At 33.6% G+C, this 72089-nt stretch overlaps 7 protein-coding genes, 1 long non-coding RNA gene and 1 pseudogene across 10 annotated transcripts; 4 read left to right on the top strand and 5 right to left on the bottom strand.

Annotated features, from left to right (window-relative positions):
* Positions 1-19351: 19351 nt before the first annotated feature.
* LOC125578112 lies at positions 19352-23305 on the bottom strand. The gene is made up of 5 exons (XM_048740403.1): positions 23195-23305; positions 21100-21372; positions 20781-20843; positions 19526-20655; positions 19352-19400 (listed from the first exon to the last, which is right to left on the bottom strand). The coding sequence occupies exons 1-4, from the start codon at positions 23303-23305 to the stop codon at positions 20050-20052; spliced, it is 1053 nt and encodes a 350-aa protein (XP_048596360.1). The 3' UTR covers positions 19352-19400; positions 19526-20049.
* Positions 23306-37181: 13876 nt separating this feature from the next.
* On the top strand, positions 37182-38802 carry LOC106422277 (BTB/POZ domain-containing protein At3g05675). 3 transcript variants are annotated; one of them, XM_013863090.3, is made up of 2 exons: positions 37182-37339; positions 37662-38802. In XM_013863090.3, exon 2 carries the CDS (start codon positions 37687-37689, stop codon positions 38488-38490), a length of 804 nt encoding a protein of 267 aa, XP_013718544.3. In that variant the 5' UTR covers positions 37182-37339; positions 37662-37686; the 3' UTR covers positions 38491-38802. The 3 variants fall into 3 exon arrangements, with proteins under 3 accessions (XP_013718544.3, XP_022545640.2, XP_022545639.2); XM_022689919.2 differs by having other exon boundaries at positions 37197-37339; positions 37672-38802; XM_022689918.2 differs by having other exon boundaries at positions 37197-37591.
* A 106-nt stretch (positions 38803-38908) lies between these two features.
* LOC111199936 lies at positions 38909-41005 on the bottom strand (annotated as a pseudogene).
* Positions 41006-41672: 667 nt separating this feature from the next.
* BNAC09G24250D lies at positions 41673-42147 on the bottom strand. Its single transcript, XM_022689920.2, has 2 exons — positions 41828-42147; positions 41673-41703 (listed from the first exon to the last, which is right to left on the bottom strand). The coding sequence occupies exon 1, from the start codon at positions 42145-42147 to the stop codon at positions 41908-41910; it is 240 nt and encodes a 79-aa protein (XP_022545641.2). The 3' UTR covers positions 41673-41703; positions 41828-41907.
* On the bottom strand, positions 41717-59523 carry LOC106422293. Its single transcript, XM_048740848.1, has 6 exons — positions 59423-59523; positions 58872-59310; positions 58564-58776; positions 58120-58473; positions 57853-58044; positions 41717-57689 (listed from the first exon to the last, which is right to left on the bottom strand). The coding sequence occupies exons 2-6, from the start codon at positions 59308-59310 to the stop codon at positions 57457-57459; spliced, it is 1431 nt and encodes a 476-aa protein (XP_048596805.1). The 5' UTR covers positions 59423-59523; the 3' UTR covers positions 41717-57456.
* Positions 48020-51509, top strand: LOC106422332. The gene is made up of 8 exons (XM_048740402.1): positions 48020-48934; positions 49030-49719; positions 49800-49964; positions 50075-50200; positions 50277-50623; positions 50666-50816; positions 50897-51235; positions 51303-51509. The coding sequence occupies exons 1-8, from the start codon at positions 48020-48022 to the stop codon at positions 51507-51509; spliced, it is 2940 nt and encodes a 979-aa protein (XP_048596359.1).
* LOC106422330 lies at positions 55693-57388 on the bottom strand. Its single transcript, XM_048740401.1, has 4 exons — positions 56837-57388; positions 56698-56732; positions 55841-56600; positions 55693-55776 (listed from the first exon to the last, which is right to left on the bottom strand). Exons 1-4 carry the CDS (start codon positions 57386-57388, stop codon positions 55693-55695), a joined length of 1431 nt encoding a protein of 476 aa, XP_048596358.1.
* A 938-nt stretch (positions 59524-60461) lies between the features above and the next one.
* Positions 60462-62035, top strand: LOC106422268 (UDP-glycosyltransferase 91C1). The gene has a single exon (XM_013863081.3). The coding sequence runs from the start codon at positions 60511-60513 to the stop codon at positions 61930-61932; it is 1422 nt and encodes a 473-aa protein (XP_013718535.1). The 5' UTR covers positions 60462-60510; the 3' UTR covers positions 61933-62035.
* Positions 62036-64103: 2068 nt separating this feature from the next.
* On the top strand, positions 64104-65301 carry LOC106422344. The gene is made up of 3 exons (XR_001284436.3): positions 64104-64497; positions 64599-64683; positions 64858-65301. It is a non-coding gene; the product is annotated as an uncharacterized LOC106422344 (long non-coding RNA).
* The last annotated feature ends 6788 nt before the right edge of the window (positions 65302-72089 follow it).

Genomic DNA, 72089 nt, shown 5'->3' with positions numbered 1-72089 from the left:
ATGATTATGGGTGGTGGTCATTTATGGCTCAGTTGATACCTTTTACCAGCGTTAGGTCAAACTCTTTAAACATAATGGAAAAAATTAATACATATATACAACTAAGCCTAGCCTCCTCTTGAACCATTTCACTAAGCAATTTATTCAACGTCCATCATACATAAGTGGCGTTATAATTAATTTAAAATGGTTCATACTGAAAAGGTAACGAATCTAGGATATGATTTATTTGTTATATACTAATAATGTTGTAACGCTCCGACCATCCACGGCTATTAAACTTCCACTCCCGCTCACTCAATCCATGGGCCTTATCCTGTAGAACGGATGGTGCGTTAATTTTTTCAAGCTCCAAAAGTTTTGTTTACTGACCCTGCAATCATAATATAACATTTTCCAGTGCTTTGCCTCGCTCGCACGATATCGCGAATCACTTCTGGATAGGTCACCCATCTTTCTAGTACTCCAGCTCAAGCACACTTAATTATGGAGTTCAAACAGATATGTGCTACTTTGGTGACATAGGTAGCCAAATCAATTTAATTAAGCATTTCCACATATATCAAAAATCATCAAAAATCAGAATATTACAATTCACCACACTCACAAAGCGCAACAACCCCATTGCGCACTATGACAGGTCTTAAGACGCCTTTCAGATCATTACTGAGATGGCTAACCTGCTCTAATACCACTTGTAACGCCCTGACCGTCTATGGCTAATGGGCCTTCCACGCCCGCTCATTCAGCCCGTTGATCCCATCTCATGAGAAGGGCGTTGCGTTAATTTTTACAAATCCCGAAAGTCTTGTTTGACCCAGCAATCACCACATGACATTTTCCCGTGCTTTGACCTCACACACACGATAACACATACCACTTTCAGATAGGTCAACCATCATTCTACTACTCCAGCTCAAGCATGCTTAGCTTTAGAGTTTTAAACGGATGTGTTCCTAAAAGAGTAAGCATACTATAGTGATATAAGCCATGTTCGAAATTGCGCTAGGCGCTACGCGTGCGCTCGCTCCGGGCCTAGCGAGTTAAGAGAAATCCGGGAAAAAATCAGAGAGTACTCGGGCAGTAATTTTTCAAAGAAAAATAATAATTTAATGTTTTTGTTTATAATATATTTACCATTTATACGAACTATCAATTCATATACGTTGCAGTGGCCCAGTGGCTAATTTGTGTGCAACCAAAGTCTATGTCATGGTTCGAAGCCCCGTAATGTTGTTTTTTTTTTTGAGCATTTTCATTAACAAAGGGCAAACTCGTAATTTGATCTTTGTCTTCTTCCTGTCGACCTTTCTTCTGCTCCAACCCTTTTTTTTCCAACATAAATCATCTTTTTTCTTTTACAATTTGCTTCGATTCTTAACTGTTGTTAATGGAATATGATAGATATATGTTTAAACTATCGATTTAGAGCCTGAGAATATCAAAATATACTCCTTTTTTTTTTCAAATCCGAGTTTTTGGCCGAATAAGGCAAACTCGCGGCGGAGCACCACCGAGTCACGTTTAACCGGCGAAAAATCGGCCAACTCGGCCGTGTTTTTGAACATGGGATATAAGTAACAAATCAATTTTCTTTAGCATTTCTACATACGAGAAATCGAGATGTTACAAATGTACTATATTTTATTTAATATTTTATTTTTATTTATCAAATATTGTAATTTTGTTTAAAATCAGTCTCTCTCTCTCTTTCCTTTGTTTCCTTTTGTCTTCTTCTTCACTTTTCACACATCAACTCTCTCTATCTTTCTCCATAAAAAACACATTTCTCTCTCTCGCTCTTGTATCTTTCTTCCTTCTTCTTCTAAGTGTAACTCACCAATCTTCACATATCTTTCTCATTATTACTCCTTTTGAAACCAAATCATTCTTCACATATCTCTCTCTCTCTCGTTCTCCTTCCTCATTCGTCTTCTTCCTCTAACGACGACGTCGACGATGAATGGTAAAGACGTGTTTACGACGGTGGATGGAGAAGATGAAACAGCCAAGGCGAAGCTTATGTTTTTAGGGTTTGAGTTTTTTAGATTTGGTTTGATTAGGTTTAGCTAGCGAGCATGACGGAGTGTGGTTGTGTAGAAAGCGTGACGGAGCATGGTGGGCGAGACCGGGGAAGAGGAAGACAGTTTAATGGTTTTTTCTAGTTTTATATTTTTCTCAATTTATAAATTATTTTAACAGGATATTAGAATAGGATCCGAATGAATTATTAAAAAGTTTTAAATTACAAAATATTTCCGGCGAAGTTATGACATATAAGTTATGGCCAGAGGACCCTCTCAAACAAATTGAAATTTAATCGAATGAGATCAGTAGATCCTTTTAAGGTATATATATATCATAATCATTACACAATAGTATTCACATGAAAAATTAGTATTTTTTGGTCATACCACATATACACAATAGTATTCACATGAAAATTAAACTTAGTTTTAAGATTTTTGTTAGTTGGATGCTAGGCGGATTTAAAAGACAATTACCGTAGATTATTATTTTATTGGAGTCGCGCACCGTAGAGTTTTAGGCAATTCTCTCAAATAATCATTTTTAAGTTTTTGTCAACAAAATAACTATCAAAAAAGAAAATGACCAAAATAGCCCCATTTTATTTTGAAAATTTTAATATTAATTTTTTTATTTTGAAAAATTTGAAAACCCTATCCCCAACACTCCACCCCTTAACTCTAAATCATAAGTCTAGATTAATTAACCCTTACATTGAAAGCTATTTTTGTGACAAAAACTTAAAAATGGCTATCCTAGGGAATTTCTCTATAGTTTTTGTTATAGCATATAAAATAGTTAAATTTAATGAAAATTAAATTTAATATATTTTATTGTTATTTCATTTTTTGTTAAAACTTTAATAAGATTTTTAACATAAATTTCCGTTTTACAAAAACACATAAATAGTAAAAATGTAAATATATATAATAGAAATTATATAGATTATATAAACAAATTTTTATTCTTTGTATTCATTAAAAACATAAACAAAAAAGATATACTTTACAAAATAAATTGAAAAATAAAATAATATAGATATGCCTATTCAAAAATAATAATTGTATTATAAATATATTTTATATAAAATGGCTAAAAATAATTTTGCGACATAAAATAATTATATAATATATTTTTTCAAAAACAAACAATTATAAATTTGGATTTAAACGTATTTAGTCATCAAATTTATCTCTCATAAATATAAAATTTAAAATTAATTTAAACATATTATATAAACAGTTATACAAATATTTAGAATCATTTATCTATATATGTATTTAAATTTTTAAAAATAATATTAATATTTAGTTAATAATATTGTCAAAAAATTAGATGGTATAGGATTAATAGTGGCAAAATATTAAGTTCCCTCCATAAGATTTTAGCTCCAAAAATTTGGCTCCATAGTTTTGGTTCTATCTTGAAAAGTAAGAAATTTTTTGTTGGTCAATTCATGTATACATGGATTAGTCAAAATAGTAAATAAAATGGTCAATTTTTATCATTTATGATACCTTATAAATAAAATTAAAATTGGGAAAGCAGTAAAAATAAAAGGTAATCAGTGAACACATATGTTTGTGCATAGAGATTAGTATTGTAGTTGTTGTAGGATTAAGTTGCTTGTATAAACTTGAATCAATACTTTTGTAATTTTCAAAATAGAAAGGTAATCAGTAATATATAGTTCAATGGTTTCTGCTAGTTTAATAGTTTTCTCAATTATACATAAATTATATTAATAGATTATGACCCAAAAAAATTAAAAAGTTTTGAAATAAAAAAAAAATTTACAACGAATTTACAACATAGAATTTATGGCCAGAGAACCCTTTCAAACAAGGGCTTTTTGCAAAATTGACCTACAACTTAAAGTCAAACGCAAAACTAACCTCCTTTTTTTTGAAAATTGGTTTTGCCCTATTCACCCCACAAGTTCATATAATTCACGAAAATGTCAACAAATTTTTTTTTTCTTTTTCGAAAATAACATTTTTACTCTCTCAGTCTCATCATCTTCAAGTAATTACAAGATTGTCATTGTCATCAATACCCTAACCACCATGAACAACCAATTTGAAGCTCTTAATGCTCCCAAAATCGAGTTACCCTTCTTCTTTTTCTATTCTTATGAACTAAACACAACATATCTCTCACTTTCTCTCCACATTGAGCTAAAAAACTCAAGATTTTGATTTTACATTTTTTATGGTTCATAAAGTCATAGAAGCTAACGATTATGGGTGGGTCACTTTTGTTTGAGATTCTGTGTGCTTGGAGAAACCTTATGTGTGCTAAGGAAGTTATCTCACCAATTTAAGGTATGAAATCGAACTTTTTTCTAGATATGTTCGTCAGACGACTTACATGGGAAGTCGTCTGGCAGTAGACGACTTACCTGAAAGTCGTCTGGTCAACGCAGAGGTTATTTTTGCAATTGATTTTGAAATCTGTTTTCTGAGACGACTGAAAGTTAAGTCGTCTGATGTTGTTTGGTTACAAAAAAATCTCCAAAGAACCTAGACGACTTACATTTCAGTGGTCATTGGTTAGTTTTGCATTTGATTGGATTATTTCGGAAGTTTGACTTTCCCGGACAACTTACATTTCAGTCGTCTGGTGAAAATTAAAATATCAATATTTTATTAACTCTATACGACTTACAATTAAGTCGTTATAGGTTAATTTTGAAATTGAAAAAAAAAACTTCAATATTTAGTTATACCCATACGACTTATAATTCAGTCATCCGTCCGACGACTTACATGTAAGTCGTCCATGATTTTATTCCGATATCCTGGTCAAACCTCGTAAATCCTAGACGACTTACAAGTAAGTTGTCTGACGGACGACTGAATTGTAAGTCGTCTATATATAATTAAATTTTTAAGTTTTTTTTTCAATTGCAAAACTAACCTATGACGACTTAATTGTAAGTCGTCTAGTTTTAAAAAAAATATTGATATTTTAATTTTCACGAGACGACTGAAATGTAAGTCGTCCAGGAAAGTCAAACTTCTAAAATAATCCAGTCAAATGCAAAACTAACCTATGACGACTGAAATGTAAGTCGTCTAGCTTTTTTGGAGTTTTTTTTTAACCAAACAAAAGTAGACGACTTATTTTTGAGTCGTCTCAAATAACAGATTTCAAAGTCAATTGCAAAAATAACCTCTGCGTTGACCAGACGACTTATATTTTAGTCATCTGGAATACTTAGATTGAAGTCGTCCGCGTCGACCTAAATGTTTAATAAACTTACATTTTCTCCGTGGAAGTCTACTAGATGACCTCTGTGGATGTCGTCGGCGTCAATGTTTAATAAACTTACATTTTCTCTAAAACTATAAAGACTTTTTAACATTTTCTTGTTAATTCATGTTTATTAATGAATATTTGGGCTACTTAATGAAATTTATAACTTAATTAGTGATATTTATGAGGTTACCAACATTCACGTTAGTTAAAGTTTATAACTGATCCGAGAAGACTTCTGTGGAAGTCTTCTCCGCTAGTTTTTAAGTCTTCTACGTTTGTTTTTGAATAACTTGTATTTTTAAGAGTGATAAGTAACTTCAAGATATGTAAAACTAATTTTTACAAAATAAGTTCTCTCCCTTAGTTTTACTAAATTTGACTAAGTTTTTCAACGCAAACTTATAAAAAATATGATATGCTTTTACTAGTTACTATTGTTTGTTTCCATCTCTTAAGTATTATTGTTATAGACAATAATGATGATTATTGTTATGAGTTGGAAGAAGGGTTAAAATGCTTCTTAAAATATTGTATCAATATGAAGCTACCAACATTCTTGTTTATTAAGATGAGAAAAAGGTCATTGGAATTTATTATTGCATATGAAAGATCCAAAGATAAGAAAAAAGCTACTGAAGTCTATTATTTCATTGATTTGTAAATGTGTAAACACATTGTTAGCACATTTATTACATCTTGGAAAACATTATTACTGATTTTACAAAAAATTCAGAACTAAAAGAGTAGACATGCAATTCACAAAACAGACTACAAACAAAACTATTATAGATCATTCTTCTACAAAGACAAGCTTGGACTCCACTTGATATGAAAGAAAACTTTGTCAGAAGACTTCCAGGAAGTCCAGACGACTTTTAGAAAGTCCAGACGACTTCCAGGAAGTCCAGACGACTTTGTCAGAAGACTTTTAGGAAGTCCAGACGACTTTACAAGAAGTCCAGACGACTTTGTCAGACGACTTTTAGGAAGTCCAGACGACTTCCAGGAAGTCCAGACGACTTCCAGGAAGTCCAGACGACTATGTCAGAAGGCTTCCAGGAAGTCCAAACGACTTCCAGACGACTAACAGGTAAGTCGTCCCAGAAGTCTTCCAGATCTGAAAAACCTGCATATCCAAAAACGTTCAAATGGCTTAAAAACAGAAAAAAATGAGTGGAAGATTAGATAAATCTACCTTTATAGAACACACAAAAATACATATCTAAAAATAATAGATCTACCTTTAAATTAGTGGAAGATGAGTACCATCTGATTAAAAACCTGCAAAAAAAGATAGATTATTAAGAAAGACATGAAACAAAACTGAAAAATTCATATAAAGTTTGGTGTTTTCAAGTCAAAGAGATTAGAGAGAGGTTGGAGAGTTTTAGAATAATGAACATTACGTTTTTTGTTGCAGCCATTTGAGAAAAGGAGTGAGAATGTGTAAATTTTTCTTTATATAAGGAGACAAAAAGTCTAATTAGGTTAAATATTTTTGATTCAGACGACTTCTGGACGACTAAGTAAGTCGTCCAGAAGAGTTTAATATTTTTAGCGGGAAATTAAAATATTTTTAGCGGGAAACTAAAATAGAAGACTTTCCAGACGACTTACAAGTAAGTCGTCTGGTTTAAATTATTTAATCGGGAAAATAGTTTTTTTAAAAATTTTAGGCGAGAATATTTGGACGACTTACATGTAAGTCGTCTGTTTTAATTTCTTCACCAGACGACTAAAATGTAAGTCGTCTAGACCCTAAACATAACCCCTAAACTTAATTAACTAAGTAAACACTTCATAAAATCAAATTAAACTTCAAAAGTGTTTAATATACACAAAAATAAACACGTATAGGTAAAAAAATAATTTTTCAAAAATACATTCAAGCTTTCCAAAATCTAACCCTAAGAATACATATAATACTACAACATATGTTGCCAAACCCTAGACCAAAGAATACCATGATTCACTACCTACACTCATCTATGTTGAAAACAATTCAATGTTGTTATATTTTAATTTATATCACTTAAAATTGTCTATAATTACATGATTTTAATTTTTCGCTTATCAAAATATTTTTTTTTTAATTTATAAATTATTTTTAAGATCAGCTACACCAGAAGACTTACTTTGAAGTTGTCCAGACAACTTTCAACATCTCAGATGACTTACTAGGGTTATATTCGTAAAAATAGCTTATGTTTTTTTATTTGGTCACAAGGGGCTGGGCTGTAATTTCACAAGGCTTTTAGGTTAGTTTTGCATTTGATTCAATTTTGGGTATAGGTTTGGAGTTAAAATCAAGTTGTGGGTTAGTTTTGGCAAATTTCCCTTCAAACAAATTGAAATCGATTTGAATGAGACCAATCAAATCCTTTATGGTATTATGTTTAGTTTTTGAGTCTTTTACAGTATTAAAACATCCTTAGTTGTTTAATGTTTATCCATTACAACATTAGACATTTTGACAACCACTTAGAAACAAATTCAACTTTTAAGAATAAAAGGAACATCTTTAAATATTTTTGGATTAGTATTATTAATATGTTTAATGTTTATGTCTCTAGTTGTAAGAATTTGTGCTTGAAGATATACATAATCTGGTCTTTTTTAAAAACTCAAATTACTATCTGATAACAAGTATATTCAATATTATAAATATTGTTGGCATCAACCATTTTACGCTTAAGTGAGAGTTTAAGTTAAACTGTCCAAAGTAAAACAACATGAGACCGTAAAATATATTTATTCATATATTTAATTTTGTAAATATATAACATCATAAAACAATGAAATTATAACAAATAGTGCTATCAGATTATTTTTAGACATTTTAGGGATTTATAAAATTATTTAAAGATGTGTAAAAATTTATATATGAAAATAAATGAAAATATAATTTCTTAAAATCTATGCATCTTTTAGGATGAAAAAGGCATTCTTACATATTCTAACAACCTCTTCAAACCAATGAAATTTTCCATGTTTATGTCTTTTACAAAGATCTTTGATGAATTTTTTAGAAATGAATGTTTCTTGTTCCTAATCATTTTGTGATTGTTGTGATGTTTTTGTGCTGTTGTTGTGGCTGTGATTTGGAATTCTCCACAATTCTTTATATAAGACTAATGAATTCAATGGTTGACAGCCAAACATTCCAATGGTAATTTAGTGGATGCAAAGGCTAACACAAAAAGTTGCAATTTATAACAAATTTGTGGTTGTGTTGATTTTTTATGTTGTTATTCTAGTTGTGATTTGCAATTGTTCACAATTTCTTATAATATTTTGTGTAAAAAGTATTCTTCTATATTTTTTCTATAATAAAGAAACTATATTATATAAGTTTACATTAAAGTAAATACACATCTATAATATAATTCCTTTATTTCATAGAAAATATATATATATATATAAAATAGGTTGGTTGGGAGATGTTATAACATAAACAAATTGCAATGGTTCATTGCCAAATGAGAAATTGCCACAAATACCACATTCATAGTACCACTTTTCATGTTTACACTAACCACTTTTACCATCACATTTAATGAAGGGTAAAATACAATTATGCCCTTAGGGTTAACTAATCTAGACTTAGGGTTTAGAGTTGAGGGGTGGGTAGAGTTTTTGGAATATGAAATTTATGATTCTAATAAATATATAAATAATTAAAAAAATATATAAAAAATTTTAAAAAATAGTTTCAAACATAATTTTCGTTTTTCAAAAAGAAATTTGAAAAAAAATAAAAAAAATTCGAAAAAAAAATTCAAAAAAAAGTTTCAAAAACAAAATTCAAAAAAAAATTTATAAAAAAAGTTCGAATTTGAAAAAGTATAATTCGAAAACATAAAAAAAAACTTTTTTTTTTATTTTTTATTTTTATTTTTATTTATTTATTTTTTTCATTTTTTTTATTTAAATAAAGATTTATTATATATATAAATAACAAGGGCATAAGAGTCTTTTGCCAGTTAATGAAGAAGGTATTTTTAAAAATGTCTCATTAGTGGTGGTAAAATTGAAAAGTGGTACCATGAAAGTGGTAAACATGTAATTTCCCCTTGCCAAATGTAATTTTATTTTATTTTATGTAACTAAATATTTATTATTTTATTTATAATGATAAAATAATTTTGAATATTTATTTTGAATAAAAATTATTAATTATTAATTTTATTTAATAAAATACTTTTATTTTAACATTAGTAAGAGAGTTTACACTTTTATTATTAATAACATAGTTTAAAATATTATCTTTTATTACTAATATTATCATTTTAAATTAATTAATATGAAACATAACCATATTTTTTATTTGGTTAAATATATGTACAGTTGAAACTATTTTAATTAACAAACACTATAAATTAATCTATTAGGTCGGTCCCGAGTTAGGCCATTTCAAAATATGACACAAATTGATAAAATAATAAGTTAACAATTTTTTGAATATCCTAAGAAAATATATTTTCCATTCAAAGCATAAATTAATAATATATATATATATATATATATATAACTTATATAAGTATAAATTTATTTCATTGCTTAATTTTCTTTGACGATTTTTATGCCAAACTTTAATGCTTTGAATTGTGAAAAAATGTTTTAAAAAATTTTAGTTATGGAAACAATATTGAAAATATAAAAATAAAATCCATGAGTTGACGTGTTTGTTATCTCATTTTAATTTATGTTACATTTAGCTAAAGTAAACCTTTAGTTTATAGTTAATTTCTTTTAGTTAATATATTGAGGTAGTTTTGTTTTAATTAATAATAAATTTAAAAAATCAAATAATAACATTATTTCTAATTTTTGTTTTGTTAAGTTTCAAAATGAAATTATATTTATAAATTTTGATGGTTTAATGAAACATGAATGAAATTTTATATTTTTTCTTTTTAGAAAAAATATTTTAAACTAAGTTATCGATTTACTGAAAGAGATTAGCTAAAGTGCAATTCAACTCAAAATATTTGAATAATTCGTAACATAGTAATAAAATTTTAAAATTAGTCAACAAAATTTTTTTGGTACAATTATAAATTTATTACCAAAAAGGGTCAAATTTATCATTTAGGAAATATTATTAATAAAAACACAAATGGTCAAATTTATTATTTAGGAAATCTTATTAATCAAATTAAATTGGTCAAAATAGTAAATAAAATGGCCAACTTTATCATTTATGATTTCTTATAAATAAAATTAAAATTGTTAAAGCAGTAAAAACAAAAGGTAATAAAACAAAAATGGAGTTACCGATTTGGTTTACAGAGTCAACATGAGTCTGTAAATTCTTTGCTGTCAAAAAAAAAAAAAAAAAAAACAAAAGGTAATCAGTGAACTCATATGTTTGTGCACAGAGATTAGTATTGTAGTTGTTGAAGGATTAATTTGCTTGCATAAAATTGATTCAATACATTTGTATTTTCAAAATAGAAAGGTAATCAGTAATATATAGTTCAGTGGTTTCTGCTACTTTATTAGTTTTTCTCAATTATACATAAATTATTTTAATAGAATATGACCCAATTTTTTTTATAAAGTTTTGAAATGAAAGAATATGTACGACGAAGTTACAACATAGAATTAATGGCCAAAGAACCATTTCAAACAAAATCGATTTGAATGAGACCAATCAATCCTTTAAGGCCTGTTTAGTTTTGGTATCTTTTACAACATAAAAACATCCTTATTTGTTTAATGTTTAAGCATTACAACATCAATAAACATTTTGACAACCACTTAGAAACCAATTCAAATTTTAAGAAGAAAAGGCACATCTTTAAATATTTTTAATTAATATTATTAATATGTTTAATGTTTATGTCTCTAGTTATAAGAATTTGTGCTTGAAGATATACATATTTTTTTTTTTGTTTTACTTAAATTACCAACTGATAACAAGTATATACAATAGGATACATATTTTTGGCATCAACCCTTTTGAGTTTAACTGTCCAAAGTAAAACAACATGAGACCTAAAAATAAATTTATTTATATTTAATCTTTTAAATATATAATATTATTAAAAAAATGAAATTACTTAACAAATGGTACTATCAGATTTCTCTGTTATTTGATATATTATAAAATTATTTCATTGCTTAATTTTGTTTAACGATCTGTATGCAAACCTTTAATGATTTTAAAACTAACTTTTAGAGAAAAACTTATTGTATCAAATAATTATGTTTAAATTAGTAATAAATTTATAAAATCAAATAATATCATTAATTGAGGTTTTTGTTTCAAAAATTGTCAAAAGTAAATTTGATGGTTTAACGAAAACTAATTGAAATTGTTTTTTTTTTCTTTTTAGAAATAAGTATTTTAAATTAAGTTAACGATTAAATAAAAGTGATAGATAGTATTTAAATTTAATTAAAAATATTTGAATAATTCATAACATAGTAATAAATTTTTTTGTTCATTTGATACTAATTAAATAATTTTCATTGGTGAAAACAATTATTACCAAAAATGGCCAACTTTTGTCATATTGGATGCTTATTAACATAAATAAGAGTGGTCAAATTATCATTTAGGAAATATAATTTATAAAAACACAAACGCTTAAATTTATTATTTAGAAAATCTGGTAATAAAATTAAAATCTGTCAGAGTGGTAAATAATGGTCATCTTTGTCATTTTTTAACGTCTGGTTAATTATGCAATTACAACTAAGAAAAATATTACATAGAAAATTCTATAGCCAACAAATGTACCACCTAATGAGAATACACACTTGACTACACCATTCCGTGCTGCCATGATCCATATCCGATGGTACGCCATAAATCATGCTGAACCATTTTTAACCATAATCAGCATAATTTGGATTTTCTGTATTTTGAACCCCAAACTTCTTAGTGTAGAAGCATTAATGAACATTTAGTCAAACCACTGGACTACGAGGGCTTCCACCATCTTTGTCATTTATGATATCTTATAAATAAAAAGAAAATTTGGAAAAGTAGTTAAAATAAAAGCTAATCAGTGAGCTACTATGTTTGTACATAATATTAGTATCTTAGTTATCGAAGGATTAAGTAGCTTGCATAAATTGAATCAAGAAATTTGTATTTTTAAAAATTTAAAAGTGATAAATACACCATGATATATAGTTTAATGGTTTTTTCTAGTTTTATATTTTTCTCAATTTATAAATTATTTTAACAGGATATTAGAATAGGACCCCAAAGAATTATTAAAAATATATAAATTAAAAAGTATTTCCGGCGAAGTTATGACATATAAGTTATGACCAGAGGACCCTCTCAAACAAATTGAAATTTAATCGAATGAGATCAATCGATCCTTTTAAGGTATATATATCATAATCATTACACAATAGTATTCACATGAAAAATTAGTATTTTTGGGTCATACCACATAATCACTACACAATAGTATTCACACGAAAATTAAACTTAGTTTTAAGATTTTTGTTAGTTGGATGCTTGGGGGATTTAAAAGACAATTACCGTAGATTATTATTTTATTGGAGTCGTGCACTGTATAGTTTTGGGCAATTCTATCAAATAGGCATTTTTAAGTTTTTGTCACAAAAATAGCTCTAAAAAAATGACCAAAATAGCCCCATTTTATTTTGAAATTTTTAATATTAATTTTTTATTTTTAAAAATTTGAAACCCTATCCCCAACACTCCACCCCTTAACTCTAAATCCTAAGTCTAGATTAATTAACCCTTACATTGAAAGCTATTTTTGTGACAAAAAACATAAAAAGGGCTATCCTAGAGAATTTCTCTATAGTTTTTGTTATAGCAAATAAAATAGTTAGATTTAATGAAAATTAGTTGAAATTATATTATTAATTTTTATGATTAAATGAAAACTAGTTTAAAATTTAATATATATAAAGAACAAAATAAAAGAATTTTAAATTAGGTTATCAATTACTACATATATATTTTGCAAATATATATTTTTATTTTTTCATTTATATTAAGAAAAAAAATTAAACGTGTATCATAAATTCATCATTTTCTGTAGTTATCAATCTATATAAAATAGAAGATAGTATGTTCTCATTAGGCTACATTCTTATGTAATTCACTAAAATTTGATATTTTACCACTATCTTTTTATTATCAACATAAACAGAATCAATTAAGACTCTGCAAAACAAACTGGTAATTCTTCATCCATATGAATAACAAACAACTTTATTTTTTAACATTGCGTGCGAAACTGTATGTCCTTGTATTCTGGCAGTCTTAAAAAACCTAGAAATCCATCAAATGAATATAAAACCCACCTTTCTAAATGGTGGTATGAAAAATTACGACAATACAATGCTGACAAATGGAGCAAGATGGACAATCAAGTAGGCCTTAAGTTATCAAGAAGAATCTTAATTGGCTACAAGTTGAAGGATCAAATACCATATGAATGAGCTCTAAGTGGTTGAAGCTTCCTTTCAGGATCTACATATCTTCCATATAACTTGTGAAGTCAAGTCATTCTTCTGGTTCTAAAACCATCTTCATCAACTGAGAACAATTTGTTGCAAATATGACATGAAATTGTTGTAAATTCCTCATACATTCCATTTTCCATGTCAGCGCTTCTATTTTCAAATGAAGGGGTGAACGTGTTCCTGGCCCCCATCAGTCCATCAAAACCTAAAATGATATACCAGAGTAATTATCCTGATCCATCCGTAAAACACCGTCTTCTCGGTATGGAAGGCAAACTTGTCACCTCTGGCTCCCTATATTGGGTGACCCTTTGTGGGATGGAGGCATGTGCCTCGGTCCAAAGTAATGATTCAGTTTCTGCCAATTTGAGAATATCTATAGGATCAATATCCATGTTGCTGAAAACTTTATTGTTTCGTCCTTTCCAAATGTACAAAATCTATGCAAATTGAAAATCTTCTATATGGGGGAAACCCCTCCAATACAGATGATCCAATACTTTACCACCATTTCTTATAATTTATGAAATCTTACGGATTTTTACACTCTTATTATCTTAACAAACTATATTAAATACAACATCTAGCCGTTCATAAGTATTTTATAATTAATCATATATTTTGAACTCAAGTTAATTGTACCTTTTAAAATCATAAAACAAAATTCATTCTAACAAATAATAAAATTAACAAATCTCTGTATATTCATATATTTTAATATTTGTAAGACTAATTGTTTTAGAGAAATTGTTTTAGAGATAAACATCATCATTTACATATATGTAAAATCATTTCTATATTTAATTTTTTTTTAATATATTAATAATATATTGGTTTGATATAAATAAAAAATATTATTTATAATTTTTATAATTTAGATGTATAAATAAACTGAGAAAATACGAAAGGTCATTTTCATCTTTACAATAACAAAAAAATTCAGTATAATATAATAAAATAATATAATTAATAAATTTAGTTTTAATAATATGTTTAAATTGATTTTAAAATTTATATTTAGGAGAGATAAATTTGATGACTAAATATGTTTAAATCCAAATTTATAATTAATTATCTTTTGTTAAAATTTTACATATATAAGAAATTTATTTTAAACAAAAGTACAATATTTGATAAATAAAAATAAAATATTAAATAAAATATAGTACATTTGTAACATCTCGATTTCTCGTATATGTAGAAATGCTAAAGAAAATTGATTTGGTTACTTATATCACTATAGTACGCTTACCCTTTTAGGAACACATCCGTTTAAAACTCTAAAGTTAAGCGTGCTTGAGCTGGAGTAGTAGAAGGATGGTTGACCTATCTGAAAGTGGTACGTGTTATCGTGTGTGTGAGGCCAAAGCACGGAGAAATGTCATGTGGTGATTGCTAGGTCAAACAAGACTTTCGGGATTTGGAAAAATTAACGCAACGCCCTTCTCATGAGATGAATAAAAAATTATATTTTAATTTACTTTGATTCATGTGTGATTTTTTTTAAAAATGGACCTAATGGACATATTCATAGAAATTCATACTACATTTTAATTCAGACTAATAATAAATAGAGTTTTTAAAATATTTTAATCATAATATCTTTTGATATCTTTTCATTTTAAATACAAATATATTTATTTTAAAATTCTAACAAATATGTTTAAAAATATTTTTACAAGATCTTCATTTTCGAAATTATCTTTAAATATTTTTCACTAATTTTGAAATTAGTTTAAAATATTATTATACATTAATATATTCAGTTATATAAAATGAAAAATAAAAACATCTATAATATTTTATTTATATAATCAATCATATTAAAATAAAATTATTATATTGAGCTAAATATAATAAAATTGTATTGAATTTATATATTTATATATTTTATTTTCGTAATTATAAAATATGTATATTCAAAAATAAAATCTAATATGTTGGTAAGATGGGTTAACATTATCAAACTATATAATACATGTATAAAAATTAACATGTATTTCTGTAAAGTTAATAATATAAAATCTTTGTAACTACTTTAATCATAATATATTTCCATTTTAAATATAATATATATTTATATATTATATTTTAAAAATTCTAATAAATATGTGTAAAAATATTTAAACAATAACTTAATGTATTTTAAGTTATCGTTTAGAAATAAAAATAAATAAATTATATCATATTTTATCTACTTTTATAGTCATGATCATGTTAAAATATAATTATTATACTAAAAAAATATGATAAAATTATATTCAATTGATAAATTTATAAATTTTATTTTCATAAATATAAACTATTTATTTAAAATATAATATGATGATAGAACGACTTAAAATTAACAAACTATATAATACATGTCTAAAAATTAACATATCTTACATTTTTATATATAAAATAATAAATTATCTAAAATGAATAAGCATAAATATATTGGTAAAAAGAAATTCAGTTTTGAAATACGGATCAGAATTTAGCATAAATTAAATACAAAATATTTTTTAAATATGTTTCTCATGAATATATTAATTTTCTTAATAACTAAATGAAAATACAATAAGATAAATATATAATAAGAATTGGCAAATACATAAGGTTTAAATAATTAATTAATTATAACATGTAAATTATAAAATTGTTGTATATGAAATAGTTATATAAATATTTAAGTATATGATTAAAATTAAAAATATATACCACTTATGTTCTAAAAACAATAATTTATGTATAGAAAAGTAAAAACAAATACCCGTGCGGTTGCACGGGTCAAACGGGCCGAATGAGCAGGTGTGGGAGGCCCATTATAGACGGTCGGGGCTTTACAAGTGGTATTAGAGCAGGTTAGCCATCTCGGTAATGATCTGAAAGGTGTCTGAAGACCTGTCATGGTGCGCAATGGGGTTGTTGCACTTTGTGAGTGTGGTGAATTGTAATATTCCGATTTATATATATGTGGAAATGCTTAATTAAATTGATTTGGCTACCTATGTCACCAAAGTGCACTTACCTTTTTGACCACACATCTGTTTGGAACTCCATAGTTAAGCGTGTTTGAGCTGTAGTACTAGAAAGATGGTTGACCTATGCGGAAGTGATTCGCGATATCGTGCGAGAGAGGCCAAAGCACTGAAAAAGGTTATATAATGATTGCAGGGTCAGTAAACAAGACTTTTGGAGCTTGAAAATTAACGCACCATCCGTTCCACAAGTAAGGCCTATGGATTGAGTGAGCGGGAGTGGAAGTCTAATAGCCATGGATGGTTGGAGCTTTACAACATTATTAGTATATAACAAATAAATCATATCCTAAATTCGTTACCTTTTCAGTATGAACCATTTTAAATTAATTATAACGCCACTTATGTATGATGGACGTTGAATAAATTGCTTAGTAAATGGTTGAAGAGGAGGCTAGGCTTGGTTGTATATATGTATTAATTTTTTCCATTATGTTTAAAGAGTTTGACCTAACGCTGGTAAAAGGTATCAACTGAGCCATAAATGACCACCACCCATAATCATGTAAATGAGAATGCAAAGAACTCCAACAAGTGCAACTTTTTTGCAAAAAAGATTGGATACTTTCTGAAAGATTAAACTAAAAGAAAATAATGGTTCCAAAAAAGGTAACCTTTTAAGTTCCATCAAGTTGTCGAATCTAATCTTACTAATATTTTTTTCTAAAGCTTGGTGGGTATAATGTACATGTAACTAATTTTGTGCATGAATTCCTTATGATCAAAACCATAAATTCAAATGAAAAATACTTACCTATGGGAATCAAAGACAAAGTGCTATTTGAAGTTATTGACACTCCTCATTATTAATAGTGGATTTTGTTTGGATTTTGATCCAAATATTTTATGTTCCATCTATTTTCGATAAATTTTAGTCTCATTAAGAAAACTTGATTGACTGGTTGTTGAATTGACTTACAGAGAAGATTGTTTAATTTATTTTTGAACTTTAATTGAATCGGTTCTAGAATATTGGTTGATGGCTTATATTAGTTAATATTGGCTGATTAACATTTTGAAACACATCTAGTTCTACACGTTAAAAAAATTAAAGTATAAAACATTATTAATGACTCATATTTCTCATAGAATAAAAGAGGTTAATATATTTCCAATAAAAAATTTAAAACATTGTAAAATACAGAATTATTCTAAATTTTGATTTTATCATTAATAAAATGAGTATATATTGCATTAAAGGTAAGCAAACTAAACACATTTAAGAATGGCTCACAAGAAGTAGAAAACTTCTCGAGATCATACATACAAACTTCTTGAAATCATACATAGAAAACTTCATTTTTTTAAAAAACTTATGATGGTACATTTTCATTGTAACGTTTTGTCATTATTCGCATGTTTTCTTACGTCATTTTAATATTTAATTTATTTAATGCTAATAAATTTGTATTTGTTTGATAAAAATAGCAAAGATTATTTTATAATCTTATAATTTAAATATATATATGAATAAACTGAGAAGAATATGAAAGATCATTTGTCATCTTCTATCATAAAAATGTATAAAATATAATAAAATAAAATAATTAATAAAGTTTATAATAATAATATTTTAAATTAAGTTTAAAGTATATTTAAAACACCAAACATGAACCAATAAATTGTAGGCAGAATCTAAGAAACTATGCTTCAGATTTTCTCATTACAAGATAAAACTATTATTGAAAAGTAGAAGAGCAAAAACACTGATTATGTCTGTGTACTGAGAGATTAGATAGTAGCACAGAATTACCAAATCTCGAATCCGCAAAAGGTACAAACTCTGTAATGGGAGTTTTCTAAAATCGAAAGAGCCAAAACTTCTGAAGTTTAGTTTTAATATAATAATAATAATATGTATATTCCAAATTCTGCTGTACTGGTAATGAAATCAAAATCCATTGATAACTGATAAATAAGCTTTACCTTGATTAAATAACTAAAATGTTAAATTTTAACCAAGTTCAATTTAATACCCAAAGTGTAAACATAAACATTCTCTTTTTTTTTTTACTTGGTGGCTTCAGGATTGTTGTCAGCATTAAACCCTAAACATTCTCTCTTTTTTTTTACTTGGTGGCTTCAGGATTGTTGTCAGCATTAAAGTCATTGGTTGTCTTCAACGATTCTTCTGTTGCGATCTTCCCAGCTTCATGAGGACTGGTTAAATTCTTCTCAACGTCTGCAGTCTTAGTGCCTTGGGCAGGTTGTTCAGTGTCTTTAGTCTGAGTGGATACCTCATCCCTTGAGGCATACCATGAATGTCCACAGGCAATACACTCCAGCTAGATGCATAAAACAAAACCAGTGTGTGAATATTATGATAAAAACATATGCACAGAAAAGAGAAGAAGAAGATCTTAATATGGAAAGCACAAGAACCTGATAGCGATCTCCACGCCCAGCTTGAATGATATCCTTCAGGCCAACTTTAATTTCACTGCATCTCGAGCATCTTACATCAGTCATCTGCATCCAAAGCCAATACATGACATGGTCAAAGACATTCTCCAACTGAAATCCAAGAAACTGGATAAAACTGACTGTCAGAAATGAACAAACCTGCATCCGTACCGCATCATCAGGCTCATTCTTCTCTGTTTCCTCAGCAGTTAGACCCTCCTGAATCCCATAAAACCAAATCTTATTTGTTTAACATGTAAGAAATAATCATTACTATTTGCGCATTATAGAACAAATTCAGATTAATCTTTATACAAGTTATGTAATATAAAAAATTTCCTAACCTTTAACTCAGTGGGTGACATTTTCAAAATCTTTGCAGGTTCTAACTCCCCATTGAGCAGTCGTTTAGCCAGCAGTGAAGTGTTCTACAGACAAAAAAAAAAGGAATTACTGTGCAAATCATCATAAGGCATTTCAAAATTTAGCAGGTCATATCAGAATGTGACATAAATTCATAGATCAACTATTATGAATAAGGAGCATATATGCACAAACAATCAATGCAGATTCTAACCTTGAGATTGAATGCCAACGCCCTAGTCCTTTGATTGTATTTAGAATAATCCGATGCAAGAGATACATGTAAAGCCAACTCAAGAGCACAAACCCGAGGAACAGCATCATTCGGCCAGGGAAAACTCTCATTCTGTCAAGCAGTTTAAACAAAAGGGTTATTCCAGAAACTAATGAATTCTTGATAGATTTCAGATTATCAGAATGTTATTTGGTAAATTTTTTGGCAGGAACAAATATGAAAGGTGAGTGTATATGAAAAGAGAGACTTTGATCAAAAGGATAGAAGAGCTTAGTTTAAGACCTTTAACGGATTATCTTGAGATCCATTCTCAGCCTGTTCAAGATGGGATCCAGCTGAACCCAACTTTCCTTCATCACCAGCGTTGGAGCATATGTTGTGGACTGCTTTCAGAAGCTTCGCCAAACATTTGTTACGATGAGCATCACCTGTAAGTGAATCAAACTTGCGTAGGATAGAATGATACTCATCTTCCTCCTTTCTAACATCAACAGGAGGTATGTTTACTTTCCGGGAAGATCTTTTAGCCTTCTCTACGTGTTCCTCAGTTTCAAGGTCAGGAAGATCACCCAGTCTCGACATTGACTTTTCCACAAGGAGGTCAATTTCACGTTGTTTTGAAGCTTCATAAACCTTATCAGTCAATTCCCACAGCGTCTTTTCATCGGTATCATACACCTTTCGCACGATAAAACCAGGGTTATCTCTGCGTTTCGGAAGTTGCTTATGAGCTGGAACAAAATACACCACACATTTATGCATCACAGATTCTGCGGGGGCCTCATCAAAATGGAAACTGTAGAACAGTTCTCGTGTATCATTTGCTTCCCAGTTTCCACCACCCTTTTTCTTTGCTTCTTCTCGACGATAAAACCACTGTCCCAGAATCATCATGCGTCCATCTTTTTTTGGGTAATATCCTACCAAAAAAAAGAACTAAAGTCTTACTTGGAAGAACTGGTAAGCATATATAAAACATTCGGCAGCACCTACACAAGTACCTTTATAATGGCAACATAAGGCTTTAGACTATTCTCTTCTGGATGCAATAGCACCGAATCCTCCTGTGCAAGAAATTAAATGAATGTCAGAGATGCAAATGGCCTCTAAGCATTCAGGTGCAAAGGGAAAGGATGATGTAATAAGAAAAACACCCAGTCTCTAAACCAAATAAAAAGAGCAGCTATGACTAATACATTCTCACACAGAAATCAAAGTTCCTTCAAAACCCTAGATTCAACGATGCAATAACCAACAAGTAATTAAACAAGGTGCACTCGAAACCCATAATAATGCATCAATCTAGTCAACACAACTCACCAGCTGGTATCTGTAACCGCCGTGCTCGAACTGCCTGTAATGGGTTCTTCTGCCTTTGCCCTTACCCCTAACTTTAACCGGCTCACCAACCGGTTTCGCCCCATGGAACTTCTCTCCTCCTTCCTTCTCATCCACGTCATTTTTCTCCTTTTCTTCCTCAAGTCTCCTTGAGTTCTGTCCCTGAGACCTCGTCTCCCGTACAATTTTCTCTTCGTCGTCACCCGAGGACACCTGAGCGGACCTCCGAGACCACACCATCTTTCTTCCTCCTCCCTGTGTAAATAAGAGAATGTAGAAAATTATTAAGATATGATAGAACGTGTAGTATGTATATTCACACACCTTCGAAATGAACGTAATCTTTTATCTCACCACCTCTCAAAACTCGAATTTTATATAGAGAGATTACTTTCTTTACTTTTGGGGTTTACAAAGAGATTCCATATGTATATATATAGATAGATAGACCCTGGAAAAAAAATACTATTTACTACCATGCCATTTTAAGTAGAAAATTATTTTATTTCTTAATTTTCTTTGACGATTTTTATGCAAAACTTTAATGATTTGAATAGTGAAAAAAATGTTTTAAATGATTTTAGCTATGGAAAAAATATTGAAACTATAAAAATAAAATCCATGTATTAACATGTGTGTTATCTCATTTTAATTTATGTCTTATTTAGCTAAAGTAAACCTTTGTTTTTATAGTTAATTTCTTTTAGTCAATATATTGAAATAGTTATGTTTTAATTAGTAATAAATTTATAAATCAAATAATATCATTAATTCTGAGATTTGTTTCGATAAGTTTCAAAATGAAATTATATTTATAAATTTTGATGTTTTAGTGAAACAAAATTGGAAATTTTATGTATTTTCTTTTTAGAAAAAAATAATTTAAATTAAGTTATCGATTTACTAAAAGAGATAGCTAAAGTGTAATTGAACTCAAAATATTTGAATAATTCGTTAACATGGTAATAAATTTTTAAAATTAATTAAAATAATATTTTGGTACAAATATAAATTTATTTCCAAAAATTGGTCGACTTTATCATATAGGATGCTTATTAACAAAAAAAAAGAGTGGTCAAATTTATCATTTAGGAAATATTATAAATTAAAAGATGGTCAAATTTATTATTTAGAAAATCTTATTAATCAAATAAATAGTTGAAATTATATTATTAATTTTTATGATTAAATGAAAACTAGTTTAAAATTTAATATATTTAAAGAAAAAAATAAAAGAATTTTAAATTAGGTTATCAATTACTACATATATATTTTGCAAATATATATTTTTATTTTTTCATTTATATTAAGAAAACAAATTAAACGTGTATCATAAATTCATCATTTTCTGTAGTTATCAATCTATATAAAATAGAAGATAGTTTGTTCTCATTAGGCCACATTCTTATGTAATTCACTAAAATTTGATACTTTACCACAATTTTTTTTTATCATCAACATAAACATAATCAATTAAGACTCTGCAAATCAAACTAGTAACTCTTCCTCCATATGAATAACAAACAACTGTTGTTTCTTAACATTGCGTGCGAAACTGTATGTCCTTGTATTCTGGCAGTCTTAAGAAACCTAGAAATCCATCAAATGAATGTAAAACCCACCTTTCTAAATGGTGGTTTGAAAAATTACGACAATACAATACTGTCAAATGGAGCAAGATGGACAATCAAGTAGGCCTTAAGTTATCAAGAAGAATCTTAATTGGCTAAAAGTTGAAGGATCAAATACCTGCATATGAATGAGCTCTGAGTGGTTGAAGCTTCCTTTCAGGATCTTCATATCTTCCATATAACTTGTAAAGTCAAGTCATTCTTCTGGTTTCGAAACCATCTTCATCATCTGAAAACAATTTGTTGCAAATATGACATGAAACTGTTGTAAATTCCTCATACATTTCATTTTCCATATCTTCTATTTCCAAATGAAGGGGTGAACGTGTTCCTTGCCCCCATCAGTCCATCAAAACCTAAAATGATATACCAGAGTAATTATCCTGATCTTTTCATGACTCATCCGTAAAACACCATCTTCTCGGTATGGAAGGTAAACTTGTCACCTCTAGCTCCCTAGATTCGGTGATCCATTGTGGGATGGAGGCATGTGCCTCGGTCCAAAGTAATGATTCAGTTTCTGCCAATTTGAGAATATCTATAGGATCAATATCCATGTTGCTGAAAACTTTATTGTTTCATCCTTTCCAAATGTACAAAATCTATGCAAATTGAAGATCTTCTATATAGGGGAAAACCCTCCAATACAGATGATCCAATACTTTACCACCATTTCTTCTAATTTATGAAATCTTACGCATTTTTACACTCTTATTATCTTAACAAACTATATTAAATACAACATCTAGCCGTTCATAAGTATTTTATAATTAATTATATATTTTGAACTCAAATTAATTGTACCTTTTAAAATCATAAAAAAATTTCATTCTAACAAATAATAAAATTAACAAATCTCTGTATATTCATATATTTTAATATTTGTAAGACTAATTGTTTTAGAGAAATTGTTTTAGAGATAAACTTGGAAATAAATAGCATCATTTGCATATATGTAAAATCATTTGAGACTAAATTTTTAAAAGATAAATTTGTAATATGTATGTTTAAGATTTGGTGTTTTAACTTTGACAATGTTAGAGGTGTTTAGGTTTAGATTTGGGGTGTAAGGTTAATTTTGGAGTATAGGATTAGGTTTAGAGTTAAGGGTTTGTTGTATAGCATTTGGGTTACAGATTTAACATTTGAGATTAATTATTAAAAAATTAATTTTTATGTTTAAGACTGATTTATAGTAATTGAAGTTTAGTTTAAAGTTCAGTGTTTATGATATATATATATATACTAGATGATTTTTCCGTGCTCATGCACATGTATAAACTTTAATTTGCACATATATTTTGCAAAATTCGTATATTTGATATATTCAGAAAAATTAGGAAAATATATTAAATCACGATTCCATTAAAAACATAACTTTTAATATTTTAAGAATTCAGGCACATTTAAGGAAAAAAAATAAATCATAACAATTGTTTGATTTGATTCTTCATATTTTGATTAGTATTGATTATTGATTCATAAGATAGTTACACCAAAAACTCATAAGCTTTCACCCCATCAGTTGCTTATATTCAGTTCAGATCAAACAATATTAAAAAGTTTATTTTTCATTCTAACATTATTTGATTTTTTGTATTCAGTTTTAAGTTAATAGTTATAAAATAAATATAAATATGATATTATATGATAACTTTTTTCTTATTAAAAATTATAACCATTTAGTCAAACTAATATTCATCGTAAAAATATTTTTTTTTTCTCGTTTATTAGCCTTACATTTTAATATATGTATTTGGTTTTAAATACCTTAACATAGTCACAATATTATATTTAAATTTCATGTTTTCTTGTAGTCTGTACTGTGGTTGTATCTTTGGATCCAAAAACCGTATAGAAATTGTCTCACATTACAGGTGATTTATTGAGTTAAGAAAAGAGCATCTCGACTCCACAAATTCTTCTATTTCCTTAACGATTTCTTAAACGTTTTATACTCATATATTATCATTTCATTTGATTTTTGTTTAGTGATTTTCAATCAGGGTTTTTGTGGTCCTACAGTTTCTACGATGAACAAAAGCTGAGATTTGAAACACGCTTTGAAGATTCAAGCCATAATCCAGATGAATCGTGGCTACCATAAGCACTAGCGTTATGCAATATTCTATTAAACTCTAGCCATTGGAGAAGAAGACCTCGAGATTGACGGTGATTAAAGCCAAGAAGTAATTGAAGGCAAGAAAAGCATGCAAGCAGCCTCAAGCAAGTTCGAGATGAAGATCTGCAATTTTTCCGGCACCGCACAGACTCGAAGAGCCACGAGTTGACCAAGTGTCCTTTATGCACTTCATCATTGTCTTTAAGTTTTGGACTTCATTTGGGCTAAATTGTATTTTGAGTCTGTTTGTATCAGTACCCTTTGGGTTTTTCTTTAATGCAAACACTACTCTTTTTTTTTTATCAACAATACAGTTGACAGAAAAAGAAAAAAAAAACATGACTACGTCTCATTAGGGATGGCAATTGGGCTCTCCCGTCCCGTCCCGTCCCGACCCTCTGCGGGCTTCTCTTCTGGCGGTACACGGCGGGACCGTCCCGCGCGAGACGCGGTCCTGAAATAGCTGACCAATCCCGTCCCGCGAAATGTGTAAGCCTTCGCGGGCTGTCCCGCGGGACGTCACAGAAAACACCATACTAGCTGTTTCAAGCTGCTTCGAGCCATTACTTCAGCTGAACCGTGTTGTTTGAATTGGTCGTGTATAGGACTAGAGATGGCTTTTATACGACCATGCCTCTGTCTCTAGTCGTGCAGTAAAGATTATGGTGGTGTATTCGAGTAAGATTATAGTCGTGCAGCTGAACCGTGTTGTTTAAACGATTGCAAAGTCACTTTGTTGATAACAAAAAGAAAAGCAATTGGATTTTCATATTGTCTTAACCAAAACACCAATGTAATAAAGCCAAAAAAACCCAAGCATTGTAGTCAAACAAATCCAAGAAATTGAAACAAAACAAAACAGCAAATCAATAAAAATATCAGACTTCCGCATCATCATTTTCTTCATTGGCAATGGAGTCAAAAGATGGTAATGTCTCCTCTGCAGGATCAAGTTCGTCTTCTGTAAATTTAAAAAAGTTGGAATTAATTAGTGTTTAAGATAATGATACTATACAAGTAATTATAATGTGAGATATTTACCATGTTCATAAGCCTCATATCCTTTGATCCAATTCCTAGTGCATATCAGAGCTTGCACATTTTTTGGGAGTAAACGGCTCCGGTATTTGTTAAGAACTCGCGATCCAATACTAAAGGAGGACTCTGAAGCCACTGTTGTGATAGGAATGCTGAGCAGATCACAAGCCATTGCAGCCAAATCACCATAACGATGAGTGTTAGTTTTCCAGAATTGGAGAATGTCCAAGCTCTCTAAACTATCAATGTCCAAAGGAGGTTCATCAAGATAAGCTTCTAGAGCTGTCTTTCCAGTAGCAGCTCCGTTGACTTTGCGAAATTTAAAGAATTCCTATGAAATTATAGAAAAAAAACAAGAAACGATTTAAAAAAAAAACAGAAAGTTTATACTTTAAAAAAAAAAAGAAACGATTTAAAAAAAAAACAGAAAGTTGATACTTTAAAAACGATTTTAAATACTCACTTGGTAGTTTCCAAACAGTCCCATGGAACCTGCAGAAGTGACATTTTGTGGAACCGTCTCACGTGGCTCCGTAGACGGTGAGTTAGCCTTGGATTTTTTGTCGTAAGACTCGAACAAAATACTCAGCTTCTGGCGCAAGTTCTTCAACTTCACATCACGTGTACTCATGTCAAGCTTCCCTAAGCAACACTCCACAATTGAAAGCTTGAAACGTGGATCAAAGACTGCTGCCATTGCAAAAACACCACTAACTTCATCCCAATACTTATCAAATTTCTCTTTCATTGGTGGCACCATTTTTCGGACGATCTCATCCTCGCTGCACTCATTCATTTGAAGCCACTCATGGATGGACCAAACTTGATAAAAATACAAGTTCGAGGTGGGGTAATTAGCACCTGACATCAGTTTTGTGATCTCTGCGAAAGGGCACAAAAATTGGCATATCTTATCAGCTCGCGTCCATTCCTCAGCTGTAGGTGCCACTTTATAACCTCTCTTATCAAATGTCTCCAACTTAACAAAAGCTTTACGGAACTTGATGGCTCTTTCAAGCATAAAGTAAGTCGAGTTCCATCTTGTCTGCACATCCAAGATCAGACCCGCGTTTTCAGTTATGCCTGCAGCATTCACGCATTTTTCAAACAACTCTTCCCGCGCTTCCGATGCTAGCACATACTTAATACTCTCTCTAACTTTGTGCAAAGCGCCTCCAATAACCTTCAAACCATCTTGCACTATCAGGTTAAGTATGTGAGCAGCACATCTGACATGAAAAAATTCTCCTCCACATAACAAATCATCATTTAACAACAGCTGCGATTTGACTATGTCTTGCATCGAGTCATTACTTGAAGCATTATCCAATGTGATAGAGAAAACCTTCTTGTCGAGACCCCACTCTTGCAGCGACTCAAGAAGGTGAACCGCAACACTCATTCCGTTATGTGGTGGTGGTAGAGCACTAAATGACAGGATCTTGCTGTTCAACTTCCAATTCCGATCAATGTAATGTGCTGTCACACACATGTATCCTTCACGTTTCAGTGATGTCCACAAGTCGGAAGTGAAGGAGACTCGTCCAGGAAGACTCGCTAACTCACGTTTCAGTGTCTCTCTCTCGTTTTCATACAAACGATAAACATCTGATTTCGCCGTGTTTCGACAGATGAATTGGACATCAATATTCAAATACTTCCATGTCTCTCTCACTCTTTCATACTCCACGTAAGAGTATGGTAGATCATGCTGGACAATTGTCTTTGCTACCAACTGCCTAAACACAGTATGATCGTACTTGCGAGCTACTACTTTACCCTCGGTATTGAGTTGTTGCTGCCTTCCTCCATTCCTTGGGTACATTTTACATCTCCCTCAATGTCTCCTCAACCCACTTGTTCCATGCGAGTGAGAATACCACGCATACTCATTCTTGCAATGATTGCATACAGCTTTCAAATCTCCATTTGGTTTTTCAACCACAGTGAAATCCTTCCAAACGTCTGACCATTGCCTATTCTCCATCTCTTCCAAATTGATTTCAGCCTCATCCAACTCAACTTCTTCGAAATCATCATCAAAATCCGGTATATCCTCTTCAATCTTCTTCTTATTCTTCTGCGACCGACTAGAGGAGCCCTTCTTTTTTCGCGCCTCACTAGACAAGGGCTGAGTTGATGCCTTTCTTCTTCCTCCCCTAATCACAGCTTTCAACGGAACATTCTTCTGACTACGAGCCCGTGCGGACGAGCCACTACCACCATCCAGAGTGGATTGTAACATGGGCTTCCGCTTGGCTGTTCCATAAGTTGTTTGTCTGCGAGGCTTGGTTGATTGGGTTGGAGGTGTGATTTCAACATCAGATTCTTCTTCTGAATCGACCAGACTAATCAACTTTCTTTTCCGTGCTTGCTTCTTTCCATCATCAGCCTCATCAGCTCTCAGATCATTCCTTTCTTCTTCTGCAGAAAGTCTGGCAATGAGTTGCTGAGTCCCCAAGTCACAGGTAGCTGGTGGTGAGTAGTCAGTATTCAAACTGAATTGCTCTTCTGAATCGTCTCTGGATGATCCCATCGTCTCTCACGTAGTCACGTACTCACGTTTCTAAGTTTGCTAGTTTTTTAGTTTTTTTTATTCTAACTTACGGCTAGAGTCGTGAGTCGTGACCTAAGTGGATGTAGGGTTTTTTTAAATTTGATCCCTATTTTTAATTAAATTTTGTAAAATTAGGAAACTTAAAAATTAAAACAATTCAAACAATATTCTCAAAGAACAATTCAAACAATATTCTCAAACATTCCCGAGTCCTAACTCCTAACTTCCTAAGTCAGTTCAAACAACATTCTCAAACAACAATTCAAACAACAGATCGAACAACATTCCCGAGTCCTACCTAAACCGTGACTCATATCTAAACAATGAGTTCCCCTATCTAAACCGTGATCCTAGCAATGCTTACTAGTTATCTGTAAGAAGCACTAACCCGAGGTCCTTTGGTTGTTATATCGAGACATCACTCCATATGCCAAGCATGCGTCCACAATATCTTCAAGAGTTCCCGCTTTGTTCCCCATCAAACTCAATGCAACAACAAAAACGTCTTTGGTGAGCTACTAAGTTACTTAGTTAGCTAAACGAGTAATGATACCACTACCTTTTTATCGGTGAAGAAGAGAAGCTACGGCTGCAGAGGAGTAGCTCCGGTGGTGGCTCGGTAAAGAAGAGAAGCTCCGGTGGTGGCTCCGTGAAGCAGAGAAACTCCGGTGGTGGCTCGGTGAAGTAGAGAAGCTACGGTTGTGGCTCGGTGAAGAAGAGAAGCTACGGCTGCAGAGGAGTAGTTCCGGTGGTGGCTCAGTGAAGAAGACAAGGTCCGGTGGTGGCTCCGTGAAGCGGAGAACCTCCGGTGGTGGCTTGGTGAAGAATAAAAGCTACAATGGTGGCTCAGTGAAGAAGAGAGGATCCGGTGGTGGCTCGGTGATAATCTACGGCATGCAGTGGTAGATCGATGTAGAAGAGAAGCTCCGGTGAGGCGGTGATGGAACGAGGAAGATGAACAGCTCCGGTGATGGAACGACGAGGAATAGAAGCCTTCGATGCTGCAGCTCGAACGCGATTCGGTCACCAAAAGCACTGACGACGCCTCGCCGATCGGACATCGAACGGCCTTCGCCGGAGCTCCAGTTCGTCACACCATTATCGACGAAGCTCCATGCCTCCATCGCTTTTCACTCTCTCTATCTTGTTTTGTTTTCAGGTGAGGAACACGAAGAACTGAAGAAGTGTCTAGATGCGGTCCCAATGGGCTTTCCCACGGGTGATATGGGCCGTCCCGCAATGAACCCGGCACCGCGCAACCCCACGCCCGCAAGGCCCGCTAATTTGCGGGTTATGATTATATCGGCCCAAGCCCGCCCCAGACCAAGCCCTTACAAGCCCAGGCCCGCGGTCCAGTACATAAGTTGCCATCCCTACGTCTCATCATTAACCGAATTCGAAATTGTTTCGATTAGACCATCTTCAATTGGGCTTGGAGTGGAGTGTCTAAATATCTTGCGACTAGGTGATAATCCGTGCCCTGCACGGAATAAATAGATTTCAAAATATTATCACTTAATTTGTAGACATAATAAAAGTTAAAGTCATAGCAAAAAATACTATATGTTATAAAGTAAGGGTTAGACGAAATTTAATATGTCAATCTAAATTAAGCTGCGGAATTTTTTTAAAAAAATTGTATATTTGTTTGCATAAAATAAATTATAAATATAAAATAAAACAAAACATAAACAATAGACTAATAAAATATAAAAGAAATAATGTCTTGAATGGTTTCAAATCGGAAACAGAGTTAAAGCCAACTATTTGATTGCTTGAGAGAATGTTTTGATATGAGCAAAGTCGAGAAGAAATGTGTGGTGAGTTTTCTGAATTATAGAAGCTGTATCTTTATACTAAAAAGGAATCGCCGTGTGGTCATATGGATTCAAAATAATGGTCTAACTAAATCGAATATTACACATAACTTGCGCTCCAATCTTAGTCGAGAATTACTTTAATATTGTAAATAGTTAATGCAAACTTCCTTTTATCAATCGCAATTAAAAAAATTCAAGAAAGTTCACGATTATTAATTGATTACAATAATTTGAACCTTAATCTACGTTCTTTATATACAAAAGTCAAGTCCTTGCAAATCACGTATTATTACCATTAGTTTACCAAATTTGTAATTTAAAAATATGTCAAAGTTATTAGAAGTTTCCTTTTTCCCAATTATCAATCAATTTCGTCCTTGCAAATAATATTTGAATCATGGGCAATTTGCTCCGCCATTATTTGCATTATGCAAGTTGGCGTTAAAATCTTAATTACGATAGATCACCTAAGGTAAGTTTTTATATGTGTATGCCAGAAAATCGTATTGTATCTTAGTTTCTATAATCGCAAGGCTGGGATCATCTAACAATTTAATGAAACGGGGCAAGTATATGTCATATGCATGGTTCTTCTGTTTCACTATTTTAAGAAAAAAAGTTTTTTTCTTGATATATTTTTAAGAGAACAAATACTTTTTCGCATTTTTAAGAAAATCAATCACTTGAGCACGTATTGATTATCAAATACTTTTTAGGATTTTACAGAAAACAAATTTTGGTTGATAATCGCACATTAATTTTTCGCATCTATATTCATTTTTGAATAAAAAAATTAAACCACTACGTGTATCAGTAATGTTTTTGTATTGAAACAAATTAATGAAAAACTTCAGTCAAGGTAATTAACATAATTTTAAAATCTTTGATAATATGTAGAACTTCGGTTAAGGTAACTAATGCAAGAAATAAATGGTAAGATTTGATGTAATACGTATCAACGTATATATGTGACAAATGTAGACAAAACTAAGGTAATTGTAATGTTTTGATCAATGACATGTTGTGTAATTACTCTAGTTAACAAAGGGGTTTTTAATAGAATAAATGAGAAAGCTTGTAGAGTTGCCACGTAAGAAATGACATATCCCCCTATATATTAAAAGAGAAGTCACTTTAGTGATTTCTGCTGAGGTGGCACTCATATAGAGCTTCTCAGGAAAAACGTTATAATTCTATTGGCTGGTTTTTTGAATTTTTCTTTTTCATTTATTTTAATCAATCGCTTATGTAGACAAGCCCAAAACAATTGTCGATTTCGTTAAGCCCATATATAGCTAAGAGATAATAATTATCGATTTAGTTTAGCCTGGGGTATCCGTTCGGGTTCGGGTCGGGTATTTTGGATTTTCAGGTATAGAGGTATAGAGGTGTAGAACCCGTTCGTGTATTTCTGTACTTCGGGTCGGGTTCGGATATTTTTAGTTCGGATTCGGTTATTTCGGATCTGGTTCGAATATTTAGATTTTGAAAAAAAAAATTAAAATTTTCATTTCTCAAGTTTCTTATATTTAAAAATATAACTTTCAGTTAACTAATTTTTTATTTTTAATAGATTGAATAGTTAATAGATTTGGACATAACATTTTAAAACTAAAAAAACATTAATTTAATTATTTTTTTTAAATTTCGGATGTAACTTTTTGTTAATTTTTTAAATAAAAAACTTGACATGCATTTAAAAGTGAGTAGCAAATCATTTTTTTTCGTAATTGTATGTATATCATATGAACTTAAAGTATGTGTAGTATCAATATAAATATTTTATATAAAATGAGAGATGTAAACTAAAAATATAAGGTTAATTATACATATGTTCGGTTATCTTCGGATATCCATTCGGGTTCGGGTTTTCTCCGTTCGGGTTCGGGTATCCAATCTCTCCTTATTCAATACCCGTTCGGGTATTTTGCTACTTCGGTTCGGATTTCAGTTCGGGTTTTTCGGATCGGGTTCGGGTGCCACTTCGGATATCGGGTAAAGTGCCCACCCCTACTAATTATGTTGTTTGTTTTTAATAACTTACCTTTCTAATATGGATTACTTGCGCAAGTTGAAATCATTAAATATGCAAATAACTTATTGGCAAAATTTGTTTTTAATAACTTACCTTTCTAATATAGATTACTTGCGCAAGTTGAAATCATTAAATATGCAAATCACTTATTCACAATATGGATTACTTGCGCAAGTTGAAATCATTAAATTTTATCGATTTAGTTTACCCTTGGGCAATATTTAGAATTAAGACAAATATTAAAAACTTTCCTTATTATTCAAACGATAAACTTGCGCATGTTGATATCATATTTATTATATTGCTTACAAAATATTTTAATGTTTCTAATTAGGTTATTTATTTTTAATAACTTACCTTTCTAATATGGATTACTTGCGCAAGTTAGAATCATATCATATGCAAATCATTTTTTGAGAATACACACTTAATATCTTTCTTTAAACGATTTTATTATTTATTGTGCAAAATATTAAAATCATTAATATGAAAATAAATCGACTGTATATATATAGGAGACACCCAAGGTCTTAAAATACAAACATTCTCTTTTCATTCTTTAAATTATTATTCACAAATCTCTCCTCTCATACTATTAAGGTATTACGACAATGCTGCTTGTGTGCTAAGAAAAATGTGTTTAGACGCAAAGGCTCCTCATCTTTAGAACCCTAAACTCAAATCTTTGTGTCTTGTCTCCAAAAATCATGTCTGGTCTATCTTTTCCATGTGTTGAATACTGGTAACGACAATATGGTCTTCTTTTTTTTATATGTAGACCAGGTCGTGAGAGTGATAGTGATCCAGAAAACCTTGATTGAACATATTGAGAAGCTTCGCCAAGTTAAAGCAGTTCTTGAAGAGGTTCTTTAGTACTTTCTCTCTCTTTGTTGAATATTGTCCGGGAAAGTATTACATAGTATCATTTAGTAATACTATCTTATATCATTTTTTTGTTGAATATACTATCTTATAAGTAAGCTAGCATTATGCATTTTTTATTTAATTTATGAGGTCATTTTTTCACAGCAGAGAACCTTTTGGAATAGCGCAGGGAGGAAATTTTTCAGGGATATATAGGAAGGTTCAACTGAAGCCGCTGAAGTGGGATGGTGAATGCGAAGAATAAAGACCTGTAGAGGCCCTTATGATTCTTAAATACGGCGGTGTTCTAACTCACGCTGGTAGAAAACAGGTGTTTACATACTCTACCATTTAATTTGTCATTGTTATATATATATATATATATATATATATATATATGTTTTCCAAATATGGAAGAATTGTTTAACTTATTGACGTTTAACATCACTTGCCATATAATCTAACGAATATTACAAATAACAATTTATGGAAACCATTCTCGAAATTATTGAAAGACTTATAATGTTTTATTTATTACTTTTAATATTTATAACCTATAAAATAAAATGAACAAAAATTGATATAAGATAATTATAATAGTATTATCCTCTACTTGATGAACTGTGTTCGAATATAATTATATAATAACTATTTTAAATATTACAAAATCCGAAAATGTTTATTAATATTATTTTTTAAATTATTTATCGTTGTTTAAAGAATAAATTTTTCATAATTTTAAAATAATTTATAAAATACTTACAAAATGCAAGGCAAAGTTGCACTTTCAAGAGTTAAGTCGGGATCTGGATTAAAAATCCTAATAACTGGTAAAGAAGGGAAGCCGAAGACAAAAACATTGAATGTTGTCTACAAACAAATTTTTCAGAATATTCCGTAGTCACGGTACGTAATTTTAATCTACTTTTTTTTTAAATACAAATTTTAAAATATATAAACTGATACAATTATTTATTTTTTGTATTTGCCAGATGGGTTGTGATGAGTTAGGAGACCGATGACGGTATGTCAATTTAATATTATTTCATGTTCAATAAAATTTAGAAATTTAGAAATCTATCAAATAATGTTAACCCGTCAAATTGCTTACAAAATTTATTTAATTTTTTGCACGTTTCTAATTGAATTTGCTTTCTTTATCGAGAAATGTATTTCATAATTTATATTATTTATGGATAATATTTTGATTTTTTATATTTTCTTTTAATATGTTTACATAAATTTTTGTTTATTATTTATGAAAAAATAATATTATTCACCTAAATAAAGAATTACGACACATATACAATCCTCCTATACATTAAAAGAGAAGTCACATTAGTGATTTCTGCTGACATGACATTAATATAGAGCTTCTCAGAAAAATTGTTATAATTCTATTGGTCGAATTTTTTGAATTTTATTTTTCATTTATTTTAATCAATCGCTTATGTAGACAAGCCCAAAACTATTATCGATTTCGTTAAGCCCATATATAGCTAAGGGATAATAATTATTGATTTAGTTTAGCATTGGGCAAAATTTAGACTTAAGACAAATATTAAAAACTTTCTTTATTATTCAAACAGTAAACTTGCGCATGTTGATATCATATTAATTACATTTGCTTAGAAAATATTATAATGTTTCTAATTAGTAGGGGTGGGCGTTCGGGTACCCGTTCGGTTTCGGGTCGGGTATTTTGGATTTTCGAGTATTTCGCCATAGAGGTGTAGAACCCGTTCGGTTATTTCTGTACTTCGGGTCGGGTTCGGGTATTTTTAGTTCGGATTCGATTATTTCAGATCGGGTTCGGATATTTAGATTTTGAAAAAAAAAATTAAAATTTTCATTTCTCAAGTTTCTTATATTTAAAAATATAACTTTCAATTAACTAATTTTTTATTTTTAATAGATTGAATGGTTAATAGATTTAGACATAAAAATTTAAAACTAAAAATGCATTAATTTAGTTATTTTTTAAAAAAATTTGGATGTAATTTTTTGTTAATTTTTTAAATAAAAAACTTGACATGCATTTTCGGATCGGGTTCGGGTGCCACTTCGGATATCGGGTAAAGTGCCCACCCCTACTAATTAGGTTGTTTGTTTTTAATAACTTACATTTCTAATATGGATTACTTGCGCAAGTTGAAATCATTAAATATGCAAATAACTTATTGACAAAATTTGTTTTTAATAACTTACCTTTCTAATATGGATTAATTGCGCAAGTTGAAATCATTAAATATGCAAATCACTTATTCACAATATGGATTACTTGCGCAAGTTGAAATCATTAAATATTATCGATTTAGTTTACCCTTGGGCAAGATTTAGAATTAAGACAAATATTAAAAACTTTCCATATATTTCAAACGGTAAACTTGCGCATGTTGATATCATATTTATTACATTGCTTACAAAATATTTTAATGTTTCTAATTAGTTTGTTTGTTTTTAATAACTTACCTTTCTAATATGGATTACTTGCGCAAGTTAAAATCATATCATATGCAAATCATTTTTTGACAATACACATTTAATATCTTTCTTTAAACGATTTCATTATTTATTGTATAAAATATTGTGCGTCATTAATATGAGAAATAAATCGACTGTATATATATATGAGACACCCAAGGTCTTAAAATACAAACATTCTCTTTTCATTCTTTAAAGTATTATTCACAAATCTCTCCTCTCATACTATTAAGGTATTACGACGATGCTGCTTGTGTGCTAAGAAAAATGTGTTTAGACGCAAAGGCTCCTCATCTTTCATCGACTCTGCCACCCACTTTGCCTTGGAAGTATTATATGCTACTTGATGAATCAACTCTGCCACCCACTTTCATCGACTCTGCCACCCACTTTACCTTGGAAGTATTATAGAAAGATTAATAATGTTTTATTTATTACTTTTAATATTTATAAACTATAAAATATAATGAACGGAATTTTATATAAGATAATTATAATAGTTTTATACTCTACTTGATGAATTATGTTCGAATATAATTATATAATAACTATTTTAAATATTTAAAAATCCAAAAATGTTTATTAATATTTATTTTTAAACTATTTATCGTTGTTTAAAGAATAAATTTATCATAATTTATCATAATTTATAAAATGCTTACAAAATGCAAGGCAAAGTTTCATTTTCAAGAGTTAAGTCGAGATCTGGATTAAAAATCCTAATAACTGGTAAAGAAGGGAAGCGGGAGACAAAAATATTGAATGTTGTCTACAAACAAGTTTTTCAGAATATTTTGTAGTCACGGTACGTAATTTTAATCTACTTTTTTTTCAAATACAAATTTTAAAATGAATAAACTGTTGCAATTATTTATTTTTGTATTTGCTAGATGGGTTGTGATGAGTTAGGAGATTGATGACGGTATGTCAATTTAATATTATTTCATGTTCAATAAAATTTAGAAATTTAGAAATCTATCAAATAATGTTAACCCGTCAAATTGCTTACAAAATTTATTTAATTTTTTGCAAGTTTCTAATTGAATTTGCTTTCTTTATCGAGAAATGTACTTCATAATTTATATTATTTATGGATAATATTTTAATTTTTATTATATTTTCTTTTAATATGTCTACATAAATGTTTGTTTATTATTTATGGAAAAATAATATTATTCACCTAAAATAAAGAATTACGAAACATATACAATACAATTCTAATTAATGATAATATAAAATCTGTTACTTCTAAAACTATACACTATTTATTCCATTTTTTGAATGAAAGTATCTTCGTAAACACACAAAATATTTTGTAACGTTGCAATTATACATACACATAATATCTGTCTCTTCATACTGACGTTACTGTGTTCCCTCTCGTGAGATACATGCCGAGAGAAAACACATGATGCAGACCGATCATGTTCTTATGTCCGCACAGAGTACGGACCGGTCACCTAATTTGTAATAAATACATGAACTAAAGGTTATTTATTTTTAATGATCCACAGATAATAAGAAAGGGATTTCGCAGATCACTCCATAGCCAAGTCTCATTATTTATCTATTGTTTGTTAGTGTATAACCCTTTCATTTACGCAAATCAATCTTCTTTTCAATCCTCCATTGATATACGATAAGCAAGAACCTTTTTTTCTGCAGAAAAAGGTGAGCTTTTTTGTTTACCTTTTCTTCTCATTCCACCAAAAATCTTTCTTCTCTCTGTTTAGCTTGCTTTATAATTGCTCCGGGAAATGTCTAAATACTGATTGAGAGACAAACAAGCAAAAAAAAAACAGAGCTAATCAATGTTATTTAGGGTTCTTCACTTTGCTTTATGCTCTAAGGGTTGGTTTGATGTGTAGAGCTATTAATCAATCATTCACTGTTCTAAGAAAGAAGAAGCACTGGATCTCAAAAGTATTGTTTCTATAAAAGATTAGACCTTTGATAGATTTTAGTTTTTTTTTTTTTAAACTCTGTTTTGCAGTTAAATCCAGGAGGAAGCAGCTTCCATGGATCTATCACTCAACACTAAGAATGTCTTCTCCTCAGCTCTCCGTTTCGCCATGTCCATTGACACGCTGAAGAACTCTCCTGAGCTTGCTCATGAACTCAAAACCTCAGCTCAAGAGCAAGTCGAGTTCATGCTGTCCGAAGACGAAGAGGTACGGTTACTGGTTTCTCAAGAGGAAGTTAAATGTGTCGTGAGATTAGGCATCTCCAGTGTCCTATCGACGTTGTTAGACAGATTATCATCTTTGCTTCTTCTCCCTGAAGAGTTTGATGTTCTTAATGATATTGAGTGGCTGTGCAAAGTGTTGCCGAGGATGGAGTTGATGAAAGATCTCGTCTTTAAATGGGCCGACGTGTCGAGCGAGATTCTTGTGATTGCTCAGAACTGTAAGTTAGGTGTGAAAGTGAAGCTTGTAGAGGTTACAGGGAAGGTTTTAGAAGCGGTTGGTTATGGTGTCGTGATTGTTCCTTGTGGAAGCAGAGCCTGTCTTCTGAAGCTGTGGTTGCCTTTCATAAGGAGGTTAAAGACTCTGGTCGATGCAGAAGGATCTGGGTCTGAGTACAGAATGGACGAAGATCTCTGTGAATTCTTAGAAGGATCGATGGTGTCTTTGGTCTTGACGTTGCCTTCGAATGACCAAGCGGAAGTGTTTGGGGAATGGATGAGAGGGATTGCGTTGGAAGGAGTGAAGTTTCCGGATTTGAGTGAAGCCTTTGAGGTTTGGTGTTATAGAAGTAAGTCTGCAAAGAGACGGTTGTTGGAAAAATGTGATAGACTTGCATCTGAAAACCTTGCCCATTGATTGATTGTTAATACATCGAAAAAATGTAGCTAATCAAACCAAGCTTTTTCTTCTTCACGCTGGTCTGATGAATTCAGAGAGCTCGTCGAATACAGCAGCTTTCTTTATTAGCTAGGGATTCAGATTACCCTTCATTCCTTCTCACATATGTTAAGTTGTATCTTCTTTACTCTCCTTGATATGGTAGCTGTTTTATTGTATTAGGAGTGACAGAATTCTTGTACTGGCTCTAAACTTTGATGCTGATTACTATAAACCATGTGGTCTGGGGGTCGGTGAGGTAATATGTAAAGGTGAACAATGCGCAACTAACCCAACTATGAGTTGTTGACAAAGACATTGGATGTGAATAAGATGAGTGAGTGTCTGAACTTGGTCAAGGTGAATTATGATAGATTGAAAGAAGCAAGAGACGAATTTATGGAAGAACACGACCGAGGTGGGAAAAGGTTAGCATCAAACCAACAGCAGACATTTCACGGCAATCTTCTCTAATTTCCAACAATGAGATGAAATGAGAATCTTTTAAATACCTCCACTGATTCAAGTGTCATCCATATTGGTAACTTCTTCTCAAAGGGAAAATCCATCGCTACGTTTTCTTCAACAATTTCAACAGAATTAAGGTTATGTTCTCTCTTATTGTCCCCCTCCCGCATAAGAGTTTAAGAAAAATCCATGATTAATAAATAATAAGCCACCAGTTAACAAACTACCGGGATGATGATAATAATGTTGAAGTTAAGAAAGTGAAGTATTAACATCACATTCTCTCGTGTTTGTATCAACGGTTCTGCTGCTACTCCCGGAGGTGGCGTTACAGGTGGACCAGATTCTTCTGCCGGAATACAATAACGTTATAAACTGAGTCTTCATGATACAGAATTTAAAAAAAATATATATATATATATATATGTTAGATATAGAGGAGTATCTTACCATTCATCAACAAATCACTCATTAAAGGTGATGAATATGTTTGCTGAAGTTTTAAAGCTAAAACGCCAGTTTCATTTCTATAAGAGTCTTGCAAACGATGAAAGGAACAACGTTGAAGTACCTTCCAAACACAGTCTTTCCACACCTTGGAAGGTCTAATATCCGACAGTTTGAAACACAGTTCCTGGTTTGTAGCCTCTAAAAACACTTTACACCACTTCCCATAGATCCATTTCTCAGACATCATTCCAGTCACTCGCCCCTGATGCCGATGTGTACGGTGAAACGCCTCGACACATCCCACCAACAGATGCTCTTCAGCGTAAAAAGGAGGTAGATCAAGAGTCTTGTTGGGTCTTGCCTTGATATCTTTAAGGTTCCAGGGGTAGTCACAAGCCTTGACAATATATTTCTTCTCATCATCATCGTCAATCTCTTTAATGCTCATTGCAGTAACCCAAACGACATAATAAGCACTCATTTCCACTAATGTCCCAGAGCTAAACATTGATTCCTCGCTCAAACGCCTCAGGAACTAGCAGTTAAGTTAAGTAACTTCACAACCAAAACCTCATACTTGCTAGAAAAGCAACAAAATTGAAAAAAAAAAATCGATGTGGCCTCAAATGCTTTTGAGCAAACGGAATGATCTCAGGTGGTGAATCAAACAACACCAAGTACTTGTCACCACCAATTTGTTTGACCACAAGACCAGTCCACCACATACCTTTCTGATCAGCGTCCACGATGGAGCCTACCTTGATAATGATGCCAACTTGTACATGCTCCGCTGGAATCGGTCATCCTTAAGCAACCGGACACACCTTTCTCTTTGGCGGAGTCTAGACTTGGGATTTGCCTCTATAATGACTTTGCACCAAACGTTTTCAAAGCCTTTGTTTCGGTAAGAGATTTCAACTTCACTACCTTCCATGAAGGATAGCATTTCACTCGGAACATACCTCATGCTTGATTACTCACAGTGAAGAAACAAACGAAGCCTAAAACTGTAAAGACCCACATTCACTTAATTTCATCCCAAATGGCATATAATGCTTTTAAGAATGGGAAAAGGAAAAAGGGCGTAGAAATTTCTTGAAATTTGAGACTAATATCATATTAGTAAATATGTCAGAAGTACTTGTATTTCCTTTGAAGATTGCAGATTAGGGGCTTGGTTTACAAGTACTTTAGAAGTCTTTTGTAGTTTTTTTTTCACAGTCAATTTAATATAAATCACTTCAATTCTAATTTGAATGCGCTCCTTTAATATGCTAGAACCTATGTCTAAAAGTTTTATTTGGGTTTTAACATTTGAAGAATGCAGCTTATTATGTTGGGATTATGGTTTAGAGCTTGTTATTACTTCTTAGTTAGTTGTGATTATGGTTTAGATTTTGTAATGAGATGCTTCCTTATCTAAGTGGTTGGCACTCTGGCGTAAGAGTGCTCCAAAAGATAAAAACTTTTATCACACAGCGATGCCAAATTTTGGACACTGCTTCAATACATCAACACAAAGACACTTCGTGTGTGTGACTTCTTTTCTTCACAAAACCCTAAGACAGAGGGATCATTCTCCCAAAAATGCAGCTTCACTAAAACTTATAAATAAGGCAACAAGAGAAAAAAAAAACCTAGAGAGGAAAATATAAAGGATAAGAGGTAAAGTGGTCCTGAGAATCAGTAATTTTGCTTCGACATTCAGCTACTACATTCCTTAAAAACTAAAGGATCGCATAAAACCCAAACACGAGAAAGATGAAACCAGATTGTGGTAAAAATCAGAACTTGCAACCATGAACCCAGACATGTGGTAAACAACAGAATTTGCAACCATTGTAGAGAGTGCCAGTGATCATGAAAATACAAGTTCTCAAAAGCAAAACGAAAAGAAAACTCAAAACACTTAAAAGGTCGATTAATACGCAAACAAGGTTCTATGGTTGATCAGAGATTCGTCTATCAGAGTTTGAAGAAGGGGAAGGAGTCCTTGACCCCGAACAGCTAGAGGAGGATTTCTTCAATCAAATAGTTTGAGCGCTTAGAATATGGCTGCGCCCTTGAGGCTTTCTATCTGATTGCAATCATAAAACAAATAATTATTCTACACAACTGGCACTTGCCTATGCAGTCTTGGTGTATGTGGATGATATAGTGATTGCCAGCTCCTCAGAACTTGGTGCTGCTGTTTCCCTCTTGTTCCCAACAATAAATGATCAAATGATAAGGTTTGGAAGAACTTATGCGCAAATTTAAACTCTCATATTGATCCTAGAGTCAGAGATAAGCAATAACTCTCAGAATGATATATAAAATAAAGAGCTGAAAAGAAAAATGATATAAAATAGACTTGTGGGATCAAGAAAGAAGAAGAAGCAAGGAATAAGGCATATACAATCAATCAAAAGTTCTGAGAAGCATGCATCCAGATCTGATTAGGAGAAACAGAACCCGTGAAAGGGATTAGCGGAGTAGCTAAACAATGTCGTCTGGGTGAGGAGCGGGGGAGAGAGCAAGGGGACGGCTGTGGGATTCGTCGTCGTCTTCGTCATCATCGTCGGAGGTTGATAGATTAACGCAGGAGCAACGCTCGAGGGAGGCGAAGAAGGCGGATATGACGGTTGTGCCCACCCAGCTCGCCGCCTGATCGATCTTTTCGAAGGAAGCAGTGCTCAGATTGGACGCGGTGGAGTTGATGCTGCTGCTGTTATCCATGGCTTCTCGATTCGTTTAAGAAGATCGTGTTTGGGGGAGAGAGATGCGCGATGGAGAAATATACCATAAAACGAGAATATGTAATTAGGCAGTAATATTATTTAAGGGAAATATTCCAAAAGACCCTAAAATAAGTTTTTTGGACCAAAAAATACACAAGAAGAATAACAAAAAAAAAAGATTTTATTAAAGAGATCAAATTATTATACCCTTACTTTATAAATATAAAAATATACATAACTACTGTGTATAAATAGTTAAAAAAATAGTTTTATCTTCTTCTTTTTTTGAAAACAAACATTTTTTAGTTCAAAATTTTATTTATATTTTATTTTGGAATATCAAAATTATTATTTAAAATTTTAAATATTTTTTAAACTTTTGTTTCTGTTTTTGACTCTACTTTTTAAAAATAGAAATTAGAGTAAAACTATAGCAAAGCCAACTGTATTTTAGAAACAAAAAATATAATTTTATATTGAAAATGATTTAGTGGATTTAAGTGACGTGTTTTGTTTTCAGCATGTCAGTGATCACTTGTTCAAACAATGAAGCCGGCAGACGACAAAAGTGTCCCCTGAAACTAACCACAACACACATGCATTGGACTAAAACACATAATTATATTCCAATTACAATTGTTAACCTCTACTTACAAACACAAAGGTGAAAATGCAGAACAGTAACCTTAAACCTAGAATCTTAAGAATATTTAATGGAAGTTATCAACAGCATTTTGACAATCGAAACCTTCTATAGTGGAATAGTAAGCGGTAGACTAAAGGTTTCCTTATCCAACGAACAACTAGAAAGGCGTCGTTGGGTATGAAGCAACTTAGAACCACCACAAAGAAGCGCCATGAAGAGAAGAGATCTCAAACTAATCTCTTAGGAAATGACAAGGAGCGGGTCGATCCATTTGCGGAGATGAACATGAGAGAAACCAAAAATTTGACAAAGATAAAAGGAGACAAACAACCCAACTGAGAAACATCAAAACTGAAAACCTGCAATAATCTGGTCCACCCAAAAGGAATAAAACACATGCAAATGAAATAAGGAAAACTAAGGATCAAAGATAGTCACACCGACGATGTAGAGGGTCCAAAACTACCAAGAGAAAATTGTAGATGAACCCGATCAGATTTAGATTTTCGACCACATTAAGATAGATCCTTGCTTTGAACATCTACACGGTTAATCAAACAGATCCAAACATAGCAAACCAATAAAGTCACAACACAAAACAAAGAAAAAGGAAAAGAGAGGACGGCTCCGGTGCTAAGAGAACCACCAAAGCCATACAAATGAAAAGTTGAAAAAGATTTTCAGAGACTACAGAGAAAGTATAGCAAAGTTAAATTAACTTTCTTTCTCTCTAAAAAAACTCTTCTGCTTACTCGGCCCATGGGCCCATCCTTTGCGATGGAAGGTGCGTGAATTTTTTGGAGGATCATTAGTCATGCTTACTTACCCTGCAATCACCACATGACATTTCTCCGTGCTTTGGCCTCACTCACACGATATCGCGAATCACGTTCTAAATGGACGTGTGCCTGTTATGCCCCAAAATCGTTACCCATGTTAGTGTGAGACCTCAATTGACTCTACAATCGTGTGGGTTCGGCTCTGATACCACTTGTAACACTGTGACCGCCCACGTCTATTGGGCCTCCTACACCCACTCACTCGGTCCGTGGGCCCCATTCCATGCGACGGACGATGCGTTAATATTTTGGAGACTCGAAAGTATTGTTTACTGACCCTGCAATCACCGCATGACCTTTCCCCATGTTTTAGCCTCACTCATACATACCGCGAATGACTTTTCGGTAGATCCCCCATACTTCCATTATTCCAGCTCAATCACGTTTAACAATGGAGTTTTAACTAGATGTGTGCCTGAAAAAGTAAGGGCACTTTAGTGATATATATAGTCAAATCAATTCTCTTAAGCCGTTCTACATATACCAGAAATTAGGATTTTACGATTCACCCCCGCTCATAGAGCGTAACGCCCCAGTTGCGCACCACGACAGGTCTCAAGACGCATCTCGGGTCAAAACCGAGATGGCTAACAAGCTCACAAGTATATCTTTGTTGCATTGCACCACCCTCTTGAGACTATCTCTGACATTGATTAGTTTTCTTGATTCTACAACGAATCCTCTAGTCATGCTTTGAGTACACATATAATGTTCTATGTCCTTTCTCCAGTTAAACTCAACTTATGCTCATTTGCCAATGTTCTCACAATCAACTCAGCTGTCATGTTCATCTACAGCGTGTATCTAACTCTGCCACTCTCCAGATCATCATAAGATCTTATTGGTCTCTCAGATTCATCCATGTATTGCTTTTCAAAAGTGATCGTAGCACTGTGTAAACATCTATGTAGGATTGTGGACTCCAGAGTTTAAAATCTAACCAACTACTTAAGTTCCTCATTTATTGAATCATTACATGAACTATCCTTGTGAGTTTTGGTCTTTACACATGTTTATTGCATGGTCTCTTCAGTAGATTAAAGGTATTATGCATCCCAAATGTAGCAATTGTTTCCATAGCGAACACCAAAGATTTTCACTTTTTCGTTGAATGCTTTACACTGTGTTGTTATGAAAACTACTGTCAATCCTTCATCAAATAATTGACTTATACTTATGATATTTGATCTGAGTCCTTCAACATACATACATTAATTAGTCATGGTTGCTCTGAAATGTTACTAGACCCAATTCCATTAATCTTTTCCTTTTACTGTTGGAATGTCTTCAAAAAATGTCATTTTTCTCAGTCATGTGTCATGAGAACCCACTGTCTAAATACCAAGCATCTAATGTCTATGTTTTACCGAATGTATATGCAGTTTCCATAGGGTCTTCACAATCACACGTAAGGCCATCAAGGGTCACATGATTACAGATTGTCTTCTATCCTTGGTGATTGATTTTGATTTGGATACATATCTTCCCAAACCTCTTATTTTTAAGGAAAACACTTGCTAGATCTCCATGCTTGACAAATTTTTCTGAGAAACAGATCTCCATGCTTTACGAATTTTCTTGAGAAACTGATAATAATATATGCTTTTATGTGTCATAATCTTCCACACATGAAACATCCTCTGTCTCCTATGTGTTGTTGATCCACTGGTTCAGCTTGGTTGTTTTTTTACCATCAATCTTTCGTCTTTTCTTTTCCAATGAGAAATTTTTTCTTTCGCAATCATGTTGCAGTACTCTTGGCTTCTTACTTCAGTGTAAGCTTGCTCTTGTCTTTTTACCTCAGTTGACCCTTCGACTATCCGTTTTCCAAGTCCTTCGTAGAAAATTCTCCTATCTAAAATGTTTTGTGGTTCTCTTGGAGTTTGATCTTAGCTGAGATAAATACAATATATGTTGATTCTACACCAGTGTATCCTAATCCCCAGTTGGTGTTTGGTGGTTGTCCTACCGCTCAAAATTGATCCAAACTTTTGGTTCCAGTACTTATCATTCAGATCTTCTTATGATTCTCACATAGGTCATGTTCAAGACTTCGAGCTTTAGCTTGCTCTTCGGTGTAAGCTTTCAACATCTGTGCAATTCAATCTTCTAATACTTGATTCTTGAGTTTTTCTTCAGCAAAATCATGTGCAATTTCTTAGTGTCCATGGATTCTGACACATTATTTCCTTTATCACCAGATGGCTTTGAGTCTATCTTCAGAATGTTGATTTGAGCCTTAAGCATAAATGTATACTTGAGGAGTTGTAGATTTTCATGACTCAGCTTGACCCACTGATATAAAATTCTCGATATTCCTTTTTGACATCTATTTCCCATTCATCTTCAGAATCTGTGGTATCTTCGTCTGATGATGAATTTTCCAAACCTACCAGTGCCACAAAGTTCAGTAGAATATCTTGATCATCTTGGTCATCTTCAGACTCTGTATAACTAAACAGAGGAATGATTTCTCTTTGCCTTTTTGTGACCATGGGCATTCAGATTTGATATGCCCAAACATTTTACATTTTTTGCATCTTAGCTATCTTCTCTTTAATGAAAGACAGTCTGATTTAAAATGTACATATCCCTCACATTCATGACACTGCATATCCTTTTTCTAGTCACTCCAATCTTCACTTGGACGAGTATTCTCATTTTGACTACTTCTTTTGAATCTTCTATTATTTTTTGTTAGTCCTTTATCAAATCTCTTCACCAGACTGTTGAAATTCTATGCCATCAGACTCACATGTTCCTCCAATATTTAACTCTTTCATCCTTGTGATTTTCTGTAAAGGCAATTCTTTTGACTGGAGTTGGATTGTCTTCAGCTTGTTCCAACTCAGAGGCCATGAGTAGTCCCACCAGTTTATCAAACTTAATCTCATCTGATTTCATAGTCACTTTAATCACTGCCTTACAAGCTTCAAATCTTATTGGAAGACATCTGATGAGTTTCTTGACTAACTTCCTCTTATTGTACTTCTTTCCAAAGAAAGATGTTTCATTTTCTAAAGTGTTTAATTTTGCAGTGAAACTTCCCAACGACACATATTCACCCATACTTAGATTTTCAAACCTGGTAGCTAGATGGTCTAGACGAGTACTTTTAACAGTTGTATAACCTTCAAAGTAGTTGACAAGAATATCACAGGCAGCTTTTGCTGATTCAGATCCATGTATGATCTTGAACTGATCAATGTCTACTGCGGAAAAGATGGTTGATCTCGCCTTTGAGTTGAATTTAGACGCGTTATTTTCTTTCGTGGAACAAACTTAACAGTCTTGTTCAATCAAATTTATGTGACCACACACAACTCTTGTATCACGTCTGACCAATTCTTAGCTATCCAATATATCCTAAAGCAACAACACTCGCTTCTCTCACAAGAATCTCACTCACCAAACCTCAAATCATGTTCTTATTGCTTGAGCGCTCTATTCTCTCTGAAAACGGCTAACCTAAAATCATTTAGGTCTTCTTGTATATATAGTCGAGTGTTTCCATTACTTGAATATACTCTCTCTTTTTTTTGTGAAAGCGTAATAACTCCAAGATTGCAATCTTCTCGTTCCCCTGCACTGCAAGCCACATCTTTGATCTGTTCAATATTTTTGGGCTTACAACCAGTGTCGGTTTTGTGGGTGTGCCCAATGTACAAATGCACAAGATCCTCAATTTTTCATTACAATTTTTTCATAGAGTTATGGTTCTAAATTCTAAAATTCTTACAAAGAAAAAGGTCCGATTTTTACAGTCATATACAAACATAGCAGGAAAAGTATTATATGGCACATGGCCCACTTATTTCTTGAGCCGTGCCTGCTTACAACTTCAGAGAATTCAAGCAATAATATAAGAGAGCAACTAACTGGCTTTACTTTAGATATTTTTATTTTTTTGAACTACAAACTCGATATTTTTATTTTTTTGAACTACAAACTCGTTTCTCTTTCTCCAGTCTCTCTCTCTTAGTTTTCGCTTTGGTGTTATTTTTTTGGGTTTTTGCAGTACATATACATAGAGGAGGCGTAAATTAGGTAACTGGATATTCAACTGTTCGCTTTTTCTAAATACCGAAAATGCCCCTATTTTACGAGATATTCGAGAAGTTGTAGCGCTTCAGACAACCGGTAGAAAGCGGTAGAACACGCTTTGTAGTAATGATGGAATCTTATTGGAAGAAAAAGAAAATGTACTTTCGTATACATGCAAAAAACCAACCCTTATCAGAAAACTGTAGCCTTTAATATATTGTCGTCTCATGAGTTTTCTAGGCCGTTCGCTTTCTCTCATTACTATCCCAGAAAGAGTTGTTAACAGTGTCAACATCACTTTCTCTCTCAACTCTCCCACAAAGTTTGTAAACGTAATTGACATGGAGTCTTCACGGCTCGGTGAAATTCCTGTAGAAGGCGACGATGAAGTTACCGGTCCGTTACCGGAAATGATGTTCGCCGAGGGTGAAGAACCCGTCGGTGTTAGGGTTCTTACTTACCAGTCTTCGCGTGCGATAAACACAATTCTCGATGCACTGGAGGATGAAGAGATCCAGTTCCTCCGGTCAACATCTTTCGGAAAGTTGGTAGAAATCGCAGAGAAACCCGGGTTTTCCGGTAGATTTGCTAGATATCTTCTCTCAAGGCAACTAAAAGTAGAGAAAAAGCACGAAGCTTGGTTTCGCTTTGCCGGCAAACCAATTAGATTTTCCCTCCGAGAGTTTGCCATTGTTACCGGTCTTCCTTGTGGTGAATTCCCAAAGAAAGCAAAGTCCAAGAGGAAGAAACACATCAATGAGAAACCGTACTGGCCAGAGATCTTTGGAAGAGTAGAAGAAATGAGAGTTTCTAGGGCGGTTAAGATGCTTAGGAAAAAAACCGTAACCGACAAAGATATCTGGATGAAACTCGCTTGCCTTGCAATTGTGTCTTCTGTTTTGCTGTCTACTAATCTCCGGATGAAGATGTTGAAGGAATACGCTGAGATGCTAGTCGATATGGAAGAGTTCTTTGCCTTCCCGTGGGGGAGACTAGCTTTTGATATGTTGATGACAAGTATCAAAAAGAGAGATGAGATATCTCTATCGCAAAACACAATTGCGTTGAAAGGGTTTGCGCTTGCGCTCCAACTAGTTATCGTTGAAGCGGTTCCTGCTCTGACGGAAGTCGTTCAAGAAGCTTGTTCCTCGTCAGAATCGGACAGCGACGATGAGAACGCAGATCGTCATGCCAGTCAGACTAAGAAGCAGACATTGTGTCCTAGCCATGCTCGGGAAGTTGATAGGAAAGCTGAGGTTGGGAACTTACTCTTTCTTTCTGTAACCACTAATGAAACTAACCGTAGCAGATTCATTATAACTTCTTTATTATTTGTTGAATGTTATGTTAGGCAAAGGTGACGAGCATTATTCCAGCAGATCCTCGAACGCCAGTGAACGATTCTTTGGTTAACTGGTCGGATGATGTTGTAGATGCCAAAGTTGAGAACTTGGTGCGCATTATATCGAAGAATCAGCTTATTCGTAAGGAAATGTTTCGAGGTGGGGTCAGTAAAGTGGATGTTGAGAGGATGCGTGCGAATGTTAAAGACGGGGGAAAAAGAAAACCGCAAAACCAGAAGCATAAGGACGTAGCTGTACACCGACCTGAGGAAGCGAAAATGAAATCTCTTATTAATTCAGTCCTCAGACCTGAGATAGATCGGATCGATGCGACTATTGCTGCTGCTGTTGCATCCGTAAAGGAGATCTCTTCGAGTGGTTTCGCTTATCAGTCTTCTGTTGTTGCTACTGTTGAGGCAATGCTCCGGAATTTTAAAACGGAAATCCTAGCTTGCTTCCCTAAAGAATTTCGTAAGGCCCCAGTCGAAGGTGTACACCCCACCGCAGTTGGTCTTGAAGGTGCGAGTGGAGAAGTCCCTACAAATAGGAGTCCACCAGCAGCTAATGGAGTGGGAAGGAGAGATGTTCGTCAATACTCCACCCCTGCTATGCTCGGTTCGAACGAGGATATAGTTGACGATGTCATGGGAAATCTTAGTCATTACTCAACTCCCCCAGCTTCAAGAAAACGGTGGCAAGTAAGTGCCAGTAATGGTGTTGTGGTATATTGAAACCGCTTGTGAAAACTGCTTTTACAACGTAATTGGCTTACTTTTAGGGATCTGAGGCTGAGTCTCGTAGGCAGGAACGTCAAAAATTTGTCGGCGGAGAAGCACCAGAAAACATGCGTCTCAATGTGTCCCGCAGTCTGCAGTCAGAGAAGCCAACCTCTGCGAGACGGCTATCTCTGCATGTTTCAGATGTAAAGCTGTTCACTGTCATTGTTATTAATCTGCATTTTCTATTTTTGTACTGCATCAGTAGACCTTCACCAACCTTCTCGCATAAATCCAGTTAATTTTGTTATAAATTGGATATGTTTGTGTATTGCAGGGATTAGTCTCGCTTTCTGCGTTGGAGCCTCGCAAGAGTGGTTCGGTTGCTTGCGGAGTGCGTGAACAGGTTCATCAGGCATCTCTTTCCGCTCAGAGCCAGACCCACGATAGCGGCAGACAGAATGTAAAATTCGAAATTTTTCCATTTTTGTTATTCAAATGTCTGATATATTGAAGATATTAAAAGATCGTAACTGTAGGCGGCCCACCTTCCTCGAGAACCTGAGATTCCTTCTTTCTCACTTGGCCTAACTCAGGAACTTCGCACGGTGGTGCAATCAGATATAGTGGAATTGGGAGAAAAAAACAAAAGTAAGAAAGCTGAAGATGACATTGAAGCAGAGGTGGGTGATAATGAAGATAGTTTTATATGCCGTAAAAGCAAGCGGTTGAGGCACATTCCTCCCCAACTTATCAATGACTACCACTGTGGGGCCGTAATCTTGAATCGGGCTCGTGAAGAGCAACATTTTGTGAACAGTCCCTCCGACTATTCTGAGATTTGTGAGAAGTATACGCGGCTGAAGATGCTACTGAAGAAAGACTGGTATTAACTCAATGTGTACTTTTATTTCCTATAATTATATAGTTCACATACGGTTGCAGACATAGACATTTGTATCGTATGTGCCGTTTCCTCACTCACACTTCTTTCTAGTGTATTCAATGTTGGGGGGCTGTCTGTAACGGGGAAGGACTTGATTGATATAGGAGAACGGAAGAGATTCCTTCCTGGCAGAGTACGTACACTGTTGTTCCCCAAATAAATATTTTTTAAAACTGTCTAATTCTCATCTCTGGATAACTTTTTCAAATACAGGTCTTGGATATTCTTACAAGGCTTGTTGCTTCTACCTTCAAGAAGGAAGCGTTGGGTGGAGGCGATACCGCACCTGTGTTTCTGGACAGTCGTCTTCAGTGTTTGCTATCAAGGAATTATCCTAGGTTTAAAAAAACAAAGTCCAAGGAAGGTTATGTTTTCAGTAATGCAATGGTCGATTTGGTTTCAAAGAGTTATAGCAGAGAAATTGAAGTAGGCAGGTTCTACATTCCGTTCAACGTCGATCGGAAGCACTGGGTTGGCCTTTGTGTTGATATCCGCTCTTCGAAGATATTTGTTTTCGATTCTAACATGGATGTTATTATGGACGACGCTTTGGTGAAGGAGCTATCCGATCTCTCATATGTTTCCTTATCTATTGAAACGTATAGGGATCGTGGAGCAGGTTAATGGGAACGAAATGGTCGTGGAAAGAATGAAAGGCCTGTCGCAAAACACAAATCCAGCGGATTCTGCGTTGACCGCCTGTCTGTTTATGCAAACACATGCGTTGTTTGGTTTCGATGTGTGTAGGTCTCTCACGCCAACTGTCATTCCAGCGGAAGCACGTAAGGCTGCGATACTTATCTACGAGTTTCATAAGAAGTTGTAGTACGTTTCTTACTTTGTCCATTCAACTTCATCGACGCCTCGCGATACCCGGTTGTATCCCAATCACCACGGTTAATTTAACTGCCTTTCTATCAAACAGTTTAATCAATGTAACTTTGTTCGAATTTATGTTCTGTGAGTTTTAACTTTAAGTTGAGGAACATTGTATGGATGTTATGAAGTTATAAACGTATGTTTAATTTCTTCATGATAACCGTTATGAATGGTTTAGCATTGTTGTCTTCTCGGCCATGGTTCAATGTCGTTTTTTGCGTGCCGTAGGGATCTTATTCTAAAGCATTTGTTTCCCATCATTTTAGAATTACTCATGCCATTTACTTTGGCAATGACTAATGTCTTCTCTGTTTTGGTTTCGTTGGGTTAATGTTTTGGCGATTAAAGAATCTTAACGTATAGGAATAATTTTCTCACCTTCAACCATCCATTTACACTGGTGCTTGGTCAACATTATTTTGCAAACATGAGAATATCCAGCTATTGCGTATATTAGCTATTTCTTTCGTAAAATATCTGCTTTTTTCGGCGTTGTTAAAGAGTTCGAAGTCCAGGTTTACTATTAAGGCAACTTACTATTGTTTCATTTCATACATTCGACTTCATACAAAACAACCAGTACACCATTGGAGCTAATATAATACATCCAAAAACTAAAGAGCTCCCCTGCTGAACCTTACATCCCAAGCTTAAGATAATATTAAACAGTGCCAAAAGGGTTTAAATATAACACAGCAGTGTTTGACGTAGTTATTAAACATATTGGTGTCCAGATTCTTCAATCTGCAGAGGAGCGTCCACCATTTCCTTCATCATCTGCCATGCCCTCTCCGGCTTCAACATTAACCCCAACCTCAAACTCCGCATGCGTTCCACGTACGGGGTGGTTGGAGGATTCACCTTTCAGTCATTAAATGAATAACTCGATGTAAGTATAAAAGCATACACAGTTGTACGTATTGTCCTCTGTTAGTATGTAAAATATTTGAATTTTTTGGGATGAATTTTGTAAAATTGCTGTTAAACCTTTTTCAACAGCTACGGGATCTCCTCCTCCGCTTAGTTTTGAAGTGTTCAGGTTACGTCCATTTTCATGAACCTCCTTCAACTCAGTCGACGAAGCGGTGGACAAAACTTCTATAGGAACCTCGTATCCCTGCACAAGTGGACCCCTAGGGGAAGCTTGAAGATGTGGCTGAATAGGGTTTCCGATGGTGAGGTCATTTGTGCCGTATCCAACGTACTCAGATCCCGGAACTCCATAGATTCTCTGCAAGTCGACTGCATATCTGGATGACATTAAGTTGTCCCAATACATTCCTGTAACGTCCATGTTTCCCCATTGTGGTGTATAATAATGTCGGTCATACGTTGTTGGAGGAAGAGAGGCCCTCATGTATGCACCCGTGTTGCAGGAATGAGACCCTACAAGACGATTAAAGGTTAGGGTTCTCTATGGCAATTTATTCACTCTAACCAACCCAAAGTTAAAGCAAAACAAATAAAGTACGTGTTTATGATTTTCCGGGGAGTGGAGTTACATAATTACATAGACAAAAATGTTCAAGAAAAACGAACCAAATTGAGTGAGATTTGTAACCGGAACATGAAACCTTTGAGGTGGTGCGTTGATGTCAGTATTGACAACACCACCTCCGGCGACAACATGTGTGTCCATGTCTGTATTCCCAATATTAGGTACAATGTGGTCGTCTGGTTCCACCATGGGTGCTAAATTGAGGTTTAGACTGGTTTTTGCTTTTTGAATCTCCTGAGAAAAACGATACAGTAACACCATTTTCTGCTCATCAAAGAGTTCGTTTAGGACATGGTCACTGCAGACGATCTCGTTACCTCTTATCATATCTGGCAAAAAAAACATTGTTACAGTTTATTTTAAAGTTACACAGGATTGCCGTGTTTACGAAGATACCTAAAACGAAGGCCATGTGTTGCTCCTCTGGAACACCGTCTCCTAGGAAAGTGATAGATCCAATTGTGAAAGGTGCTCTGCACCTAAACTGGTAGGTGGCAACATCTTCAGCACCAGATATCACGCAAAGCTTGGGTTCAACGTTCCATTCATGTACGCTCATCATCATATCGATGTCTGCGTTGGTATTGATGTTATGGGGTGGCCATGTTCCCCCATCCGGCTCAAGCATCCATTGGGGGAGCTGAAAGGTGACAACCATCGGCGTCTCTGTACGAAGATTGAAAACACTCCTCACATGCTCTTTAAGCGCGTTAACTTGTTCGTTTTTCCCGATGACTATATCACGGCCTCCGCGGGTTTGATCCTCTTCGAACGTCCACACTCCTTGCTGTGATTTCAACCACTGTCCCTTAAATACACGAACAAGACGGGCCATCTGTAGAAATTACAAATGACGGTTAGTGGGAGAAGGAAGACAAACATTTATATATCATCTCATTTATGCTGACCAACGGAACATAAGATTTTATGTGTCCTACGTCTATTGCTTTATCCAACCTACTGGTCCCCTAAGTAAATAAGAAATATAGGCGATTATGTTGTTGAAGCGAAGAGAATCACCTTTACGAATCTTCAGCAGTGTCGAAGTGCCAGTCAACTGAATTTCTTTTCAGTTTCTTCAGATGGTATCCGGTGTTGTCGCTTCTTTTGTGTTGTAGAAGATGATAGGGGAAGCCCCTTTATAGAGCAAACTACAGGCTTCGAAAACCGGTATCACCTACAGATGGAGGTTAAAGGAGAAAATCTACGGCAAATCTTTCCATTTAATGCGGCAGCGTACCTAGGGCTAGGTTACCATCATAACCTATTTGCCTGACATGACAACACAGCTTTTCGATATTTAATTATAAATGTCGTTGTCCTGAAATTCTATCCGCATAAAGTCGTCTATAGTAAGATAACTTGAGGAAATATCTTCAATAGTGACTTTGCAGTTGACGTGGTCCATTAGTCTCCGTTGTTATTATGGTAGGCCCATTATCAAAGACGATGAGTTTGAAAAAGGCACCACATCACAGCGTTTTAGGTTCACCGAAAACCTAGACTTCCAGGTCCTTCCTTTTCACCAAAACATCGAAGTCAATCAGGTAGTTCGTCCCCATTTGAAGTTATATTTGCGTTTTTCTCATCTGACAGTTTTTGTTTTTCCTATTTATGATCTCTGCAGTATAATTCCAACGGGAATGGCCATGTAATTAGGTCCGGGGATTCCTCGCCGGTGTCAGTGTGGAGCAACGACAATTGCGTTAGTTTCTAAAACTAGGGAAAATCCAGGGCGTAAATTTTTTAGATGCGGAGTTGTTTTTGGTGAGAACCATGTTTTCAAGTGGGCTGACGATGCGATTATTGAGGATATAGAGGTTATTAATGGGAAGTTAGCAGCCATGGAGGAGGTGATGACTGGACTGAAGGAAGAGCTTACAGATCTGAAGAAAGACATGTCAGAGATAGTTGCTCTCGTCGACAAATTAAGTTCCAAGATACAAAAGTGATGTTTTGTGTTTACTATATTGTCGCAAATGTCATCACAAAGCTGTTGTTTATGTATTTGGTTTATCTCTCGCACTATATGCCGGTTGTGGGGTTTTTTTGGGGGTTCCGTCGCCTCCTTTTCTAGTTGTTGTTATTTTGTGGTGCCTTCTTTTGTTATGCCTTCTGTCAATGTTGTGGAACGCCTGATGTGGTGAGTTCTTCTCTCGTATGCCGTAGTTCATATTTTCTCTTTAATGTGTATGTATAAGGAACATCGGTAACGGTTGCGGTGCACCCTAATTTAAGTGGATTACGCGACGGCGTTGTGTCTATTCATTTCGTCATTGTAAACTAAATACAATTGGGTTCGGTGTATTGATTATAGATTAGGGTTTCCGATCTTCCTTCCCCAATTATTTTGAAGTTTATATCCAGTCAAATATAACGATACTATTCGGACTTGTACACGTAATATTTGACACAACTGCTGCTTATATTATCTCATTTCATACAAGCGGGAAGATGTTATTATTTATTTTACAAACTCGGGAATTTTAAATACTCCGTCCACTACCCAGAAACTGGTTTTGGGTTTACATTAATATGTAACACTAAGGATATCCAGTTTAGCCACTCCTAATCGTGCTTACACCTTCATCATCCGAGTCTCCACCTTCCCCTATATTTGATTCTGTGACCTTCATATTGCCACTTTGCAAGTGGCTCTGTTATGACCACCACCCTTGCAGCGACTGCAAACTGTCCTCTTTTTCGGTCCTCTCGTCTGCAATAGAAAATTACATTACTATTAGGTCTATGTACATACATCTACAAATGCAGAGCTTTACCTGGAATTCACCCCTCGATAGAATCCGGCTTTTCCTTGGTCTTCCCGGTGGCCTCCGACTAGATGGTCGATTTATTTCAACGCCAGAAACAGAGTTGTCACTTGATAGAATCTCTATACTTTCGTACTCAACGACCGGATTAATTATGTTTGCGTATGCTGCTGTGTATGTGCTTCTACTGTAACATCCGTCAACTAACGAGTCAATTCTGATTTGGGCCCTTGTCGCAGCAGCAATTGCATGAGTGCAAGGAATGAGGAGTGCTTGAAACTCATGGCATGTACATGTTTTCTGACTAAGATTCACATGGAAGGTGGCTCCCTCTTTGTTACGGACCTTATACTCCGCCTCACCTATCATCGTAACCCAAAGGGATCCACTCCGTTCAAAATTTGCAGCGAGAATCTCTTCAACACGAGGCGTTACCATTTGACCTTCTCCCCTTTTAATTTGTCTTCTCTTTGCAAACCACGTCATAAGCTTCGCCCTGATGTATTCGATGAGGGAGAGGATAGGATATTCTCTTGCATCTCGTAATACTGAATTCCAAGTTTCGGCCACATTACTGGTCATAATGTTGTATCGGTTACCCTGAAAATGTGACCGTGCCCAATGTTCTAATCCTATCCCAACGAGGTAATCAGCACATGATTGATTAACTCTTTTAATCTCGTTGAACGTAAGGTAAAACTCTGATAACCTATACGCCCTAGCAGCTTTTCCAACGAGGTATCCCAAATGCTTGTCTTTGAAGTACGTCCTTATATTTCTTTTCAAATGTAAAATGCATGCGCAATGCCGCCCGGCCGGATATACATGTACGTGTTGAGAAGAATTAATTTTGTATCCGGATTTACCGTATTATACTCGAGTTACCATATCCTATCTTACTCTATCAATTCGATATCATATAGTTATGTGTATTATACACCTTATGAATATTATACCAAACATACGTAGTAATATAATAGTTCATATAAATCAGAAAATGAGCACCTTTGCAATTGCCATATATATGGATGGATGTCTGTCAGAGACAAATACAATCTCTTCATTGTTGGGAATGAATTGAGAAAGTTTTGTGAAAAACCATTCCCAAGCCTTGTCATTCTCACTGTCAACAACTGCAACTGCCAAAGGGAACACTTGATAGTTTCCATCCTGCGCGGAAGCGGTCAACAAACACCCCGCATACTTTCCTCGCAAATGTGACCCATCAACTATAACAACCTTCCTCATGAATCTATAGCCTTCGATGCTAGCAGCTAAGGCCATAAACATATACTTGAACCTATGGCCTATACCGTCAGCATATTCGGTGTGGATCTGTGTAATACTTCCCGGATTAGCCATGACTAGCTTCTCCAAGTACGTGGGAAGCAAATTGTATGATGCGCCGGAAGATCCTTTTGCGTAGTCTAAGGCTACCTCTCTCGACCTCCAGGCTTTCCAGTATGAAATGTGGACGTCATGATCACCTTGCATGGCTTCACGAATATCATTTGGTCGGGGACCTCCGCCTCTTCCAGCAAATTTACCCTTCATCATCCCTCCAATGACAGTATGAGTAGCTTGAGATTGGTACCCAGTCCGGTCGTCAACGGTGCAAGAATGGTTTAGCTCGACTTCCTAATTTCATATAACTGGGTGTTTTTGAGAATCACAGCATACACTCGCCACTTACAGGTCTCACTAAAGCATGTAAGAACCATTCCACCCGGAGAGGACCGGCTGTGTCGGAGTCGAAATTTATTTCTAATAGCATACATGGCCATATGCAGCTTGAAATCTTCCCTGGAGTTGAAGATCATTCCCACGTAAATATCACTTTGGTTGTCAGCTCCAACCTCTACAGAAATATTGGTTACATTAATGATTTTTGTTATACACACATTTGGAGCAGAATAGCACAATTGACTCGTAATCTACGCTTCCTCACTATAATGAAAAATTTGTTATATGATTAGAAACACAACTTTTAAATTTCTCTCTTAGCCTCTTCCTTAGCTAACCTTTTTTCCCAACTATTAGGGACCCAGAATCATCTTCTCCAATGATTGATTGTCTTCTAGGGGTTTGTAATTTTGGGCTAAGTGGGATATCTGAATCATCATTTACGTTCACGTATAATTGTGGTAGCAGTTCTGTCATTTCCTCTTCGGTTGCACCCTGGAACGTTTTGGACGGCCTCATAGATGTTTCGCCTGCATGTATAATCATTAAATTTTTTTAATAAACATACATGTTTCTGCTATAGTTAAGTGCAGACAAACTTGTACCTCTATCACTGTTGTCGCCCCAGGGAACAGTTATTGGATTCCAACATGTGTTCCCTATTACGGTGACATTAACATCCCCGGTTGATCCAGTAGATGATGTAACGAGATCAACAACATTGATGTTCAAACATGAAGTACTTCTCTGATCCCCATTACTAAGGGAAGTAAGATTATGTGGGGTGGCTTCTGTGACATAGCATTCAGGATCAATACCATGTCCTACATTTTGTTGACCAGCCACCACATCTTCCCAATCAGCATTTAAGTAAGCGGCGTCTTCATCTACGTTAAGACGTATTATTGCTTCTTCTGGATAATCCGATGGGCATTGGTAATCACCTTTGTCTTGGGTTCCTGCGTTTCAATATAATAGTGGCCACCAAAAGTGAGTGATAGAGGTACAAAACTATTTTACCGGATATACTACGAAGAAACCCTAAATACCACAGTTCTGTGACTTTTTACGTTGCGTAGTAGTCCGGCTTTTCTGTGTCTCTCTCCTTGTACCACCTATTTCGGGGGTTGGAAAACGATCGAAAAATTTTCTTGCTTCTTCGATTTCAAAAGAAAAACGATAAACAAGAATTAACTTCTCCTCACTGAATAACTGCTTCAGCACACTCCCAGCACAGGTGAATTCATCATCTTCTACCATCGCTAATCACCAGTTGCAAAGGCACGTCAGAATTAGTATTTAATAGATTACATACTGTTGTTATGATAATTTAAATGTTAAAGATGATTGCACTTACAATTAATCATTCTACAGTGCACCTCCTCCGTAATACCGTCAGCTAGATATGTAGTATCACCAATTGTGAATGGACTCCGGCACAGAAACTGGTACTTGGCTATGTTGAGTGCACCGTACGTGACACAGGTTACCACCTCATTCTTCCACTCTTTCACACTCATCATTATCTCTATGTCTTCAGACGTCAATAAAGTTATTGGTGCGTGCGCAGATGGATCATCCTGGACCATGCATCCGGGTAGCTGATATGTCACCAGGAGTGGACATAAATCTTCAATACGTAGCTGCTGACGGACTAGTTTAGTAAACTCCTCGAATCCTTCGTTGGTTCGTGCAACTATATAATGATAGACCTCTGAATTGTCTTCTTCGAATTTCCACCTGCCTTCATCAGTTTTGTTCCATCGGCCAGCTCGAATATTGACAAGTTGGCCCATCTATTACAAACCAAAAGAATTAGTTAATCAGTTTCTACGGAAATATTGAGATAAAACAGATCTGTTAAGATCGAATGAATTGACAGAAACAGTACACTTCATTGTTTTCTACCTACTATGATATTTGTCTCTGCAGTAAAGAGTTTCTCTCGTATTTTCAGCTTCCTGCTTTCTTTAGGGAAGTGAGTAAGTTATTCTGGACGCAATGGCCTGCAGCAACGCGGCTATTTAAAGAAATTTTAGACAGTACAACCATGTTGCTATGTATGTGTGTTTATTATAAGGTACGCGTGGCAATTTCCCGTTCTTACTTTTTCAATGGTTATTATAGGATTTGTTTAGAAGAGGAGATATTTTGATGGCTTTTGATAGACGTACATATCATTGTTTATGCCGACCAGTTTTCAAAGTGACGACCATCACTTATTTAAAGTGCCACGTCGACATTTTCACGAGAACCTTAGGCGACCTCACCATTATCACTTACCTCCAAATAACATTCCACCTATTACACACCGTCATTGAATTCATTCCGATTTGTCTCACCTGTATGTACTCCACTGTATGTTAACTCATAATGAACTCCGAATTTGCTGAAAATGTTGTTACGTTTGAAATCTTCTCGTTCGTTATTTCATATTTCCTAAAATACGATGAAACTGGGATACTGTATTGCATAACCCGTTACTGTCTCCGATCGCCTCATCACTTGTCACAGGCCTGGCCAAAAAACCTTCTGCGGACCCTTCTTCTCGATCCAAATTTACAGATTTTGCCTACTAATTTAAGTAGCCGGTAGCAGGTAAACAAGGGATGGATTCACGCAGTTGAAAGAAGGATACTATGGACTTTCTATCTACTTCATTGTCTTGGTTTGTCAATTAATTTTAAAAATGTTCACTTCCCTAATTTCAAGTCTTGTTTTGGTTATTCAACCAAATGAGCCTATTTTTTTCATAAAATAATATATCATCAATAATATTGCCCTAATATTGCAATTTTCCAAGTTATTGTTTTATTTGTCAACTTGCAGTTTTTCACGATTCAGTTTTCTTTGTCAACTTACATTTTTCTTCGTTATGGGCGGCTTTGTTTTGGCGGTACCAACTTGCAATTACAATAATATTAAGGGACATGACATACATATAAACTTATATAAGTTTCAAAAGTTATTCTTTCTCAGTGGATAAATTATTGGCAATGCAGAGACAAGCAAAAATGGAGAAGAAAGAAGACGAAACTCTTCACGTAGCCATGTTCCCATGGCTAGCTATGGGGCATCTTCTCCCATTTCTTAATATCTCAAAGTTACTTGCTCAAAAGGGTCACAAAGTCTCCTTCATATCAACACCAAGAAACATCGAGAGACTTCCCAAACTACCACCAAATCTCTCTTCCTCCATAACCTTCGTCTCTCTTCCTCTCCCTCCTATTCCCAACTTACCTCCTTCCTCAGAATCCTCCATGGACGTACCGTACATCAACCAACAGTCTCTCAAATCCGCCTTCGATCTTCTTCAGCTACCAGTAACAGAGTTTCTCCGAAGATCCTCTCCGGATTGGATCGTATATGACTACACTTCTCACTGGCTTCCTCCGGTCGCGACGGAGCTCGGAATCAAGAAAGCTTTCTTTAGCCTCTTTAACGCTTCAGCTCTCTGTTTCATGGGACCGCCTTCGTCGCTCATAGAGGATGCTAGAACTACGCCGGATGATTTCACGGTGGTTCCGCCGTGGATCCCGTTTGAATCAGATGTCGTCTTTCGTTACCATGAGGTTGCAAGGTACGTTGAGAAGACAGAGGAAGATGTAACCGGAATCTCTGATTCGGTTCGGTTTGGTTACTCGATTGGTGAGAGCGATGCTGTTTTCGTACGTAGCTGTCCAGAATTTGAACCGGAATGGTTTGTTTTACTAAGAGATTTGTATCAAAAACCGGTCTTTCCCACCGGTTTTCTCCCTCCGCCGGTTAGTGAAGACCATGAAGACGATGGTGATGCTACATGGGCTCGTATAAAGGAGTGGCTTGACAAGCAACGAGTTAACTCAGTAGTGTACGTGTCTTTAGGTACTGAGGCGAGTCTTCCCCGAGAGGAACTCGCTGAGCTGGCTCTTGGGTTGGAGAAGTCAAAAGTGCCTTTCTTTTGGGCTCTAAGGAACGAGCCGACTCGGTCGGAGCCATTGATTCCGGACGGGTTCGAGGAAAGAGTCGGGGGACGAGGTATGGTTCATGTTGGTTGGGTTCCACAGGTGAAAATACTGAGTCACGAGTCAGTGGGTGGGTTCTTGACACATTGTGGTTGGAACTCGGTGGTGGAAGGGTTAGGGTTCGGACGAGTTCCTATTTTTCTTCCGGTGTTGAATGAGCAAGGACTGAATACGAGGTTGCTGCGGGGAAAGGGCATTGGTGTCGAGATTCCAAGAAATGAGAGAGATGGAACGTTTTGTTCTGACTCAGTTGCTGACTCGGTTAGACTGGCGATGATTGATGATGCAGGAGAGTTGAAAAGAACAAAGGCAAAGATGATGAAAGGTTTGTTTGGAAACAGGGATGAGAATATCCTTTATGTGGATGAACTTATAGATTATATGAAAAGTAAAGGATCATCTCATGTTGGATGAAATTATGTTTGTATTGCAAGATTTATTTGAATATTAGCAGCTTTTCATACTTTCTTGTATTATTCATGATGTGAGGAATCGCATGGAAAATGTTGCATGGGCATTGGGATCTCTGGTGGAGTTTGATTCAGGTCCTTTCCAATTTGAGTTCTTATGTCTTAGATATTTAGACATAACTAGATATTTGGAAATTTTCTGTTCGACTACGGGTCGGTCTTTTTGGGTCTGAAAGATCGACATGTAACTGAAACAAATACTAAGTGAAAAATATGGATCCATAGGCTAGAGTTATTAAAAATTGGGTCCACTAATACTCAATCAGGTTTAGAGTTTGGTTCGGATCGGGTCTTCCACAACAAGACTTAATAGGGTAAAATAGCATTATCTATACTCCAATCCGAACTGGCTTTTTCGAGTCGGTTCTGGCTCGGGTCCTTGGATCTAGATAAAATACCCCTAGAAAATGTAATAATCTAAAATAATCCTTGAAGATTGTCCTTCAAGTTTCCTCTTTATCGCACCAAGCCCAAATTTGTCTCACCTTTCTCAACAATCTTATTTCTGAAAATGTCAGAGATCACATCAATCGTTAACAAGTTGTTCTTTTGTCACAGGATTGTTTTCTACAGAACTAGTTGTTAACTTGTTTGTATAGTTGGTCAGAAAAAAACTTGGTTGTATGATGTTCAAGTCATCCAAGCCAAAGTCATCACATTATGGCATTGGGCGATGACATGCAAAAAGAAACTCAGTATATCTTAAATTCATTTCCCTTCGATTAATACCAAGTTAGTTTTCTTTCGTCAAGCCCGAAAAAATATAATTGTATCCAAAAAATTGCTATACTTTTATATCAATTGCATGTCTATTATCCAGTTTGTAATTGAAATGAAGAAAAAGAAATCAAAATGAAAAAGGTAATCAAAATGAGAAACTATTAAATCTTTTCCATACTTTCTATTCTACTTGTTTATTGTTGTGATTAATAAACTGTTTATTTATTGGTTGGTCGATCAAGTACCAAGCTGACATTTTTATTAGAGAAAAGAAAAGGAAATCGTTCTTTAAAAGCTGGCACGAGCTTATATGCACTGTAATGACCAGGTGGCGGTATTATACTGGTTGGAACACTGTGAAAGGTCAAATTTTGTTTTTGTGGGACTTACTACAGTTGCCACTACCAGTGTGATAAAGTTATACAAACAACACAAAGATTATAAAAAAAAAAATTCTTATTAGATTTAGAAATTTTCTCAAACTAAACATTTCAATGTGTTTCTCTTGATGGAACATCTCTCCATAAAAACTTTTTATATAGAACGAAGCTACATCTTTTCCTAAGAACGAAACTACATCTTATTTTAATAATAATATAGAAACATTCATAAGTTCGATATATTTTTTTTTTTCTTTAACTCATCAAACTTCATTTTAATCACTTAATTTATTTCTCAATTAAATGGAATTATCCAATATGTGACGCATCACGATGCCGGAAGATGAATGTACCGACCAAACTGATATCAAATAGAAAAATTACATGTTGCACATGCCCAATGAAGAAGAAAAGGGTGTCGGTCAGTGACAGGGAGGATAGAAGAAGGTATGATGGTTGATACGTTTATTTTTTCAAGAAGAATCATCATATTCTTTACTTGCTTTTTATTCTGCCTTGATCAATTGTTTTTTTAATTCTTTTTTGGGGTCTATGATTGTGTCCTGCTAGCTGACAATTTTTTTTTTATCAACTTATTATTTCTTTCAACATAAAGAAATATACAGTTTTGGTCGGCGGATGAAAATTTATTCTCAAAAATAGGATCAGTGGAAAATAAAATCTTTCTGCAAACTAAACTTACAAACCAAACTAAAAATCTGAACTAATTTTATTTATAAAACCACTGAACTAATTTTATTTATAAAACCACTAGAAATGAAATCGAAAGAAAATAGGAAATTTGCAGTCCATGACTATACATAAGAATTTTATTAGGCAAATGGATATGCAACTGTACATTTTTTATTAATACCAATAATAACCCTAATCAGTCCCACAAACCAAAGTGCATATACTGACAATCTGACCTACTTTTAACTCTCTCTCTTCTCTCTTCGTAGAGCTAAGCCTATACCTCTCTCTCTCTCTCTCTCTCTCTCTCTCTCTCTCTCTCTCTCTCTCTCTCTCTCTCTCTCTCTCTCTCTCTCTATTTCTATTGTTCTTTCTCTTTCTCTATTCTTCTTGTTTGGTCGAAGAAAGTTCTATTTTTTCTAAATCAAGAACTGTTTTTTCTTGACAAAAAATCTCAGACAAGACTTAAAACCCTAATTCTTTCAATCGGCCCCTGAAATTTTCTCAATTTTTTTGATAACAATCCAATCTCTCTCTGTCTTGTTTTTGATTTATTTTTGTTGATCACTCTTTTAGAGATCGGGAGAATCTCTGTAATAATCTTGTGTTGCGGTATAATCCTTCCAGTTGATCTTGATCTCGTGTGCACTATGGCTCTTTCCATTGGCATTTTTATCACTGGACATAGAAAAACAGATCTCGGTGGTACAGCACTGGTAAGTGAAACAGAGGATCTATTTCTCTCATTAGCCTTGTGCTTCTTGTTATAGGGAACCAGATAAAACATCCATTGACTCTGTTTGTTTCTCTTGAACAGGTTGGCTTCGAAAATTAAGAACTGACTGTGCTTGTGCTGAGAAGATGAACGGAAGTTGCGTCTTTCTAGCAGCTCAGTCTCTGTGGTAATAATGCAATCCTCTCATGTTCTTAATTCATTTTTTTATAGATCTCTCTTTCATTAAAGGTTTTTGTTGGTTTCTGGAAAGTCCTGTGTTTTTTTTTTAATTGCTGGAGAGGCATAAACTTTGTTTTGTCTGATTTGATAATGTATTGTTTCATTCTGATTGTCTGTGTAGTCTCTTTGCAACGCGTGTGAGATCAGAAACAAGAAGATACGAGGATGAGAAGATTAGAAGCCACAAATAAATCAGATCATGGGGGCGCCGCAACGGCCTCCGGTGACGGCGATCTTAGAAGTAATCCTAAATTTTGTAATTCAAAATATAGAACGTATTTGGGGATGGGGAAGAGATTGGAGAAGCAGCAACCTAAAGCTTGGCAAGGAAGAGCAAACTGTCGTGTATGCTTACTGGCCACGGTAAAACTGTCGACGGTAAATCTGTGAGAAATAGTCGAAAAAGAAGAAAAACATCAATGAGAAATCCTACTGGCCAGTTAATAGAAGTAGCCGGTAACAAGTAAAATAGAAATGGATTCCGTTGATTACAACAAGGTTAATATGGACTTTCCATGCAGTTGTTTCTCCTGGTTTGCCAATTAATAAAAAAAATGTCCACTTACCTAATTTCTATTCTTGTTTTGGTTATTCACCCAAATGAGCCAAGAAAATACATACTATTGCAACACAATTGACAAAATATATTGTAAATAGAGAATAAAGACTGATCGAAGATGTCGCCGGCTAATCATCAATAACAAGTTTCTATTTCAAACTTACCTTTCGATTTTAAAGAATCCAAACTTCACATTCAGCAAGACAGAGGCCCAAGATCTCCCAAAAGCGGTGGAGTCAAAAACATAGATCGTTACACACTTAGGATGAAGCTGGAGCGGAGATCACAATCACATCCGTAAGGTACCGGCAAGGAGCAAACGATCCAACCCGGGTAACACTAATTTCACTGAGAGGTGAAGGTGAAATATCAAATCGAGAAAAACCCAAACCAATCTCTGTAGATAGGAAATAAACTAACATTCAATGATCAAAGCCTTTCGATCTACAAAGATCTACGTGATAAATCAAACCTATTCGAAATCAAATTCTCTGCGCAAAGAAGAACTAAAATTTGGACACAAGAAACCGAAGAATAATAAAAACATGAAAAAGAAGGAGAGACCCTGGCATCGGGGTTAAGAGCATCTACAACAATGTCCTTATTTTAAAGAAATGATCCACTTAAAATAAAAGATAGAGGTGTGGTTTTCGAACTGAACCAAATACGCAAGGATCCAAACCAGGGCTGTGCCTGACATTTGCAAGACTAGAAGCAAGGAAAAAAAAATTGGCCCCTGTAACCTTATATAAAAATAACTCAAAATAATAACAATACCAAAAAACAAACATAATAACAAAAACACATAATATTACATTATTTTTGAAATATAGCTCTTCTTGCAGTTTTATTTGCAAACTCATCTATCAAGTATATAATAGAATCAAGTTCTTCTTGCAGTTTTCTTCTGAAATATAGCTCTTTTTGCAGTTTTCTTCACCTTTTAATGGTTTTGGAGGCATCTTTTAGTTCTGCAGCTAAATTTAAAAAAAAATCTTATCACTGACATTAAAACTGATGATCAAAAGGCTAGATAAAAAATAGATGACTCCATATGGATTTTTAACATTCTAATAATTAAACCAAACTTTACCAATGGACAATGGTTCGTAGATGATGTAGCCTGTAGGAGAAACAAAAGACTTCGTGACTTTGTTAATTGAGAATTAAGAGAATAGTTAGAAAACAATCGATTAGGTTTTGATAACTTATTTTTTTTATAAGGAATTTATATAATTAATGCTGATCATTATCTTATTTCCTTTTAATTTACTATATTTCCTTTTTTTATAAGTAAAGTTATTTTTGACAAAAATAAAAAGTTAGTTTTATTTTCGTTTAAAAATATGATACAACTGCCAAAAAAAAAAATATGATACAAAAAATCATTAGATGGCCCTCGAACCCGGGATGCCGACTCAAATAACAGTTACTTCACCATTTCTGCTACCTAAGATTTTGGAAAATTGGCCCCCGAATTGTATTAACACTTACCGGCCCTCAAGCAAATGCTTGATGGGCTTGTATCCAGGCCCGGCCCTGATCCAAACCGAACCAAATCAAATGGTATTCGAATGTCCACTTCTAATCAAACGTAAAAAAAAAAATATTGATAACAAAATCCCCCTATATATTAAAAGAGAAGTCACTTTAGTGAGATCTGGTGACGTATCGTTCATAGGTGAAGTTTCAAAAAAATTGTTATAATTTGATTGGTCAACTGTTTTAATTTTTATTTATTTAAATTAGATCTAAAAATTTAAGGTAAGTCTAAAATTATTTAACATTACTTGCCATATAATCTAATGAATATTACAAATAACAATTTATGGCAACTAAATCTCGAAAATATAGAAAGATTAATAATGTTTTATTCATTACTTTTAATATTAATAAATTATAAAATATAATGAACGAATTTTTATATAAGATAATTATAATAGTTTTATACTCTACTTGATGAATTGTATTCGAATATAATTATATAATAACTATTTTAAATATTACAAAATCCAAACATGTTTATTAATTTGATTTTTAAATTATTTATCGTTGTTTACAGAATAAATTTATCAGAATTTTAAAATTATTTATATAATGTTATAAATTATTTTTAAAAATATAAATTCTACTATATATTGATTGAGAAGTCACGTAAGTGATTTTTTATTACGTATTGATCATAAATAAACTCTTCCAATTGTTATAATTATATCTAAAAAGAAAGGATAATTCAATTACCACTTTCCAAATAATCTACATAATATTAGAAATAATTATTTATGGTAACTAATTGTTGAAACTATGAAAGAGTAATAATGCGATCAATTTTTTTATATATTCATAAATTACATAAAATAATAAACAAAAATGTTTATTTGAATTGATATAATGATTTTATATTCGTATAGAAAGAATTATATTTGTATATAAAGTATCATAATAACTATTAATGTCTAATAATTCAATGCATGCTTTATAAATCATTTATACAATTATGAATACATTTATAAAATTATAAATACATTTATAAAATTATTTATATTGCCTTATCAGATGTTTTAAATTATTATAAGAGGTTCTAAGTCATTTATAAAAGCTTATACATTAATTTTTTATTTTTTTGACATCGAACTTATACATTAATTTATAAAATGTATTTGGAAAATCTATCCTCCTATTACAATATTTTTATTATTTTCATTTTTAATGGTAAAATTCCCCAACTATGGGGGTGATTGGTTGGGATATAGAAAGTGACTTTAGCTTTAATTTCTATCTACAACCTTAAATATTACCAATCATGCTTTATCTCAATTTTTAAAGCTACAACCAAAAAACTAAAGCTACAGCAAAAACATACAAAAAATGATTGTAAAAATCTTATTTTCTAAAGCTTCATCTTTTTAGCTGTAGGAAATTTTAAAGTTACATCCCTTAAATCTAAATCAAAAAATTCTACAGACTAATTTCTAAAGTAAATTTTATACAGTTACATCCTAACCAATCACCCCCTATGTTTACTTAGTGTAGAAACTCCTAAACTAAAGATTTACTGGTAGTATTGGTAATTATGACATGTTAGAGTTTAATTCATTAAATAAAGTTAGTTTATGGGGTTTTTTGTTAAATACTTAGTTTGAAGGTTTTTTACCCAAAACAAACTTAGTTGAGGGGTTTTAACGTTAAAATTCCTTATTCTTTCCTTATTATATATTATTTAAATCCTTATAGTGAGATTTGTTTTATCAAAAACCAGTTTCAATCAAGTGACGAGATATCTTCTTTCCTAATATCATGCATTTAATATTTAAATATATATATAGAGCAAGATTTGAGTTACCAAAATTATGTATATATTATAGCCAGAATATCTTTAAAAATTTATTAGAAGATATTCTATCTCATAGGTGAATTAAAATTTATAGATGATATTTTATCTCATAGCTGCTCTTGAACATGGCAAACAACCAGCAGTTTGCCAGACCCGAATTTCTTAAACAGGTTTTCTACTTTCTTTTTTCTTTTTATTTAGTTTCACTTGATGAGAAGTTTGAATCACAGACTCTTGATATTTTGAAATTTATATTATTTGTTTGTGTAATGGTGTATAGGTTTCCATGAGACCGAGTTATCGTTCTTCCAAGAAAGTATTGGTGAATGACAAGCTTGAAGCTGAAGTGAAGAAGAATAGAAGGATGATAAGCTCGAATGAGACGCTGCTTTGAACAAGTTCTTCCGTGAGATATATTTTGAATTCTGATGAGGATATGAGGAGTGCTAGAGCAAATCATTTGTGAGTATCTATCTATCTATATTCCTATTTAGTCTTTCTTCTCGCATGGAGATTACAATGTTTTGGCATTTTGATTGACTCTTTTGCAGTTTTGCATAATCAACAGGTGGAACCTAATGGGACAGTGCTTTCAATAGACTGAAAAGATGTTGGTGCTAAGAAAATCGAGAGCACTCTTCATGATGATCTGGCACTCAAGACATGGAAAATATGATCTTATATGATGTGTGGGTTTTACCTTAATCTAGACATAACTCGAAGCCTTGGTCTTGAGGTCTGGTTTCTCTACTTTATGGACTTAAGGTACTTTGTATTTTCCATAACTCATATTGTTAATACGTAACACTGAAATTTTTAATCTAAACGTTCTAATGTATTCTTTGTTCATATGAACATAGTATAAATATTAATTTGTAACATCGAATCTTTCATATTAACCACATACGCGTAATATAAGTATTATACAGTTGTAAATATGTAATTATTAATTTAATATTAATGTTAATGCCCGCACATGCGTGCGGACGATCCACCTAGTGTATATTGTTTATAGGGAAATTCTCATAAATAGACTATTTTCAAGTTTTGGTCACAAAAATAGACCACAAGGAGGAAAATGACTAAAATATTTCATTTAATAGGTAAAAATACACTAATACCTTAGATATATAAAAAAATTAAAAAAATTATTCTTTTTTTTTATAGTTTTAGATTATATGTTTTCAAATACAAACTTTTTCATAAAATTTCTTTTTTGAATTTTTTTTTCGAATTTTGTTTTTATTTTTTTCAAATTTTCTTTTTGTAATTCGAAAATACTATTTGAAACCATATTTGAAATTTTTATTTTCAAAATTTTAATATTTATTTTCTATTTTATAAAATTTTAAACCTCAAACCCAAATCCCCACCCTTTAACTCTAAATCTTAAGGTTTGGATTAGTTAACCCTAGGGATATAAGTGTATATTTACCTCTTTAATGAAACATTTTGATCATTTTGATTCTTAGAATTTATATTTGTGATGGAAACTTTTTTAGTGCTATCTTAGGATATTTCCCTTGTTTATAATATTTAAATACAATATATTTTAAAAAAATTCACCACACACAGAGCGCAAATTATCATCAAGTATTATTTCTGAAATATAAAAACATTATTCTAAAGATTTTGAACTTCTCAAAAAAAAAAAAAAATCATATTGCCAATGATAGATATGTGACTACATCCCATTGATGGTGATCTAATGGGTTAAAATATTCTTTCTATTTTTTTAAATAGTTCATTCAGCAAACTGAGAAATGAAAATTTTAGTTTTTAATGTGATTTTTTTTTGTTGAATGGTTTTCCTTAATAATCAATATTGAAGCAAGGAAGCTTCTGAACGTAGTTTAAGAAAATTAGAGGGAAGGGAAAATCAGAGAACTGATAAGCAATGAATACAACAGCATATACAATTAATTGTATTCCTCGCACTATGGATTGGGGGACCAAATAACCGCAGAGGTGAGGCCCTAGAGAGGACCCAAGAGAGCTCATATATGAGCCTTTATCCACGCACAGAGAGATAATCTTGGCTGCAACCATTGAGGCTGGACAAGATAGGCATCTATGAAGACGAGAGTTGCGCTCCTGCCAAATGCAATAAAAGGAGGATTGCCAACCCTGTAGGAGAGCAAGGGAGACATGACTATCCTGGGAAGCTATAGGTAACCAAGACAGTGAAGAAGACCAAGCCGATGGTGGAGCACCAAGGTGAAGGCGCAAGGAGACAGTATCCCAGACAGCATATGAGTAAATACAGTGAAATAATGAATGATCTCGAGATTCATTATCCAATCCACACAAGTTGATTCAGAATCAAACCCCCAGGAGACTAGACGGTCTAGAGTAGGATTCCTATTCAAAATAAATAACCAAGCTGTAGTTGAATGTCTTGGGATAGCACCCTTGTGCCAAACCAGCGGAGCCCAAACTTTGTTAAGAAGACTTGGGGGAATGAAACTCCAAACAGCTTTTGAAATAAAACGTTTCTGAGGGATACCATCAACGGACCAGTACGGGAGTCCGCTGAAGTAGATGATGGTAAAGAGGAGATAAAGGCAAGAAGCTGAACCTGCTTTTCTGATCTTATTGTCGGAGGGAGGGACCAAGATGAACCATTTTTACTTACGTCAGAGACAAGCGTAAAGAGAGGGACACCAAGCTGAGACGGACAAGACTCACCGAGGAAGGAGTATAAAGATCCAAGAGGCGTCCAGGGGTCCCACCAAAAGAAAGCAGTGTCTCCACTGCCCACATAAATTTTTAACAGCATAAGAGCCTTTGACCGCAACTTTAGGAGTCTTCTGAACATCCAAGAGTAAGTGTAATTTTTGTCATAGTTGGACAGTTATTAGTCTAAGTAATAAACTTCTCCAACAACAAAAAAAATAAAAATGAACAGTCAAAAACCTGTAAAATAAATAGAAAAATTTCCTATGATAATCTTTTTTAAGTTTTTGTCATAAAAATAGTTTTCAAAATAAGAAAATGACCAATTTTTTTTATTAAAAGTATCATTTATACCTTAGGGTTAACTAATCTAAATTTAGGTTTTAAAGTTAAGAGATAGAGTTTTGAGAATATGGTTTTAAATTTTTAAAAATAAAAAATTAAAATTATATTTCAAAATAAAAATGGGCTACTCCAGCATGAGTGAACCTTTTCTCCACTGGTTAAGAATGGGCTAAGAGGGAAAGCTTTGGTCATTTTTCTTTTTGAAAATTATTTTTGTGACAAAAACTTTATAGTAAGTAACATATATTTTGTTACATAAAAAAAAAACACTTTTTCATTTATGTTTCGCAGAATTATATTTTATTATAAATCAAATTATAATTTATTTTGATTTGTAAGTGAATTTTAAATTGTATTCAAAACAGTGCATTTTTCAAAGAGCTATTTTGAATATTGTTTAGATTGAAATTGTCATTGGTCTTAGAAGTAAATATTTCAA

This window comes from Brassica napus, chromosome A9 (assembly GCF_020379485.1).
Source record: "Brassica napus cultivar Da-Ae chromosome A9, Da-Ae, whole genome shotgun sequence".
Classification (NCBI taxonomy): Eukaryota; Viridiplantae; Streptophyta; class Magnoliopsida; order Brassicales; family Brassicaceae; genus Brassica; species Brassica napus.
The sequence above is the reverse complement of the archived record's forward strand: the minus strand, read 5'-3'. Positions and strand labels throughout refer to the sequence as shown.

Bases quoted from the DNA above. Each gene is read 5' to 3' on its own strand.
- LOC125578112 (XM_048740403.1), bottom strand. From the start codon at position 23,305: ATGGATATTGATCCTATAGATATTCTCAAATTGGCAGAAACTGAATCA. The intron at 21,373-23,194 runs GTGACAAGTTTA...TTATTTACACAG, and splicing joins CCGAATCTAGGGAGCTAGAG to GGAGGAGGAAGAAAGATGGT. The intron at 20,844-21,099 runs GTGAGTTGTGTT...TTTCTTGCACAG, and splicing joins GCGGTTACAGATACCAGCTG to GAGGATTCGGTGCTATTGCA.
- LOC106422277 (XM_013863090.3), top strand. From the start codon at position 37,687: ATGGATCTATCACTCAACACTAAGAATGTCTTCTCCTCAGCTCTCCGT.
- BNAC09G24250D (XM_022689920.2), bottom strand. From the start codon at position 42,147: ATGGATAACAGCAGCAGCATCAACTCCACCGCGTCCAATCTGAGCACT.
- LOC106422332 (XM_048740402.1), top strand. From the start codon at position 48,020: ATGGAGTCTTCACGGCTCGGTGAAATTCCTGTAGAAGGCGACGATGAA. The intron at 50,624-50,665 runs GTATTAACTCAA...ATAATTATATAG, and splicing joins ATGCTACTGAAGAAAGACTG to TTCACATACGGTTGCAGACA. The intron at 51,236-51,302 runs GTGAAGGAGCTA...ATCGTGGAGCAG, and splicing joins TTATTATGGACGACGCTTTG to GTTAATGGGAACGAAATGGT.
- LOC106422330 (XM_048740401.1), bottom strand. From the start codon at position 57,388: ATGATGAAGGGTAAATTTGCTGGAAGAGGCGGAGGTCCCCGACCAAAT. The intron at 56,733-56,836 runs GTGCTCATTTTC...TCGAATTGATAG, and splicing joins TATATATGGCAATTGCAAAG to AGTAAGATAGGATATGGTAA. The intron at 55,777-55,840 runs GTAAAGCTCTGC...TTTCTATTGCAG, and splicing joins TATCGAGGGGTGAATTCCAG to ACGAGAGGACCGAAAAAGAG.
- LOC106422293 (XM_048740848.1), bottom strand. From the start codon at position 59,310: ATGGGCCAACTTGTCAATATTCGAGCTGGCCGATGGAACAAAACTGAT. The intron at 58,777-58,871 runs GTAAGTGCAATC...ACTGGTGATTAG, and splicing joins GCACTGTAGAATGATTAATT to CGATGGTAGAAGATGATGAA. The intron at 57,690-57,852 runs GTTAGCTAAGGA...ATATTTCTGTAG, and splicing joins CCTAATAGTTGGGAAAAAAG to AGGTTGGAGCTGACAACCAA.
- LOC106422268 (XM_013863081.3), top strand. From the start codon at position 60,511: ATGCAGAGACAAGCAAAAATGGAGAAGAAAGAAGACGAAACTCTTCAC.